Here is a 72,089-nt window from a genome sequence, read left to right on the forward strand (position 1 = left end):
TTGGGAACACACTTCTGGCAAACATAGTTTTTTGGGAACACACTTTTTTTGGGAACACTCTTTTGGGAACACAATTTTTGAGAACACAATTTTTGAAAACTCACTTATGGGTGCACACCTTTTTGGGAACACACTTTTTTTGGGAATGCTCTTTTGGAACACACTTTTTTGGGAACACACATATTTTGGGAGCACACATATTTTGGGAACACACTTTTTTGGGAACACACTTTTTTTGGGAACACACTATTGGGAACACACTTCTGGGAACACACATTTTTGGGAACACGCCTTGTTTTGGGCACACACTTTTTTGAGGAACAGATTTTTTTTGGGAACACACTTTTGGAACACACTTTTTTGGAACACACTTTTTTTGGGAACACACTATTGGGAACACACTTTTTGGAACATTTTTTGGGGAACACTCTTTTGGGAACACACCTTTTTTTGGAACACACTTTTTTTGGGAATATACTTTTTTTGGGAACACACTTTTTTTGGGAACAATCTTTTTTTGGGATCACACTTTTGGGAACATACTTTTGGGAACACAATTTTTGGGAACACACTTTTGGGAACACACTTTTGGGAACACACCTTTGGGAACACACTTTGTTTGGGAACACACTTTTGGGAACACACTTTTGGGAACACCCTTTTGGGAACACACTTTTTTAGGAACACGTCTGGGAACACACTTTTTTCGGGAACAAAGTTTTGGGAACACAGTTTTGGGAACACACATTTTTGGGTAACACACTTTTGGGAACACACTTTTGGGAACACAATTTTTGGGAACAAACTTTTGGGAACACAATTTTGGGAACACAATTTTTGGGAACACACTTTTGGGAACACACTTTTGGGAACACACTTTTTTGGGAACTCAAATTTGGGAACACACTTTTGGGAACACACTTTTGGGAAAAACCTTTTGGGAACACACTTTCTTTAGGAACACATTTTTTTTGGGGACACCTTTATTGGGAACACAGTTTTGGGAAGACACTTTTTTTAGGAACACACTTTTTAGGGAACACACTTTTTTTGTGAACACACTTTTGGGAACATACTTTTTTTGGGAACACTTTTGGGAACAAACATTTTTGGAACACTTTTGGAAACTTACTTTTTTTGGGAACACACTTTAGGGAACACTTTTTTTGGGAACACACTTTTGGGAACACACTTTTGGGAACACAATTTTTAGGGGAACACACTTTTGGGAACACACATTTTTTGGGAACACACTTTTGGGAACACACTTTTGGGAACACACTTTTTTTGGTACACACGTTTGGGTACACACTTTTTTTGGGTATGCAGTGTTAGAAACACATTTTTGGGAACACACTTTTTTGGGTAACATACTTTTGGGAACACACTTTTGGGAACACACTTTTTTTGGGAATATACCTTTTTTGGGAACACATATTTGGGAACACACTTTTGGGAACACAATTTTTGGGGAACACACTTTTGGGAACACACTTTTTTGGGAACACACGTTTGGGAACTCATTTTTGGGGAACACAGTTTTGGGAACACAGTTTTGGGAACACACATTTTTGGGTAACACAGTTTTGGGAACACACTTTTGGGAACACACTTTTGGGAACACTCTTTTTTGGGAACTCACATTTGAGAACAAACTTTTGGGAACACACTTTTGGGATCACACCTTTTTTGGGAACACACTTTTTTTGGGAGCGTCGCGATGGGAACACACTTTTTTGGGAACACACTTTTGGGAACACGCTTTTGGGAACACACTTTTGGGAGCACCCTTTTGGGAACACGCTTTTTTTGGGAACACCTTTTTTGTGAACACACTTTTGGGAACACACTTTTGGGAACACACTTTTTTTGGGAATATACTTTTTTTGGGAACACATATTTGGGAACACACTTTTGGGAACACAATTTTTGGGGAACACACTTTTGGGAACACACTTTTTTGGGAACACACGTTTGGGAACTCCTTTTTGGGGAACACAGTTTTGGGAACACAGTTTTGGGAACACACATTTTTGGGTAACACACTTTTGGGAACACACTTTTGGGAACACACATTTTTGGGAACACTTTTGGAAACACACTTTTGGGAACACACGTTTGGGTACACACTTTTTTGGGTATACAGTGTTAGGAACACATTTTTGGGAACACACTTTTTTGGGTAACACACTTTTGGGAACACACTTTTTTGGGAACTCACATTTGGGAACACACTTTTTTGGGTAACACACTTTTGGGAACACACCTTTTTTGGGAATATACTTTTTTTGGAAACACACTTTTTTTGGGAACAATCTTTTTTTGGGATCACACTTTTGGGAACATACTTTTGGGAACACAATTTTTGGGAACACACCTTTGGGAACACACTTTGTTTGGGAACACACTTTTGGGAACACACTTTTGGGAACACCCTTTTGGGAACACACTTTTTTAGGAACACGTCTGGGAACACACTTTTTTGGGGAACACAGTTTTGGGAACACAGTTTTGGGAACACACATTTTTGGGTAACACACTTTTGGGAACACACTTTTGGGAACACAATTTTTGGGAACAAACTTTTGGGAACACACTTTTGGGAACACAATTTTTGGGAACACACTTTTGGGAACACACTTTTGGGAACACACTTTTTTGGGAACTCAAATTTGGGAACACACTTTTGGGAACACACTTTTGGGAAAAACCTTTTGGGAACACACTTTCTTTAGGAACACATTTTTTTTGGGGACACCTTTATTGGGAACACAGTTTTGGGAAGACACTTTTTTTAGGAACACACTTTTTAGGGAACACACTTTTTTTGTGAACACACTTTTGGGAACATACTTTTTTTGGGAACACTTTTGGGAACAAACATTTTTGGAACACTTTTGGAAACTTACTTTTTTTGGGAACACACTTTAGGGAACACTTTTTTTGGGAACACACTTTTGGGAACACACTTTTGGGAACACAATTTTTAGGGGAACACACTTTTGGGAACACACATTTTTTGGGAACACACTTTTGGGAACACACTTTTGGGAACACACTTTTTTTGGTACACACGTTTGGGTACACACTTTTTTTGGGTATGCAGTGTTAGAAACACATTTTTGGGAACACACTTTTTTGGGTAACATACTTTTGGGAACACACTTTTGGGAACACACTTTTTTTGGGAATATACATTTTTTGGGAACACATATTTGGGAACACACTTTTGGGAACACAATTTTTGGGAACACACTTTTGGGAACACACTTTTGGGAACACACTTTTTTGGGAACTCAAATTTGGGAACACACTTTTGGGAACACACTTTTGGGAAAAACCTTTTGGGAACACACTTTCTTTAGGAACACATTTTTTTTGGGGACACCTTTATTGGGAACACAGTTTTGGGAAGACACTTTTTTTAGGAACACACTTTTTAGGGAACACACTTTTTTTGTGAACACACTTTTGGGAACATACTTTTTTTGGGAACACTTTTGGGAACAAACATTTTTGGAACACTTTTGGAAACTTACTTTTTTTGGGAACACACTTTAGGGAACACTTTTTTTGGGAACACACTTTTGGGAACACACTTTTGGGAACACAATTTTTAGGGGAACACACTTTTGGGAACACACATTTTTTGGGAACACACTTTTGGGAACACACTTTTGGGAACACACTTTTTTTGGTACACACGTTTGGGTACACACTTTTTTTGGGTATGCAGTGTTAGAAACACATTTTTGGGAACACACTTTTTTGGGTAACATACTTTTGGGAACACACTTTTGGGAACACACTTTTTTTGGGAATATACCTTTTTTGGGAACACATATTTGGGAACACACTTTTGGGAACACAATTTTTGGGGAACACACTTTTGGGAACACACTTTTTTGGGAACACACGTTTGGGAACTCATTTTTGGGGAACACAGTTTTGGGAACACAGTTTTGGGAACACACATTTTTGGGTAACACAGTTTTGGGAACACACTTTTGGGAACACACTTTTGGGAACACTCTTTTTTGGGAACTCACATTTGAGAACAAACTTTTGGGAACACACTTTTGGGATCACACCTTTTTTGGGAACACACTTTTTTTGGGAGCGTCGCGATGGGAACACACTTTTTTGGGAACACACTTTTGGGAACACGCTTTTGGGAACACACTTTTGGGAGCACCCTTTTGGGAACACGCTTTTTTTGGGAACACCTTTTTTGTGAACACACTTTTGGGAACACACTTTTGGGAACACACTTTTTTTGGGAATATACTTTTTTTGGGAACACATATTTGGGAACACACTTTTGGGAACACAATTTTTGGGGAACACACTTTTGGGAACACACTTTTTTGGGAACACACGTTTGGGAACTCCTTTTTGGGGAACACAGTTTTGGGAACACAGTTTTGGGAACACACATTTTTGGGTAACACACTTTTGGGAACACACTTTTGGGAACACACATTTTTGGGAACACTTTTGGAAACACACTTTTGGGAACACACGTTTGGGTACACACTTTTTTGGGTATACAGTGTTAGGAACACATTTTTGGGAACACACTTTTTTGGGTAACACACTTTTGGGAACACACTTTTTTGGGAACTCACATTTGGGAACACACTTTTTTGGGTAACACACTTTTGGGAACACACCTTTTTTGGGAATATACTTTTTTTGGAAACACACTTTTTTTGGGAACAATCTTTTTTTGGGATCACACTTTTGGGAACATACTTTTGGGAACACAATTTTTGGGAACACACCTTTGGGAACACACTTTGTTTGGGAACACACTTTTGGGAACACACTTTTGGGAACACCCTTTTGGGAACACACTTTTTTAGGAACACGTCTGGGAACACACTTTTTTTGGGAACAAAGTTTTGGGAACACAGTTTTGGGAACACACATTTTTGGGTAACACACTTTTGGGAACACACTTTTTTTGGGAACACTTTTGGGAACAAACATTTTTGGAACACTTTTGGAAACTTACTTTTTTTGGGAACACACTTTAGGGAACACTTTTTTTGGGAACACACTTTTGGGAACACACTTTTGGGAACACAATTTTTAGGAGAACACACTTTTGGGAACACACTTTTTTTGGGAACACACTTTTGGGAACACACTTTTGGGAACACACTTTTTTGGGTACACACGTTTGGGTACACACTTTTTTTGGGTATGCAGTGTTAGGAACACATTTTTGGGAACACACTTTTTTGGGTAACATACTTTTGGGAACACACTTTTGGGAACACACTTTTTTTGGGAATATACCTTTTTTGGGAACACATATTTGGGAACACACTTTTGGGAACACAATTTTTGGGGAACACACTTTTGGGAACACACTTTTTTGGGAACACACTTTTTAGGGAACACACTTTTTTTGTGAACACACTTTTGGGAACACATTTTTGGGGAACACAGTTTTGGGAACACAGTTTTGGGAACACACATTTTTGGGTAACACAGTTTTGGGAACACACTTTTGGGAACACACTTTTGGGATCACACCTTTTTTGGGAACACACTTTTTTTGGGAGCGTCCCGATGGGAACACACTTTTTTGGGAACACACTTTTGGGAACACACTTTTGGGAACACACTTTTGGGAGCACCCTTTTGGGAACACGCTTTTTTTGGGAACACCTTTTTTGTGAACACACTTTTGGGAACACACTTTTGGGAACACACTTTTTTTGGGAATATACTTTTTTTGGGAACACATATTTGGGAACACACTTTTGGGAACACAATTTTTGGGGAACACACTTTTGGGAACACACTTTTATGGGAACACACGTTTGGGAACTCCTTTTTGGGGAACACAGTTTTGGGAACACAGTTTTGGGAACACACATTTTTGGGTAACACACTTTTGGGAACACACTTTTGGGAACACACATTTTTGGGAACACTTTTGGAAACACACTTTTGGGAACACACGTTTGGGTACACACTTTTTTGGGTATACAGTGTTAGGAACACATTTTTGGGAACACACGTTTTTGGGTAACACACTTTTGGGAACACACTTTTTTGGGAACTCAGATTTGGGAACACACTTTTTTGGGTAACACACTTTTGGGAACACACTTTTTTTGGGAATATACTTTTTTTGGGAACACACTTTTTTTGGGAACAATCTTTTTTTGGGATCACACTTTTGGGAACATACTTTTGGGAACACAATTTTTGGGAACACACCTTTGGGAACACACTTTGTTTGGGAACACACTTTTGGGAACACACTTTTGGGAACACCCTTTTGGGAACACACTTTTTCAGGAACACGTCTGGGAACACACTTTTTTTGGGAACAAAGTTTTGGGAACACAGTTTTGGGAACACACATTTTTGGGTAACACACTTTTGGGAACACACTTTTGGGAACACAATATTTGGGAACAAACTTTTGGGAACACAATTTTGGGAATACAATTTTTGGGAACACACTTTTGGGAACACACTTTTGGGAACACACTGTTTTGGGAACTCAAATTTGGGAACACACTTTTGGGAAAAACCTTTTGGGAATACACTTTCTTTGGGAACACATTTTTTTTGGGACACGCTTTTATTGGGAACACAGTTTTGGGAAGACACTTTTTTTAGGAACACACTTTTTAGGGAACACACTTTTTTTGTGAACACACTTTTGGGAACACACTTTTTTTGGGAACACTTTTGGGAACAAACATTTTTGGAACACTTTTGGAAACTTACTTTTTTTGGGAACACACTTTAGGGAACACACTTTTTTTGGGAACACTTTTGGGAACAAACATTTTTGGAACACTTTTGGAAACTTACTTTTTTTGGGAACACACTTTAGGGAACACTTTTTTTGGGAACACACTTTTGGGAACACACTTTTGGGAACACAATTTTTAGGGGAACACACTTTTGGGAACACACTTTTTTTGGGAACACACTTTTGGGAACACACTTTTGGGAACACACTTTTTTGGGTACACACGTTTGGGTACACACTTTTTTTGGGTATGCAGTGTTAGGAACACATTTTTGGGAACACACTTTTTTGGGTAACATACTTTTGGGAACACACTTTTGGGAACACACTTTTTTTGGGAATATACCTTTTTTGGGAACACATATTTGGGAACACACTTTTGGGAACACAATTTTTGGGGAACACACTTTTGGGAACACACTTTTTTGGGAACACACGTTTGGGAACTCATTTTTGGGGAACACAGTTTTGGGAAGACAGTTTTGGGAACCCACATTTTTGGGTAACACAGTTTTGGGAACACACTTTTGGGAACACACTTTTGGGAACACTCTTTTTTGGGAACAAACTTTTGGGAACATACTTTTGGGAACACACTTTTTTGGGAACTCACATTTGAGAACAAACTTTTGGGAACACACTTTTGGGATCACACTTTTTTTGGGAACACACTTTTTTAGGGAGCGCACTGATGGGAACACACTTTTTTGGGAACACACTTTTGGGAACACACTTTTGGGAACACACTTTTGGGAGCACCCTTTTGGGAACACGCTTTTTTTGGGAACACCTTTTTTGTGAACCCACTTTTGGGAACACACTTTTGGGAACACACTTTTTTGGGGAATATACTTTTTTTGGGAACACATATTTGGGAACACACTTTTGGGAACACAATTTTTGGGGAACACACTTTTGGGAACACACTTTTTTGGGAACACACGTTTGGGAACTCCTTTTTGGGGAACACAGTTTTGGGAACACAGTTTTGGGAACACACATTTTTGGTTAACACACATTTTTGAACACACGTTTGGGAACACACATTTTTGGGAACACTTTTGGAAACACACTTTTGGGAACACACGTTTGGGTACACACTTTTTTGGGTATACAGTGTTAGGAACACATTTTTGGGAACACACTTTTTTGGGTAACACACTTTTGGGAACACACTTTTTTGGGAACTCACATTTGGGAACACACTTTTTTGGGTAACACACTTTTGGGAACACACATTTTTTGGGAATATACTTTTTTTGGGAACACACTTTTTTTGGGAACAATCTTTTTTTGGGATCACACTTTTGGGAACATACTTTTGGGAACACAATTTTTGGGAACACACTTTTGGGAACACACTTTTGGGAACACACCTTTGGGAACACACTTTGTTTGGGAACACACTTTTGGGAACACACTTTTGGGAACACCCTTTTGGGAACACACTTTTTTAGGAACACGTCTGGGAACACACTTTTTTGGGGAACACAGTTTTGGGAACACAGTTTTGGGAACACACATTTTTGGGTAACACACTTTTGGGAACACACTTTTGGGAACACAATTTTTGGGAACAAACATTTGCGAACACAATTTTGGGAACACAATTTTTGGGAACACACTTTTGGGAACACACTTTTTTGGGAACTCAAATTTGGGAACACACTTTTGGGAACACACTTTTGGGAAAAACCTTTTGGGAACACACTTTCTTTGGGAACACATTTTTTTTGGGGACACACTTTTATTGGGAACACAGTTTTGGGAAGACACTTTTTTTAGGAACACACTTTTTAGGGAACACACTTTTTTTGTGAACACACTTTTGGGAACACACTTTTTTGGGAACTCAAATTTGGGAACACACTTTTGGGAACACACTTTTGGGAAAAACCTTTTGGGAACACACTTTCTTTGGGAACACATTTTTTTTGGGGACACACTTTTATTGGGAACACAGTTTTGGGAAGACACTTTTTTTAGGAACACACTTTTTAGGGAACACACTTTTTTTGTGAACACACTTTTGGGAACACACTTTTTTTGGGAACACTTTTGGGAACAAACATTTTTGGAACACTTTTGGAAACTTACTTTTTTTGGGAACACACTTTAGGGAACACTTTTTTTGGGAACACACTTTTGGGAACACACTTTTGGGAACACAATTTTTAGGGGAACACACTTTTGGGAACACACTTTTTTTGGGAACACACTTTTGGGAACATACTTTTGGGAACACACTTTTTTGGGTACACACGTTTGGGTACACCCTTTTTTTGGGTATGCAGTGTTAGAAACACATTTTTGGGAACACACTTTTTTGGGTAACATACTTTTGGGAACACACTTTTGGGAACATACTTTTGGGAACACACTTTTTTGGGAACACAGGTCTGGGAACACACTTTTTTTGGGAACACAGTTTTGGGAACACAGTTTTGGGAACACACATTTTTGGGTAACACACTTTTGGGAACACACTTTTGGGAACACACTTTTGGGAACACTCATTTTTGGGAACAAACTTTTGGGAACATACTTTTGGGAACACACTTTTTTGGGAACTCACATTTGAGAACATACTTTTGGGAACACACTTTTGGGAAAAACCTTTTGGGAACACAATTTTTTAGGGAACACACAGTTTTTGGGGACACACTTTTATTAGGAACACAGTTTTGCGAAGACACTTTTTTTGGAACACATATTTTAGGGAACACACTTTTTTTGGGAACACACTTTTGGGAACAAACATTTTTGGAACACTTTTGGAAACGTACTTTTTTTGGGAACACACTTTTAAGAACATATTTTTTTTGGGAACACACTTTAGGGAACAAACTTTTTTTGGGAACACACTTTTGGGAATACAATTTTTGGGGAACACACTTTTGTGAACACACTTTTTTTGGGAGCACACTTTTGGGAACACACTTTTGGGAACACACTTTTATGGGAACACACGTTTGGGTACACACTTTTTTTGGGTATACAGTTTTAGGAACACATTTTTGGGAACACACTTTTTTCGATAACACACTTTTGGGAACACACTTTTTTGGGAACTCACATTTGGGAACAAACTTTTGGGAACACACTTTTGGGAACACACCTTTTTTGGGAATACACTTTTTTTGGGAGCGCACTGATGGGAACACACTTTTTTGGAACACACTTTTGGGAGCACCCTTTTGGGAACACGCTTTTTTGTGAACACTTTTTTTGTGAACACACTTTTGGGAACACACTTTTTTGGGAACACAATTTGTTTGGGAACACACTTTTGGGAACACACTTTTTTGGGAATACACGTTTGGGAACTCATTTTTGGGGAACACAGTTTTGGGAACACAGTTTTGGGAACACACATTTTTGGGTAACACACTTTTGGGAACACTCTTTTTTGGGAACAAACTTTTGGGAACATACTTTTGGGAACATACTTTTGGGAACACACTTTTTTGGGAATTCACATTTGGGAACAAACTTTTGGGAACACACTTTTGGGAAAAACCTTTTGGGAACACACTTTTTTTGGGGGGACACTTTTATTAGGAACACAGTTTTGGGAACACACTTTTTTTGTGAACACACTTTTGGGAACACACTTTTTTTGGGAACACACTTTTGGGAACAAACATTTTTGGAACACTTTTGGAAACGTACTTTTTTTGGGAACACACTTTTGGGAACATATTTTTTTGGGAACACACTTTAGGGAACACACTTTTTTTGGGAACACACTTTTGGGAACACAATTTTTGGGGAACACACTTTTGTGAACACACTTTTTTTGGGAACACACGTTTGGGAACACACTTTTGTGAACACACTTTTATGGGAACACACGTTTGGGTACACACTTTTTTGGGGTATACAGTTTTAGGAACACATTTTTGGGAACACACTTTTTTCGATAACACACTTTTGGGAACACACTTTTTTGGGAACTCACATTTGGGAACAAACTTTTGGGAACACACTTTTGGGAACACACATTTTTGGGTAACACACTTTTGGGAACACACTTTTGGGAACAAACATTTTTGGAACACTTTTGGAAACGTACTTTTTTTGGGAACACACTTTTGGGAACATATTTTTTTGGGAACACACTTTAGGGAACACACTTTTTTTGGGAACACACTTTTGGGAACACAATTTTTGGGGAACACACTTTTGTGAACACACTTTTTTTGGGAACACACTTTTGGGAACACACTTTTGTGAACACACTTTTATGGGAACACACGTTTGGGTACACACTTTTTTGGGGTATACAGTTTTAGGAACACATTTTTGGGAACACACTTTTTTCGATAACACACTTTTGGGAACACACTTTTTTGGGAACTCACATTTGGGAACAAACTTTTGGGAACACACTTTTGGGAGCACACTTTTTTTGGGAATACACTTTTTTTGGGAGCGCACTGATGGGAACACACTTTTGGGAACACACTTTTTTGGGAACACAATTTGTTTGGGAACACACTTTTGGGAACACACGTTTTTGGGAATACACGTTTGGGAACTCATTTTTGGGGAACACAGTTTTGGGAACACAGTTTTGGGAACATACATTTTTGGGTAACACACTTTTGGGAACACACTTTTGGGAACACTCTTTTTTGGGAACAAACTTTTGGGAACACTCTTTTTTGGGAACAAACTTTTGGGAACATACTTTTGGGAACATACTTTTGGGAACACACTTTTTTGGGAATTCACATTTGGGAACAAACTTTTGGGAACACACTTTTGGGAAAAACCTTTTGGGAACACACTTTTTTTGGGAACACATTTTTTTTGGGGACACACTTTTATTGGGAACACAGTTTTGGGAAGACACTTTTTTTAGGAACACACTTTTTAGGGAACACACTTTTTTTGTGAACACACTTTTGGGAACACACTTTTTTTGGGAACACTTTTGGGAACAAACATTTTTGGAACACTTTTGGAAACTTACTTTTTTTGGGAACACACTTTAGGGAACACACTTTTTTTGGGAACACTTTTGGGAACAAACATTTTTGGAACACTTTTGGAAACTTACTTTTTTTGGGAACACACTTTAGGGAACACTTTTTTTGGGAACACACTTTTGGGAACACACTTTTGGGAACACAATTTTTAGGGGAACACACTTTTGGGAACACACTTTTTTTGGGAACACACTTTTGGGAACACACTTTTGGGAACACACTTTTTTGGGTACACACGTTTGGGTACACACTTTTTTTGGGTATGCAGTGTTAGGAACACATTTTTGGGAACACACTTTTTTGGGTAACATACTTTTGGGAACACACTTTTGGGAACACACTTTTTTTGGGAATATACCTTTTTTGGGAACACATATTTGGGAACACACTTTTGGGAACACAATTTTTGGGGAACACACTTTTGGGAACACACTTTTTTGGGAACACACGTTTGGGAACTCATTTTTGGGGAACACAGTTTTGGGAACACAGTTTTGGGAACCCACATTTTTGGGTAACACAGTTTTGGGAACACACTTTTGGGAACACACTTTTGGGAACACTCTTTTTTGGGAACAAACTTTTGGGAACATACTTTTGGGAACACACTTTTTTGGGAACTCACATTTGAGAACAAACTTTTGGGAACACACTTTTGGGATCACACTTTTTTTGGGAACACACTTTTTTAGGGAGCGCACTGATGGGAACACACTTTTTTGGGAACACACTTTTGGGAACACACTTTTGGGAACACACTTTTGGGAGCACCCTTTTGGGAACACGCTTTTTTTGGGAACACCTTTTTTGTGAACCCACTTTTGGGAACACACTTTTGGGAACACACTTTTTTGGGGAATATACTTTTTTTGGGAACACATATTTGGGAACACACTTTTGGGAACACAATTTTTGGGGAACACACTTTTGGGAACACACTTTTTTGGGAACACACGTTTGGGAACTCCTTTTTGGGAACACAGTTTTGGGAACACAGTTTTGGGAACACACATTTTTGGTTAACACACATTTTTGAACACACGTTTGGGAACACACATTTTTGGGAACACTTTTGGAAACACACTTTTGGGAACACACGTTTGGGTACACACTTTTTTGGGTATACAGTGTTAGGAACACATTTTTGGGAACACACTTTTTTGGGTAACACACTTTTGGGAACACACTTTTTTGGGAACTCACATTTGGGAACACACTTTTTTGGGTAACACACTTTTGGGAACACACATTTTTTGGGAATATACTTTTTTTGGGAACACACTTTTTTTGGGAACAATCTTTTTTTGGGATCACACTTTTGGGAACATACTTTTGGGAACACAATTTTTGGGAACACACTTTTGGGAACACACTTTTGGGAACACACCTTTGGGAACACACTTTGTTTGGGAACACACTTTTGGGAACACACTTTTGGGAACACCCTTTTGGGAACACACTTTTTTAGGAACACGTCTGGGAACACACTTTTTTGGGGAACACAGTTTTGGGAACACAGTTTTGGGAACACACATTTTTGGGTAACACACTTTTGGGAACACACTTTTGGGAACACAATTTTTGGGAACAAACATTTGCGAACACAATTTTGGGAACACAATTTTTGGGAACACACTTTTGGGAACACACTTTTTTGGGAACTCAAATTTGGGAACACACTTTTGGGAACACACTTTTGGGAAAAACCTTTTGGGAACACACTTTCTTTGGGAACACATTTTTTTTGGGGACACACTTTTATTGGGAACACAGTTTTGGGAAGACACTTTTTTTAGGAACACACTTTTTAGGGAACACACTTTTTTTGTGAACACACTTTTGGGAACACACTTTTTTGGGAACTCAAATTTGGGAACACACTTTTGGGAACACACTTTTGGGAAAAACCTTTTGGGAACACACTTTCTTTGGGAACACATTTTTTTTGGGGACACACTTTTATTGGGAACACAGTTTTGGGAAGACACTTTTTTTAGGAACACACTTTTTAGGGAACACACTTTTTTTGTGAACACACTTTTGGGAACACACTTTTTTTGGGAACACTTTTGGGAACAAACATTTTTGGAACACTTTTGGAAACTTACTTTTTTTGGGAACACACTTTAGGGAACACTTTTTTTGGGAACACACTTTTGGGAACACACTTTTGGGAACACAATTTTTAGGGGAACACACTTTTGGGAACACACTTTTTTTGGGAACACACTTTTGGGAACATACTTTTGGGAACACACTTTTTTGGGTACACACGTTTGGGTACACCCTTTTTTTGGGTATGCAGTGTTAGAAACACATTTTTGGGAACACACTTTTTTGGGTAACATACTTTTGGGAACACACTTTTGGGAACATACTTTTGGGAACACACTTTTTTGGGAACACAGGTCTGGGAACACACTTTTTTTGGGAACACAGTTTTGGGAACACAGTTTTGGGAACACACATTTTTGGGTAACACACTTTTGGGAACACACTTTTGGGAACACACTTTTGGGAACACTCATTTTTGGGAACAAACTTTTGGGAACATACTTTTGGGAACACACTTTTTTGGGAACTCACATTTGAGAACATACTTTTGGGAACACACTTTTGGGAAAAACCTTTTGGGAACACAATTTTTTAGGGAACACACAGTTTTTGGGGACACACTTTTATTAGGAACACAGTTTTGCGAAGACACTTTTTTTGGAACACATATTTTAGGGAACACACTTTTTTTGGGAACACACTTTTGGGAACAAACATTTTTGGAACACTTTTGGAAACTTACTTTTTTTGGGAACACACTTTAGGGAACACTTTTTTTGGGAACCCACATTTTTGGGTAACACAGTTTTGGGAACACACTTTTGGGAACACACTTTTGGGAACACTCTTTTTTGGGAACAAACTTTTGGGAACATACTTTTGGGAACACACTTTTTTGGGAACTCACATTTGAGAACAAACTTTTGGGAACACACTTTTGGGATCACACTTTTTTTGGGAACACACTTTTTTAGGGAGCGCACTGATGGGAACACACTTTTTTGGGAACACACTTTTGGGAACACACTTTTGGGAACACACTTTTGGGAGCACCCTTTTGGGAACACGCTTTTTTTGGGAACACCTTTTTTGTGAACCCACTTTTGGGAACACACTTTTGGGAACACACTTTTTTGGGGAATATACTTTTTTTGGGAACACATATTTGGGAACACACTTTTGGGAACACAATTTTTGGGGAACACACTTTTGGGAACACACTTTTTTGGGAACACACGTTTGGGAACTCCTTTTTGGGAACACAGTTTTGGGAACACAGTTTTGGGAACACACATTTTTGGTTAACACACATTTTTGAACACACGTTTGGGAACACACATTTTTGGGAACACTTTTGGAAACACACTTTTGGGAACACACGTTTGGGTACACACTTTTTTGGGTATACAGTGTTAGGAACACATTTTTGGGAACACACTTTTTTGGGTAACACACTTTTGGGAACACACTTTTTTGGGAACTCACATTTGGGAACACACTTTTTTGGGTAACACACTTTTGGGAACACACATTTTTTGGGAATATACTTTTTTTGGGAACACACTTTTTTTGGGAACAATCTTTTTTTGGGATCACACTTTTGGGAACATACTTTTGGGAACACAATTTTTGGGAACACACTTTTGGGAACACACTTTTGGGAACACACCTTTGGGAACACACTTTGTTTGGGAACACACTTTTGGGAACACACTTTTGGGAACACCCTTTTGGGAACACACTTTTTTAGGAACACGTCTGGGAACACACTTTTTTGGGGAACACAGTTTTGGGAACACAGTTTTGGGAACACACATTTTTGGGTAACACACTTTTGGGAACACACTTTTGGGAACACAATTTTTGGGAACAAACATTTGCGAACACAATTTTGGGAACACAATTTTTGGGAACACACTTTTGGGAACACACTTTTTTGGGAACTCAAATTTGGGAACACACTTTTGGGAACACACTTTTGGGAAAAACCTTTTGGGAACACACTTTCTTTGGGAACACATTTTTTTTGGGGACACACTTTTATTGGGAACACAGTTTTGGGAAGACACTTTTTTTAGGAACACACTTTTTAGGGAACACACTTTTTTTGTGAACACACTTTTGGGAACACACTTTTTTGGGAACTCAAATTTGGGAACACACTTTTGGGAACACACTTTTGGGAAAAACCTTTTGGGAACACACTTTCTTTGGGAACACATTTTTTTTGGGGACACACTTTTATTGGGAACACAGTTTTGGGAAGACACTTTTTTTAGGAACACACTTTTTAGGGAACACACTTTTTTTGTGAACACACTTTTGGGAACACACTTTTTTTGGGAACACTTTTGGGAACAAACATTTTTGGAACACTTTTGGAAACTTACTTTTTTTGGGAACACACTTTAGGGAACACTTTTTTTGGGAACACACTTTTGGGAACACACTTTTGGGAACACAATTTTTAGGGGAACACACTTTTGGGAACACACTTTTTTTGGGAACACACTTTTGGGAACATACTTTTGGGAACACACTTTTTTGGGTACACACGTTTGGGTACACCCTTTTTTTGGGTATGCAGTGTTAGAAACACATTTTTGGGAACACACTTTTTTGGGTAACATACTTTTGGGAACACACTTTTGGGAACATACTTTTGGGAACACACTTTTTTGGGAACACAGGTCTGGGAACACACTTTTTTTGGGAACACAGTTTTGGGAACACAGTTTTGGGAACACACATTTTTGGGTAACACACTTTTGGGAACACACTTTTGGGAACACACTTTTGGGAACACTCATTTTTGGGAACAAACTTTTGGGAACATACTTTTGGGAACACACTTTTTTGGGAACTCACATTTGAGAACATACTTTTGGGAACACACTTTTGGGAAAAACCTTTTGGGAACACAATTTTTTAGGGAACACACAGTTTTTGGGGACACACTTTTATTAGGAACACAGTTTTGCGAAGACACTTTTTTTGGAACACATATTTTAGGGAACACACTTTTTTTGGGAACACACTTTTGGGAACAAACATTTTTGGAACACTTTTGGAAACGTACTTTTTTTGGGAACACACTTTTAAGAACATATTTTTTTTGGGAACACACTTTAGGGAACAAACTTTTTTTGGGAACACACTTTTGGGAATACAATTTTTGGGGAACACACTTTTGTGAACACACTTTTTTTGGGAGCACACTTTTGGGAACACACTTTTGGGAACACACTTTTATGGGAACACACGTTTGGGTACACAGTTTTTTTGGGTATACAGTTTTAGGAACACATTTTTGGGAACACACTTTTTTCGATAACACACTTTTGGGAACACACTTTTTTGGGAACTCACATTTGGGAACAAACTTTTGGGAACACACTTTTGGGAACACACCTTTTTTGGGAATACACTTTTTTTGGGAGCGCACTGATGGGAACACACTTTTTTGGAACACACTTTTGGGAGCACCCTTTTGGGAACACGCTTTTTTGTGAACACTTTTTTTGTGAACACACTTTTGGGAACACACTTTTTTGGGAACACAATTTGTTTGGGAACACACTTTTGGGAACACACTTTTTTGGGAATACACGTTTGGGAACTCATTTTTGGGGAACACAGTTTTGGGAACACAGTTTTGGGAACACACATTTTTGGGTAACACACTTTTGGGAACACTCTTTTTTGGGAACAAACTTTTGGGAACATACTTTTGGGAACATACTTTTGGGAACACACTTTTTTGGGAATTCACATTTGGGAACAAACTTTTGGGAACACACTTTTGGGAAAAACCTTTTGGGAACACACTTTTTTTGGGGGGACACTTTTATTAGGAACACAGTTTTGGGAACACACTTTTTTTGTGAACACACTTTTGGGAACACACTTTTTTTGGGAACACACTTTTGGGACCAACATTTTTGGAACACTTTTGGAAACGTACTTTTTTTGGGAACACACTTTTGGGAACATATTTTTTTGGGAACACACTTTAGGGAACACACTTTTTTTGGGAACACACTTTTGGGAACACAATTTTTGGGGAACACACTTTTGTGAACACACTTTTTTTGGGAACACACGTTTGGGAACACACTTTTGTGAACACACTTTTATGGGAACACACGTTTCGGTACACACTTTTTTGGGGTATACAGTTTTAGGAACACATTTTTGGGAACACACTTTTTTCGATAACACACTTTTGGGAACACACTTTTTTGGGAACTCACATTTGGGAACAAACTTTTGGGAACACACTTTTGGGAACACACATTTTTGGGTAACACACTTTTGGGAACACACTTTTGGGAACAAACATTTTTGGAACACTTTTGGAAACGTACTTTTTTTGGGAACACACTTTTGGGAACATATTTTTTTGGGAACACACTTTAGGGAACACACTTTTTTTGGGAACACACTTTTGGGAACACAATTTTTGGGGAACACACTTTTGTGAACACACTTTTTTTGGGAACACACTTTTGGGAACACACTTTTGTGAACACACTTTTATGGGAACACACGTTTGGGTACACACTTTTTTGGGGTATACAGTTTTAGGAACACATTTTTGGGAACACACTTTTTTCGATAACACACTTTTGGGAACACACTTTTTTGGGAACTCACATTTGGGAACAAACTTTTGGGAACACACTTTTGGGAACACACTTTTTTTGGGAATACACTTTTTTTGGGAGCGCACTGATGGGAACACACTTTTGGGAACACACTTTTTTGGGAACACAATTTGTTTGGGAACACACTTTTGGGAACACACGTTTTTGGGAATACACGTTTGGGAACTCATTTTTGGGGAACACAGTTTTGGGAACACAGTTTTGGGAACATACATTTTTGGGTAACACACTTTTGGGAACACACTTTTGGGAACACTCTTTTTTGGGAACAAACTTTTGGGAACACTCTTTTTTGGGAACAAACTTTTGGGAACATACTTTTGGGAACATACTTTTGGGAACACACTTTTTTGGGAATTCACATTTGGGAACAAACTTTTGGGAACACACTTTTGGGAAAAACCTTTTGGGAACACACTTTTTTTGGGAACACATTTTTTTTGGGGACACACTTTTATTGGGAACACAGTTTTGGGAAGACACTTTTTTTGGAACACACTTTTTATCGAACACACTTTTTTTGTGAACAAACTTTTGGGAACACACTTTTTTTGGGAACACGCTTTTGGGAACAAACATTTTTGGAACACTTTTGGAAACGTACTTTATTTGGGAACACACTTTGGGGAACATACTTTTGGGAAGACCCTTTTGGGAACACACTTTTTTGGGTAACACACTTTTGGGAACACACTTTTGGGAACACTCTTTTTTGTGGAACAAACTTTTGGGAACACACTTTTTTGGGAACACACGTTTGTGAACACACTTTTTTGGGGTTTACTGTTTTAGGAAAACAGTTTTGGAAACACACTTTTTTGGGTAACACACTTTTGGGAACACACTTTTGGGAACACTCTTTTTTGTGGAACAAACTTTTGGGAACACACTTTTTTTGGGAATATACTTTTTTTGGGAACACACTTTTTTTGGGAACAATCTTTTTTTGGGAACACACTTTTTTTGGGAACACACTTTTTTTGGGAACACACTTTTGGGAACACACTTTTGGGAACACACCTTTGGGAACACACTTTGTTTGGGAACAAACTTTTGGGAACACACTTTTGGGAACACACTTTTGGGAACATACTTTTTTGGGAACACACCTCTGGGAACACACTTTTTTTGGGAACACAGTTTTGGGAACACAGTTTTGGGAACACACATTTTTGGGTAACACACTTTTGGGAACACACTTTTGGGAACACTCTTTTTTGGGAACAAACTTTTGGGAACATACTTTTGGGAACACACTTTTTTGGGAACTCACATTTGGGAACACACTTTTGGGAAAAACCTTTTGGGAACACACTTTTTTTGGGAACACACTTTTTTTGGGGACACATTTTTATTGCGAAAACAGTTTTGGGAAGACACTTTTTTTGGAACACACTTTTTAGGGAACACACTTTTTTGTGAACACACTTTTGGGAACACACTTTTTTGGGAACACACGTTTGGGAACACACTTTTTTGGGGTTTACAGTTTTAGGAACACACTTTTTTGGGGAACACACGTTTGGGAACAAACTTTTGGGAACATACTTTTGGGAACACACTTTTTTGGGAACTCACATTTGGGAACACACTTTTGGGAAAAACCTTTTCGGAACACACTTTTTTTGGAACACACTTTTTTTGGGGACACATTTTTATTGCGAAAACAGTTTTGGGAAGACACTTTTTTTGGAACACACTTTTTAGGGAACACACTTTTTTGTGAACACACTTTTGGGAACACACTTTTTTGGGTAACACACTTTTGGGAACACACTTTTGGGAACACTCTTTTTTGTGGAACAAACTTTTGGGAACACACTTTTTTTGGGAATATACTTTTTTTGGGAACACACTTTTTTTGGGAACAATCTTTTTTTGGGAACACACTTTTTTTGGGAACACACTTTTTTTGGGAACACACTTTTGGGAACACACTTTTGGGAACACTCTTTTTTGGGAACAAACTTTTGGGAACATACTTTTGGGAACACACTTTTTTGGGAACTCACATTTGGGAACACACTTTTGGGAAAAACCTTTTGGGAACACACTTTTTTTGGGAACACACTTTTTTTGGGGACACATTTTTATTGCGAAAACAGTTTTGGGAAGACACTTTTTTTGGAACACACTTTTTAGGGAACACACTTTTTTGTGAACACACTTTTGGGAACACACTTTTTTGGGAACACACGTTTGGGAACACACTTTTTTGGGGTTTACAGTTTTAGGAACACACTTTTTGGGGGAACACACGTTTGGGAACAAACTTTTGGGAACATACTTTTGGGAACACACTTTTTTGGGAACTCACATTTGGGAACACACTTTTGGGAAAAACCTTTTCGGGAACACACTTTTTTTGGGAACACACTTTTTTTGGGGACACATTTTTATTGCGAAAACAGTTTTGGGAAGACACTTTTTTTGGAACACACTTTTTAGGGAACACACTTTTTTGTGAACACACTTTTGGGAACACACTTTTTTGGGAACACACGTTTGGGAACACACTTTTTTGGGGTTTACAGTTTTAGGAACACACTTTTTTGGGTAACACACTTTTGGGAACACATTTTTTTTGGGGACAGACTTTTATTGGGAACACACTTTTGGGAACACACTTTTTTGGGGTTTACAGTATTAGGAACACACATTTTTGGGGAACACACGTTTGGGAACTCATTTTTGGGGAACACAGTTTTGGGAACACACATTTTTTGGGAACAAACTTTTGGGAACACACTTTTTAAAAAATATAATTTTTGGGAACACACATTTGGGAAGACACTTTTTTTGGGAACAAACTTTATTTGGGAACACACATTTTTTGGGAACACACTTTTGGGAACATACTTTTGGGAAGACCCTTTTGGGAACACACTTTTTTTGGGAACACACGTTTGGGAACACAATTTTTTCGGGTTTACAGTTTTAGGAACACATTTTTGGGAACACACTTTTTTGGGTAACACACTTTTGGGAACACACTTTTGGGAACACCCTTTTGGGAACACACTTTTTTAGGAACACGTCTGGGAACACACTTTTTTGGGGAACACAGTTTTGGGAACACAGTTTTGGGAACACACATTTTTGGGTAACACACTTTTGGGAACACACTTTTGGGAACACAATTTTTGGGAACAAACTTTTGGGAACACACTTTTGGGAACACAATTTTTGGGAACACACTTTTGGGAACACACTTTTGGGAACACACTTTTTTGGGAACTCAAATTTGGGAACACACTTTTGGGAACACACTTTTGGGAAAAACCTTTTGGGAACACACTTTCTTTGGGAACACATTTTTTTTGGGGACACACTTTTATTGGGAACACAGTTTTGGGAAGACACTTTTTTTAGGAACACACTTTTTAGGGAACACACTTTTTTTGTGAACACACTTTTGGGAACACACTTTTTTTGGGAACACACTTTTGGGAACAAACATTTTTGGAACACTTTTGGAAACTTACTTTTTTGGGAACACACTTTAGGGAACACTTTTTTTGGGAACACACTTTTGGGAACACACTTTTGGGAACACAATTTTTAGGGGAACACACTTTTGGGAACACTTTTTTTGGGAACACACTTTTTTTGGGGACACATTTTTATTGCGAAAACAGTTTTGGGAAGACACTTTTTTTGGAACACACTTTTTAGGGAACACACTTTTTTGTGAACACACTTTTGGGAACACACTTTTTTGGGAACACACGTTTGGGAACACACTTTTTTGGGGTTTACAGTTTTAGGAACACACTTTTTTGGGTAACACACTTTTGGGAACACATTTTTTTTGGGGGCAGACTTTTATTGGGAACACACTTTTGGGAACACACTTTTTTGGGGTTTACAGTATTAGGAACACACATTTTTGGGGAACACACGTTTGGGAACTCATTTTTGGGGAACACAGTTTTGGGAACACACATTTTTTGGGAACAAACTTTTGGGAACACACTTTTTAAAAAATATAATTTTTGGGAACACACATTTGGGAAGACACTTTTTTTGGGAACAAACTTTATTTGGGAACACACATTTTTTGGGAACACACTTTTGGGAACATACTTTTGGGAAGACCCTTTTGGGAACACACTTTTTTTGGGAACACACGTTTGGGAACACAATTTTTTCGGGTTTACAGTTTTAGGAACACATTTTTGGGAACACACTTTTTTGGGTAACACACTTTCGGGAACACACTTTTGGGAACACCCTTTTGGGAACACACTTTTTTAGGAACACGTCTGGGAACACACTTTTTTGGGGAACACAGTTTTGGGAACACAGTTTTGGGAACACACATTTTTGGGTAACACACTTTTGGGAACACACTTTTGGGAACACAATTTTTGGGAACAAACTTTTGGGAACACACTTTTGGGAACACAATTTTTGGGAACACACTTTTGGGAACACACTTTTGGGAACACACTTTTTTGGGAACTCAAATTTGGGAACACACTTTTGGGAACACACTTTTGGGAAAAACCTTTTGGGAACACACTTTCTTTGGGAACACATTTTTTTTGGGGACACACTTTTATTGGGAACACAGTTTTGGGAAGACACTTTTTTTAGGAACACACTCTTTAGGGAACACAATTTTTTTGTGAACACACTTTTGGGAACACACTTTTTTTGGGAACAAACTTTTGGGAACAAACATTTTTGGAACACTTTTGGAAACTTACTTTTTTGGGAACACACTTTAGGGAACACTTTTTTTGGGAACACACTTTTGGGAACACACTTTTGGGAACACAATTTTTAGGGGAACACACTTTTGGGAACACACTTTTTTTGGGAACACACTTTTGGGAACACACTTTTGGGAACACACTTTTTTGGGTACACACGTTTGGGTACACACTTTTTTTGGGTATGCAGTGTTAGGAACACATTTTTGGGAACACACTTTTTTGGGTAACATACTTTTGGGAACACACTTTTGGGAACACACTTTTTTTGGGAATATACCTTTTTTGGGAACACATATTTGGGAACACACTTTTGGGAACACAATTTTTGGGGAACACACTTTTGAGAACACACTTTTTTGGGAACACACGTTTGGGAACTCATTTTTGGGGAACACAGTTTTGGGAACACAGTTTTGGGAACACACATTTTTGGGTAACACAGTTTTGGGAACACACTTTTGGGAACACACTTTTGGGAACACTCTTTTTTGGGAACAAACTTTTGGGAACATACCTTTGGGAACACACTTTTTTGGGAACTCACATTTGAGAACAAACTTTTGGGAACACACTTTTGGGATCACACTTTTTTTGGGAACACACTTTTTTTGGGAGCGCACTGATGGGAACACACTTTTTTGGGAACACACTTTTGGGAACACACTTTTGGGAACACACTTTTGGGAGAACCCTTTTGGGAACACGCTTTTTTTGGGAACACCTTTTTTGTGAACACACTTTTGGGAACACACTTTTGGGAACACACTTTTTTTGGGAATATACTTTTTTTGGGAACACATATTTGGGAACACACTTTTGGGAACACAATTTTTGGGGAACACACTTTTGGGAACACACTTTTTTGGGAACACACGTTTGGGAACTCCTTTTTGGGGAACACAGTTTTGAGAACACAGTTTTGGGAACACACTTTTTTGGGTACACACGTTTGGGTACACACTTTTTTTGGGTATGCAGTGTTAGGAACACATTTTTGGGAACACACTTTTTTGGGTAACATACTTTTGGGAACACACTTTTGGGAACACACTTTTTTTGGGAATATACCTTTTTTGGGAACACATATTTGGGAACACACTTTTGGGAACACAATTTTTGGGGAACACACTTTTGAGAACACACTTTTTTGGGAACACACGTTTGGGAACTCATTTTTGGGGAACACAGTTTTGGGAACACAGTTTTGGGAACACACATTTTTGGGTAACACAGTTTTGGGAACACACTTTTGGGAACACACTTTTGGGAACACTCTTTTTTGGGAACAAACTTTTGGGAACATACTTTTGGGAACACACTTTTTTGGGAACTCACATTTGAGAACAAACTTTTGGGAACACACTTTTGGGATCACACTTTTTTTGGGAACACACTTTTTTTGGGAGCGCACTGATGGGAACACACTTTTTTGGGAACACACTTTTGGGAACACACTTTTGGGAACACACTTTTGGGAGAACCCTTTTGGGAACACGCTTTTTTTGGGAACAGCTTTTTTGTGAACACACTTTTGGGAACACACTTTTGGGAACACACTTTTTTTGGGAATATACTTTTTTTGGGAACACATATTTGGGAACACACTTTTGGGAACACAATTTTTGGGGAACACACTTTTGGGAACACACTTTTTTGGGAACACACGTTTGGGAACTCCTTTTTGGGGAACACAGTTTTGAGAACACAGTTTTGGGAACACACATTTTTGGGTAACACACTTTTGGGAACACACTTTTGGGAACACACATTTTTGGGAACACTTTTGGAAACACACTTTTGGGAACACACGTTTGGGTACACACTTTTTTGGGTATACAGTGTTAGGAACACATTTTTGGGAACACACTTTTTTGGGTAACACACTTTTGGGAACACACTTTTTTGGGAACTCACATTTGGGAACAAACTTTTGGGAACACACTTTTGGGAACACACTTTTTTTGGGACACACTTTTTTTGGGAGCGCACTGATGGGAACACACTTTTTTGGGAACACACTTTTGGGAACACAATTTTTGGGGAACACACTTTTGGGAACACACTTTTTTGGGAACACACGTTTGGGAACTCCTTTTTGGGGAACACAGTTTTGGGAACACAGTTTTGGGAACACACATTTTTGGGTAACACACTTTTGGGAACACACTTTTGGGAACACACATTTTTGGGAACACTTTTGGAAACACACTTTTGGGAACACACGTTTGGGTACACACTTTTTTGGGTATACAGTGTTAGGAACACATTTTTGGGAACACACTTTTTTTGCGAGCGCACTGATGGGAACACACTTTTTTGGGAACACACTTTTGGGAACACACTATTTTGGGAACACAATTTTTTTGGGAACACACTTTTGGGAACACACTTTTTTGGGAACACACGTTTGGGAACTCATTTTTGGGGAACACAGTTGTGGGAACACAGTTTTGGTAACACATTTTTGGGTACACACTTTTGGGAACAAACTTTTGGGAACACACTTTTGGGAACACACTTTTTTGGGAACAAACTTTTGGGAACATACTTTTGGGAACACACTTTTTTTGGGAACACACTTTTGGGAACAAACTTTTTTGGGAACACACTTTTGGAAACGTACTTTTTTTGGGAACACACTTTTGGGAAAATACTTTTTTTGGGAACACACTTTTGGGAACATACTTTTTTGGCAACACACTTTAGGGAACACACTTTTTTGGGAACACTCTTTTGGAAACACACTTTTTTGGAACACACTTTTGCGAACACACTTTTGCGAACACAATGTTTGGGAACATATTTTCGCGAACACAATGTTTGGGAACAAACATTTTTTTGGGAACACACTTTTTTTGGGAACACATTTTTTTGGGAACACATTTTTGGGAACAATCTTTTGTGAACACACTTTTTTTTGTCAACACACTTTTGGGAACACACTTTTGGTAACACATTTTTTGGAAACAATTTTTTTGTGAACACACTTTTTTTGGGAGCGCACTGATGGGAACACACTTTTTTGGGAACACACTTTTGGGAACACACTTTTTTGGGAACACAATTTTTTTGGGAACACACTTTTGGGAACACACTTTTTTGGGAACACACGTTTGGGAACTCATTTTTGGGGAACACAGTTGTGGGAAGAAATAAGGTCGAAAGGTGGATAAGTCACCTGGCCCAGATGGACTTCACCCCAAAGTTTTGAAAGAGGTAGGTATTGAGATTGTGGAGGCATTATTAGTGAACTTTCAAGAATTACTGGAGTCAGGAATGGTTTCAAAGGACTGGAAAATCACAAATGTTACCACCATTTAAGAAGGGAGCGAGGCAAAATAAAATAAATTATAGGCTAACTTCTGTGGTTAGTAAAATGTTACAGTCCATTATTAAGGATAAGGTTTGGGTACTTGGGGTACTAATAAAATAGGCCGAAGTTAAAGTCAGCATGGTTTTGTTGAATGGAGATCTTGCCTGACAAATCTGTTGGCGTTTTTTTGATGAGGTAACAAGCCGGATAGACTTTTTCACCCAGAGAGTTGTAAATGGAATTCTCTGCCACAGAGGGCAGTGGAGTCCAAATCACTGGATGAATTTAAGAAAGTTAGATCGAGCTCTGGGGGCTGGTGGAATCAAGGGATATGGGGAGAAGTTGGGCACAAGTTACTGATTGTGGATGATCAGCCAGGATCACAATGAATGGCGGTGCTGGCTTGAAGGGCCAAATGGCCTCCTCCTGCACCTATTTTCTATGGTTCTATAACAGGTAGAGCAAAGTGAAAATTACCAGCAAAAATAATATTCTGTCATTGCATTACAGTTAAAGAAAGTTGTGATAAACCAGTGCAAGGGCTGCAATCAGGTGGGGAAGGAAATGGGGACAAAACCCTAGTTTGTGGGAGGACTATTCAATGGTCTAATAACAGCGGGGAATAAACTGTTCCTGAATGTGGTGGTACATGGTTTTAAACTTTTTGTTTTCTTCTACCTGATGGGAGAGAGGAGAAGAGGAAATGATCAGGATGAAAATTGTCCTTGAAACAGACACAAATGGCTGGAGTAACTTGGCAGCATCTGTGGAGAAACAGAATAGGTGACGTTTTGGGTTGAGACTCTTCTTCAGTCCTAAGACCAAATTACACTTCAGTCCTAAGACCAAAAGATCTTTGATATATTGGCTGCTTTCCTGAGGCAGAGTGAAGTATAGATGGAGATGATTGAGGGGGGAAGGGTGAGGGGTGAGGCTGGTCTATGAGATGGACTGGGCTACATCCATAACACTCTGCAATGTTTAACAGTCTTGAGCAGGGCAGTTGCAAATGTTACAGATTCTGGAAGATTGAATAATGAACCTTTTGAGGTTCACCACGCTTTAAAAAGACCACCATCATCCCAGTACTCAAGAAATTGAAGGTAGCGTCGACCATCATGAATTATGGCATCTGCAATTTCTTGATTTTATATAGTTCTGTACGTCACACCAACCTCCTACGATCAATGAAAACAGCACCAGCTTCCAACCTCTCCTTATAATTTGATGATTTTTTACTGCACCCTTTCCAACTTAATGACAGCGACCCTCTATGGCTCCGGTTTCAACATACTAGGAGCATGGAGAACCAGCTGGGAACAAACATCGTGACCTCCTCAATTCACTGTCGCACCGCACACCACAGCCCCACCCGGCTCGGACATGCCCCGCAAAGAGTGGGTCGCCCTGAACCGGCTCAGCACAGGGGTCAGCCGGTTCAACGCCAACATGCATCGTTGGGGGTTGCGTCCATCAGCAGCCTGCGTGTGTGGAGCAGACCAGCAAACAGCGCAGCACGTCATTTTCATTGCACTGCCCTCCGTCCCCCCGATGGAGGGGTAGACCTCACGGCCCTTGACAACAGCGCATTGCACTGGCTACAGCGCCTGGAGGGCGTTACATAATTTCTGCTGCCTCAAACGCAAGGAGAAGAAGACATAGCTGAGTGACTTTGGTTTAGTTTAGTTTGGAGAAACAGCACGGAACAGGCCCTTTCGGCCCACCGGGTCCAGGCCGACCAGTGATCCCCACACATTAATCCTATACCCACTAGGGACAATTTTTACATTTACCAAGCCAATTAACCTACAAACCTGTACGTCTCTGGAGTGTGGGACAAAACCGAAGATCTCGGAGAAAACCTACGCAGGTCACGGGGAGAATGTACAAACTCTGTACAGACAGCACCCGCAGTCGGGATCGAACCGGGGTCTCCGGAGCTGCATTCGCTGTAAGGCAGCAACTCTACGCTGCCCCCTAATGAACTAGAACTGATGAAACATGATGTTCATCTCATACTAAATATTCTGATCAATGAAGGTAACTTTGAACAATGCCTTTTTTACCATGCCCATCTATGACACCAGTTTCCGGCCATCCAGTCACCATTTGTGTACTAACCAGTCAGCGGAAAGACAATACATGATAAGGAAATAACGTTTAGTGCAAGGTAAAGTCAGCAAAGTCCGATCAAGGATAGTCCGAGGGTCATCAAAGAGGTAGATAGTAGTTCAGCACTGCTCTCTGGTTGTGGTAGGATAATTCAGTTGCCTGAAAACAGCTGGGAAGAAACTAGCCCTGAATCTGGTGATGTGCGTTTTCACACTTCTGTAACTTCTGCCTGAGGGGAGAGGGGAGAAGAGGGAGTGGCCAGGGTGCGTCTCATCCATGATTATGCTGCTGGCCTTGCCGAGGCAGTGAGAGATATAAATTGAGTAAATGGAAGGGAGGTTGGTTTGTGTGATGGTCTGGGCTGCGTCCACAATTCACTGCAATTGTTTGCGGTCTTGGATGCAAACTAGGGTATATATACTACTTCGCTTCCTGAACTCGATCACTCTCTCCTTTATCTTGCTGACATTGAAAGGTTGGAATGGAATATCTTATTGTCACATGCGACTGGGCACAGTGAAATTCTTTGCTTGCATACCCAATGTATACAAATAGCAGCTACCTATGGCGCTGACAAAGTTACAAAGCACAACGGCTCCTCCTTTCGTCCCCCCCTCCCCCAGGCAGTTCCCCCACGCTGGGTCAGCATTGTCCTTTGTTTCCCCCCCAGGAAAGTATGTTCTCAATCTCCTTCCTGTACTCCGTCTCATCATTATTTGATATCTGGCCCACAATGGTGGTGTGTGCCTATGCACCTCGCTCTTTCCTGCAGCACTCTCTAGGGTCCTACGATTTACTTTGCAAGTCCTACCCTAGTTTAATTTACACTTATCCAAGTTAAATTCCATCTGCTCTTCTTTGGTCCACTTCTGCAGTTGATTATGATCCTGCTGTAATCTTAGCTAATCCCCTTCACTGTCGTCTACACCACCTGTTTTGATGTTATTGGCTAAATTTATAAACCATTGATGTGATATGCAAACTTATAAACTATAAGAGATATGAAAAGAATTGGAGAAAGTGGAGAAATTGGAGATGGCGTTGAGGTAGAATGATCGAGTTAAATAGAGGAGGGGCTGAATGGCCTTCGACTACCTATTTCTTAAGAAGGGGAGTTTATATCATGGGGGTGGACTGGTGGTGTTTTCGACGGGGGGGGGGTGCGTTATCGTCTGTGTTTTCATTCATAAATTCATACGTTCTGGGAACAGTATTAGGCCTTTCAGTCCATCAAGTCTGTCTTAAGTATAAGAAAATAACTGCAGATGCTGGTACAAATCGATTTATTCACAAAATGCTGGAGTAACTCAGCAGGTCAGGCAGCATCTCTGGAGAGAAGGAATGGGTGACGTTTCGGGTCGAGACCCTTCTTCAGACTGATGTCTGTCTTCCTGTCTCCACCTATATCCTTCCTTTGTCCCGCCCCCCTGACATCATTCTGAAGAAGGGTCTCGACCCGAAACGTCACCCATTCCTTCTCTCCCGAGATGTTGCCTGACCTGCTGAGTTACTCCAGCATTTTGTGAATAAATCAATAAGTCTGTCTTAAGTCTACTCGTCCATTCCCTCTCAACCCCATTCTCCTGCCTTCTCCCTGACACCGCACTAATGAGGAATCAATGCAATGTGGGTGCAGATGGGACCGTGCACCAACAATGCGGTCCTGTGTCCGCGGGAGGGTTGCGGGTTGAGGGAATGGGCGGCTTTGTGGGGAATGCTATTCACAAGCAAACATCGGGCCCACCCCCGTGCTCACTCCAACCATTCACTGCCCGGCCCCCGTCTGATGGACGTGGGCTTGGGCCAATTACAGCGCCGCAAAGTTAGTCTGGGCGCCGGGGAAAGTTTGCTGGAGTGGGCGGGCGGGCGGATCCAGGGCGCCCGCAGACCACCGCACTCTCTCTCCCTCACACGGTGGCTTGGAGCCCATGGGTGCAGCCGCGGCCTGTGTGTAGCGCCGGTACTGTCTTTGAAGCGGCGACCCGGTGATGGAGTCGGGCTGAGCCGCGTGTTGCCGCCGTCTTTGTGCCCGCCCGCCCGCCCGCCGGCGGTCGCGGCCCCAGCCCCAGCCCCCCCAGGTCCAGCCTCCCAGCCCCAGGCCGGCAAGGCCTCGCAATGTTCCCGCTCCGCGCCGCCGCCTTGGCCCTCGCTCTGCTCTGCCAGCCCGCTCGACCCGACCTCCATCCTCGCAGCTGCTCAGAGTTGGCCAAACTTCTCAGCCCCCGGGGACATGGTGGCCCCGGGCCCTCCAGGGACCTGGCGGCGGGTAAGTGGTGGGGACCGACCGGGGCAGCGGCTTCCTCCGAGGGGAGCGGCCGGCGGGCGGGCGGGCGGGACAGGGCCCAAATTTCGGTGTCGAGGAACTTCAGCAGCACGATGAGGGAGTCCGTTATCGGCCCGAAGCTTCAGAAGGGAGGAGCAGCGGTAACTCGGGAGAGGCTCGGCGGAATTTAAAGAGGATAGGCCGGAGGGGTGAGGGGCGACATTGCTTCCTCCTGGAGGGGTGAGGGGCGACATTGCTTCCTCCTGGAGGGGTGAGGGGCGATATTGCTGCAGCCTCCTGGAAGATGCCGTGTATTCAAGTTGTGAAGCAGTTTAGCTTCAGCATGTCCAGGTGGTTCTTTCTCCCAGTGTGACAGGCAGCTTCCCCTTTCACCCCGCCCCAGCTGAGTGCTGCAATTACAGGCCGATCATCAGTTGGCGAAAAATAAATATTGTAAAAAATGTTTTAATCCTGAATTCCAATGGGTGTTTCCAGTTGTAGAACTTTTGGTTATTGCGCTGACGCACAGGATGATTAAGCACAGATTTTAGAATTCTAGCTATATTCACCACACGGAACATAGAGGGATTGTTTGCAGTGAATTCATGCAACTCGGCTCTGAGGCTTCTGAAGGGTCCCGACTCGAAACATCGTCTATCCATTCTCTCTAGAGATGTAGCCAGATTCGTAGAGTTCCTCCAGCACTTTGTGTTTCCTGCCATTTCTTGTGTGTTTCAGTATATTTACTCAGCTTAATTTGTGAGTATATCTGCATGTGCCTTACTCTGCTTGTATATGTCTTTTTTGTGTTTAGAACATAAAACTTAGGGAATAGGGCACAGAGTGCTGGAGTAACTAAGTAGGTGAGGCAACATCTCTCTGAAAATGGATAGGAGATGTTGGGCCCCTTCTTCAGATTGATTGTGTGTGTGAGGGGGGGGTTGGAGTACTGGAAGCAAGGACAAATCAGGCCAACAAAACCTAGGACAAATCAGGACCGGCAACAGATGACCTCAGGCAGGGAGGTTCCCGAGACGCTGATTGTTGGGAAGAGCGAGGGGAGGGGGCTGTTTATAGAAGTTGCCTAAAATTAGAGAATTCAATGTTCATACATCTGGGTTGTAAGCCACCCAAGCGAAATATGAGGTGCTGTTGCTCCAATTTGTTTGTGGCCTCTGTGGCAATGGAGTAGGCCCAGGACAGAAAGGTCCGAATGGGAAGGGGAGGTGAACTGGTTAGCAACCGGGAGATCCAGTAAGCCCTGGCAGACCGAGCAAAGTGTTCAGCGAAACAAGTTTCCAAATTTATGCTTGGTCTCGCCGATGTATAGGAGCCTACATCAGGAACACTGGATGCAGTAGATGAGTTTAGAGAAGGTGCAAGTGAACCTCTGTCTCACCTGGTTGGACTGTCGGGGTCTCTGGATGGCGTTGAAGGACACCTCCTGCACTTGCAGGGTAAACTATGTGGGAATGGGGTGGTTTGGGTGGGAAAGGATGAGTGAACCAAGGAACTGCGGAGGGTGTGATCTTTGCAGAAGATGTGGGATTATATTGGAGGTGACAGAAATGTCAGAAGATGATGTGTTGTATACAGAGGCTGGTGGGGTGTAAGGTGCGGACCAGGGGAACTCTATCCTTGTTGCAGCTGGTGGGAGGGGGAGCTAGAGCAGAACTGGGGGACACAGAGGAGGACATCTCGGCTGTCCCTGCATGGGAAAACTCACCTTGGCAGCAGATGCGACTGAGGTGGAAGAATTAACAGTAGGGGACCGCTTCTTTGCAAGAAGCAGGGTGTGAAGACGTTTAGTCCAGATAACTGTGGGAGTTGGTAGGTTTGTAGCAGACGTCAGTTGATGGTCTGTCTCCTGTGATCGAGACGGTGAGATCAAGAAATGGGCGAGAGGTATCAGATATAGTCCATGTGAATTTGAAGGCAGGTGGTAAGTTAATGGTGAAGTTAATGAAGTCCATGAGTTCTGCATGGGTGCAGGAGTTAGCTCCGATGCAGTGATTGATGTAGTGGAGAAAGAGTTCGGTGATAGGGCCGGTGTATGCCTGGGACAAGGACTGTTTAACGTAACCATCAAAAGGCAGGCATAGACACAAAATTGTGTTTTCGTGGCACAGCTGTAGAGTTGTTGCCTTACAGCGATTGCAGCGCCGGAGACCCGAGTTCGATCCGGACTACGGGTGCTGTCTATTCGGAGTTTGTATGTTCTGCCCATGACTGCGTGAGTTTTCTCTGAGACCTTCGGTTTCCTCCCAAACTCTAAAGACGTACAGGTTTGTAGGTTAATTGGCTTGGTGTAAGTGTAAATTGTCCTTAGTGTGTGTAGGATAGTGTTAATGTGCGGGGATTGCTGGTCGGCGCGGACTCATCTGTAAACTAAAGTAAACTAAACTAAAAAAGCTGGAGTAACTCAGGCAGGGTCAGGCAGCATCTCTGGAGAAAGGTTTGAAGAAGAATCTCAGCCCGAACGTCAACTATTCCTTTTCTCCCGTTATACCGACTTTTTGTGTCTATTTTCGGTTTAAACCAGCATCTGCAGTTCCTCCCTACACAAAAGGCAGGCATAGCTGGGGCCCATGCAAGTGCCCATGGCTACACTGTTAACTTGAATAAAGTGAAAGGAGTCAAAAGAGAAGTTATTGAGGATGAAGACAAGTGCCTTTTTGTTCTTCCCCACCTCTTCCAGCTTGCTTACAGCCTCCCACTGCTCCACAATCAGGCTGGAGAAGTAAACCAGTATCTGCAGTTCCTTGTTTTTACATTTTAAAGCAGTTAGATGTGTCTTGAGCCATGTCTTTCTGGACATTTTACCTGTCCTTTCATGTCCTCTGTGACTGCTAGTGAATTAGACAAATAGTACAACCTGTGGACATGTAGTGCTTCACACATCGAATGGTGTATGTGAATCTAGCCAGTGGAGTATTTGTTAGGGCATAGATTTTTCAAATTCTGAGAATGTTAAGCAAAGAAAAAGAACCTTTTAATGATTACAAATATTGTGGGGTTTTGTTTTGAAAACAAATTTTTGGCATTTGTTGAGGTAATATTTATGGACAGATCTGCTTGCAGTTTTGTATTTGCCCAGATGAGTTCAAACATGCTTAATCAGAACTTTCCATCTTAACACTCACCAACTTAAATTGTTTATCCTTTGCTGGCTAAATGAAATGCTGGCAAATGTAATTAAACCACAGCTATTTTCTCTTATCTATTTCATCTTTTCTCTGTTGTGCCTCTTTTTAGACCTGTTGCTTTTATTTCTTGTTTTGAATGGCCAAAAAGGTTACATTCTCCCCATGAACAAAGGACCTGGCTATTTTGCTCGAGTTGTTGAGGGATCACCAAAGCCTTCTTCATTTGCAGTGTAATTCCGCAGCGCTTTCAACAATATCACAAATGCATGACTGAATAGCAGAAAAATGCAGAATGTTGAGAGCATTGAACTGTGTCTCAGCACCTCAGGGCTGTATGCTTATTCTGCTTTACTCTCCATGACAGCGTGGCTAAGCACAGTTCCAATGCCATCTACAAATTTGCTGACAACACCACTGCTGTTGGCTGAATCAGCGAGGTGATGAGTTAGTGCACAGGAGAGAGATAGAACACCTGTAAATGTAAATTATAAATGTAAATTGTTTATTAGTGTGTGTAGGATAGTGTGAATGTGTGGGGATCGCCGGTCAGTGCGGATTCGGTGGGCCGAATGGCCTGTTTCTGAGCTGTATCTCTCAACTAAACTAAACCTGGTTGAGTGGCGCTGTGACAACAACCTCTTGTTCAGCGCCCACAAAATCAAGGAATTGATCGTTGACTTCCAAAAGGGACGTTGGGAGAGCACATGCCAATGACAATAGACAATAGGTGCAGGAGTAGGCCATTCAGCCCTTCGAGCCAGCACCGCCATTCAATGCGATCATGGCTGATCACTCTCAATCAGTACCCCGTTCCTGCCTTCTCCCCATACCCCCTCACTCCGCTATCCTTAAGAGCTCTATCCAGCTCTCTCTTGAAAGCATCCAACGAACTGGCCTCCACTGCCTTCTGAGGCAGAGAATTCCACACCTTCACCACTCTCTGACTGAAAAAGTTCTTCCTCATCTCCGTTCTAAATGGCCTACCCCTTATTCTTAAACTGTGGCCCCTTGTTCTGGACTCCCCCAACATTGGGAACATGTTTCCTGCCTCTAATGTGTCCAATCCCCTAATTATCTTATATGTTTCAATAAGATCCCCCCTCATCCTTCTAAATTCCAGTGTATACAAGCCCAATCGCTCCAGCCTTTCAACATACGACAGTCCCGCCATTCCGGGAATTAACCTAGTGAACCTACGCTGCACGCCCTCCATAGCAAGAATATCCTTCCTCAAATTTGGAGACCAAAACTGCACACAGTACTCCAGGTGCGGTCTCACCAGGGCCCGGTACAACTGTAGAAGGACCTCTTTGCTCCTATACTCAACTCCTCTTGTTACGAAGGCCAACATTCCATTGGCTTTCTTCACTGCCTGCTGTACCTGCATGCTTCCTTTCATTGACTGATGCACTAGGACACCCAGATCTCGTTGAACTCCCCCTCCTCCTAACTTGACACCATTCAGATAATAATCTGCCTTTCTATTCTTACTTCCAAAGTGAATAACCTCACACTTATCTACATTAAACTGCATCTGCCATGTATCCGCCCACTCACACAACCTGTCCAAGTCACCCTGCAGCCTTATTGCATCTTCCTCACAATTCACACTACCCCCCAGCTTAGTATCATCTGCAAATTTGCTAATGGTACTTTTAATCCCTTCGTCTAAGTCATTAATGTATATCGTAAATAGCTGGGGTCCCAGCACCGAACCTTGCGTTACCCCACTGGTCACTGCCTGCCATTCCGAAAGGGACCCATTTATCCCCACTCTTTGCTTTCTGTCTGTCAACCAATTTTCTATCCATGTCAGTACCCTACCCCCAATACCATGTGCCCTAATTTTGCCCACTAATCTCCTATGTGGGACCTTGTCGAAGGCTTTCTGAAAGTCGAGGTACACCACATCCACTGACTCTCCCCTATCAATTTTCCTAGTTACATCCTCAAAAAATTCCAGTAGATTTGTCAAGCATGATTTCCCCTTCGTAAATCCATGCTGACTCGATATGATCCTGTTACTGCTATCCAAATGCTCAGCAATTTCGTCTTTTATAATTGACTCCAGCATCTTCCCCACCACTGATGTCAGACTAACTGGTCTATAATTACCCGTTTTCTCTCTCCCTCCTTTCTTAAAAAGTGGGATAACATTTGCTATCCTCCAATCCACAGGAACTGATCCCGAATCTATAGAACATTGAAAAATGATCTCCAATGCTTCCACTATTTCTAGAGCCACCTCCTTAAGTACCCTGGGATGCAGACCATCAGGCCCTGGGGATTTATCAGCCTTCAGTCCCATCAGTCTACCCAAAACCATTTCCTGCCTAATGTGGATTTCCTTCAGTTCCTCCATCACCCTAGGTTCTCCGGCCCCTAGAACATTTGGGAGATTGTGTGTATCTTCCTCAGTGAAGACAGATCCAAAGTAACGGTTTAACTCGTCTGCCATTTCTTTGTTCCCCATAATAAATTCCCCTGCTTCTGTCTTCAAGGGACCCACATTTGCCTTGACTATTTTTTTCCTCTTCACGTACCTAAAAAAACTTTTGCTATCCTCCTTTATATTATTGGCTAGTTTACCCTCGTACCTCATCTTTTCTCCCCGTATTGCCTTTTTAGTTAACTTGGTCATTGATGGGTCAGTGAGCAGTTTATTTGTAGACCTAGCTTTGGTAACATTTTTCGCATTTGGATGTTATGCATTTCCTCTGCTATTGGTTGGTTAATAGGTGATCACAACTTTAACATTGTGTAGGAAAATAACTGCAGATGCTAGTACAAATCGAAGGTATCACAAAATGCTGACTCAGCGGGTCAGGCAGCATCCCTGGAGAGAATGAATGGGTGACGTTTCGGGTCGAGACCCTTCTTCAGACCGATGTCATGGGGGGCGGGACAAAGAAAGGATATAGGTGGAGACAGGAAGACAATCGGAGAACTGGGAAAGGGGAGGGGAAGAGAGGGACAGAGGAGCTATCTAAAGTTAGAGAAGTTAATGTTCATACCGCTGGGCCCAGCGAAATATGAGGTGCTGTTCCTCCAATTTGCGGTGGGCTTAATATGACACTGGAGGAGGCCCATGACAGGAAGGTCGGACTGGGAGTGGGAGGGGGAGTTGAAGTGCTCAGCCACCGGGAGATCAGGTTGGTTAAGGCGGACTGAGCGGAGGTGTTGAGCGAAACGATCACCGAGCCTGCGTTTGGTCTCACCGATGTAGAGAAGTTGACATCTGGAACAGCGGATACAATAGCTGAGGTTGGAGGAGGCGCAGGTGAATCTCTGCCTCACCTGGAAAGATTGTTTGGGTCCTTGGATGGAGTTGCGGGGGGAGGTAAAAGGACAGGTGTTGCATCTCCTGCGTTTGCAGGGGAAAGTGCCTGGGGAAGGGGTGGTTTGGGTAGGAAGGGGCGAGTGGATCAGGGAGTTACGGAGGGAACAGTCTCCGCGGAAAGCAGAAAGGGGAGGAGTTGGGAAGATGTAGCTAGTAGTGGGATTCCGTTGGAGGTGACGGAAATGTTGGAGGCACGAATCTCAAACATAATGAGGTGGAGTAAACATAGAAACATAGAAAATAGGTGCAGGAGGAGGCCATTCGGCCCTTCGCGCAAGCACCGCCATTGTGATCATGGCAGATCATCCACAATCGGTAACCTGTGCCCAACTGCTCCCCATATCCCTTAATTCCACTAACCCCCAGAGCTCTATCTCTCTTAAATTCATCCAGTGATTTGGCCTCCACTGCCCTCTGTGGCAGAGAATTCCATAAATTCACAACTCTCTGTGTGAAAAAGTTCCTTCTCACCTCAGTTTTAAATGGCCTCCCCTTTATTCTAAGAGTGTGGACCATGGTTCTGGACTCGCCCAACATTGGGGACATTTTTCCTGCATCTAGCTTGTCCAGTCCCTTTATAATTTTATATGTCTCTATAAGATGACCAAGGTAAGATACCAAGGAGATGGAGATACCAAGGAGATGGAGAGCTTTAGAGCACCGGTTTCCAGACCCCCACTCCCTCATCTTCACCATGGATGTCCAGTCACTCTACACTTCCATCCTCCACAAGGATGGTCTTGAAGCCCTCCGCTTCTTCCTCGACCGTAGAACCAGCCAATCCCCATCTACCAACACTCTCCTCCGCCTAGCAGAGCTGGTTCTTTCCCTTAATAACGTCTCCTTTGACTCCTCCCACTTCCTCCAAACCAGAGGCGTAGCTATGGCCACTCGCATGGGCCCTAGCTATGCCTGCCTCTTTGTCGGGTACGTTGAACAATCCCTGTTCCAGACATACACTGGCCCCATCCCCGAACTCTACCTCCGCTACATCGACGACTGCATTGGTGCTACCTCTTGTACCCATGCAGAACTCACTGACTTCATACACTTCACTTCCAATTTCCATCCTGATCTTAAATATACTTGGACTATCTCCGACATCTCCCTACCGTTTCTGGACCTCACCATGTCCATCACAGGAGACAGACATCTACTATAAACCCACTGACTCGTACAGCTAACTCAGGCTGTTTGGGCACAAACAGTTTTATTTTTAAATTAATATACTAAACTTATTGAGCTTTGTTAATACTTCTTACCCCAAGAATCTGGGCTTGTCGTGTCTAAATGTGCTATAATCACCCTTTACATTGCACCACCTCTTTACATCTTTTACATTTGTGGCAAAAGACTTTCATTCCTGATCTTTGGGTGCAAGTTATGCTCCATTTTGCTGGCTGTCATGAGCAGAATTTTACTCAGTTATGATTCTGTGGTATTGGCCCAGCTTTTGTTTTCCTATTCTCTCTCTGGTTGTGGGAGGACATGCTCAGCTTGCCTGCCAGCCGTCCTCTTGTCTGTGAAAATTATTTTCTGATGTTTACACTCGAACTGATCCCATTGACCAGATAAACTTGTTTACAGCTCATCCCAAGGTTGCCTTGGTTTTACCTTCTGAGACATTCCCCTGCCCTTGCAGTTTAACACTTCTGACAAAGGAACAATCTGAAATGTCATTCTGTTTCTCTTCCCACAGGTGCAGCCTAACATGCTGAGCGTTTCCAGCACTTTTTGCTTTATTAAATATTTCACTGCATTTTTTTCCACAGTGATTCCACCAATTCCGGTTTCACTGGAGTGTGTTTTTCTCCACATGGGTAATGAGAGGTGTGGTTCAGTTTTCATTGGCTCTTGCTGCTGTGATGTGGGTGTACTGACATTGATTCGTACATTCTTACCCCCCTTTCACCTGTGTTCTCAGGAGAGGGCTTGTGGCGGTGAGGAATCCGAATGTTATGTTGATACTTCCCAGAGGTCGTCGACTTGGCTGCACTTTGGTTCTCAATCAATATTCAATGTGGAAATGCAAAAGTCCCAAAAATTGTATGAAGTCATGGTTGGTAACTAAACCCGCAGATGTGTTTCAATTGGCTGTTGATTAGTTTAGTTAGAGGGTGTGACCACATGGAAATGCTGAAATCACACTGCAATGGTGATGAAGGTATTATTTTCAATAGGAAGATGCTGAAAAAAATAGTGTTTTCCTTTAACTTGGTATAATGTAATAACTAAAATTACAAAATTAATGAGAGCTTCTACTGCATACATATGTTAACACAAGGAATGTGGGCACTAATGTGCACAACGGTGTCAACACGAATAATAAAGTGAAGGCGACAGTCTTGGGTTGACATGGGGAGTCTACGTTGAGATTTTGTTTTGGATCAGGCATTTTGGCAAAGAGTGAATCTCCATGTTCATTCAGTTTTGGGTTAAGGTTAGGATAGACTCTAGTGGTATTGAACATATCCAGTCCCAGACTCAAGCAGTCCTGAAGTTGACCCTTAGCATTATCGGACAACTGCTGTTTTACTCTCTTTGTTGCTGCCTCCTGCTTCCATCGCCAAGGCAGCAGGAGCAGTGCTGTCAGATGGACCCGACTGGCCAATATGTGGGCAAGGCATGGAGCGACAGGCATACTTGGTAGTCCAGCAGTGACCCAGAGTTTTGTCAAACTGCATAGCTCAGGAGTAACCAGCGAGTTACTCCCGCATTTTGTGTCAAGCTCAGGAGAAATGCTGGCAGTGTTTGTAGCAGGTTCCTGGACATCACCGGCGATGATGAACAGGGCATCAGCATTGCTGTCTCAGAGCTGATGGAGTATAATCCGTCCAGTCAACTTTTCATGGTTTGGGGAGGGGGGGGGGGGGGGGGGGGGTGGTGGTGTCGTAGGTAGACCACCAAATAGATGGGTTGAGGTGAATTGCCTCCGGAAATAAAAGAGATGGCTTTTTATGAAAGCCTTCTAGGTCAGAGCAGTAAGATTGAGCTCAGACTGTCACACCGGTCGATCCGTGTAATAAATGGAGGAGACCTCAGGCTGTCCAGAAGGGCCAGGTGAGTCAGGATGAGCCATTTTTCAGTGAAAAGCAGAACTCTACAGTCGCCCATCGCCTTGCTCTGCCCCGCAAGGTTGTTCCGGAGTGATTGAAATTAAGTCTATGTGCGCTGGGGACAGGTGGGGGACAGAATCCCTGTGGTTTCAGTTACACCTGGAGCCCCCCCCCCTCACCTTGTTTCGTTCCTACTGTGCCGGTAATACTAGGTGCAATAAAGATCAGTACTTCTGGCAGTTCCTGTGAGAGCAATGATGAACATGAGATTTTCAGCGCTGAAGCTAATAAATTTCTTAGTGCTGGAGCTGATGGAAAAGAAAAATCATCAAAGGCTGCTCTATCTGTTTTTAGCAGAATGTCTCATAAAATGTCCTCACTATCTTCAGTCAACATACTCTTAATTCTAAAGACAGTTGCATTCTGAGGGCAATCCATGCTGCGGTTTCTCAGCTTCTGTTTTAGTCATAGAGTGATACAGCGTGGCAACAGGCCTTTCGGCTCATCTGGTCCACAACACATCCCAGCTGCACTAGTTCCACCTGCCTATGTTTGGCCCATACCCTTCTAAACCTACCCTATCCAAGTACTTGTCTAATTGTTTCTTAAAAGTTGTGATAGTCCCAGCCTCGACTACCTCCTCCAGCAGCTCGTTCCATACACCCACCTCCCTTTGAATGAAAAGGCTACCCAAAGAATCCTATTAAATCTTTTGACCTTCACATTGATTCCATGTCCTCTGGTCATCGATTCCCCAACTCTGGGCAAGAGACTCTGTGTGTCTACCCAATCTATCCTCTCATGATTTTATGCACCTCTGTGAGATCACCCCTCATCCTCCTGCACTCCAAGGAATAGAACTCGAGCCTACTCAACCTCTCCCTGTAGCTCAGACCCTCGAGTCCTGGCGACATCCTCGTAAATCTTCTCTGTACCCTTTCCGGCTTGACAATATCTTTCCTATAACATGGTGCCCAGAACTGAACACAATACTCTAAATGTGGCCTCACCAACGTCTTAAATAACTGCAATCTGGTCTCCCAACTATACTCAGATTTAAACAGATTTTGAAGTGACAGCTTTATGGTTTGTGGTTTGAGAGTGTGGTTTGTGCACACAGGTCATCAAAGGAAGTTGTTTCTTTTTATGTGCCTGCGCAGCTTTGAAATATTTTATGCACACAGTTGTAAATCAGAATAATCTTTTCACCACGTTGACCTCGAAAACAACAGCAACTTAGATTTAGCAGAAAGTTTCCCAGGAGTGTAATCAGACAAAAACTGACACTGAACGAAAGACCTGTGTGTTAGGACAGCAACTAAAAGCTTGTTGAGAGGCAGATGCTTAAGAAAAGTCTTGAAGTAGACAGGTTTTGGAAGTGAGTTTCAGAGCTGTACTGGTATGATGTTGAGTTTGACTGAAATCAGCAAAGGGTAAAAATATTGAAGTTCGTACTGTAATTGAAGTTTACAACATACTTTTCTGACTTTGACTCTCCATTTTGTCATATTCTTGAGTTCTTTTGTGGTCTAATGTTTGTAGTGATGAATTCATAATACTGTGCCGTGGTTCGTTTAGAATATGCAGCTTACAGTATGTTCCTATATTTTAAAGCACCTAAAGTTTTTCGAGGATGTAACAAGTAGAATGGATAAGGGAGAACCCGTGGATGTGATGTTTCTGGCAAGGTCCCACACAAGAGATTAGTGTGCAAAATTAGAGCACATGGTATTGGGGGTAGGGTATTGACATGGATAGGGAATTGGTTGGCAGACAGGAAGCAAAGAGTAGGAACTAATGGGTCCTTGTCAGAATGGCAGGCGGTGACTAGTGTGGTGCCTCAAGGCTCGGTGCTGGGACCCCAGTTATTTACAATATTTAATAACGATTTAGACGAGGGAATTAAATGTGACATCTCCAAGTTTTTGAATGACACAAAGCTGGGTGGCAATGTGAGCTGCGAGGAGGATGCCATGAGGCTGCAGGGTGACTTGGATAGGTTGAGTGAGTGGGCAGATGCATGGCAGATGAAGTATAATGTGGATAAATGTGAGGTTATCCACTTTGGTGGCAAGAACAGGAAGGCAGATTATTATCTGAATGGTAGATTAGGGAAAGGGGAGGTGCAATGGGACCTGGGTGTCCTTGTACATTAGTCACTGAAAGTAAGCATGCAGGTGCAGCAGGCAGTGAAGGAAACTAATGGCATGTTAGCCTTCATTGCGAGAGGATTTAAGTTTAGGAGCAAGGAGGTCCTAATGCAGTTGTATAGGGTTCTGGTGAGACCTGGAGTATTATGTGCAATTTTGGTCTCCTAATTTGAGGAAGGACATTATTGCTATTGAGGGTGTGCAGCGTAGGTTCACCAGGTTAATTCCCGGGATGGCGGATCTGACATATGATGAAAGAATGAGTTGACTGGGCTGGCATTCACTGGAATTTACAATGATGTGAGGGGATCTTATAGAAACATAAAATTCTTAAAGGATTTGACAGGCAAGATGCAGGAAAAATGTTCCCGATGTTGGGGGAGTCCAGAACCAGGGGTAACAGTCGAAGAATAAGGGGTCAGCCATTTAGGACTGAGATGAGGAAAAACAATTTCACCCAGAAAGTTGTGAATCTGTGGAATTCTCTGCCACAGAAGGCAGTGGAGGCCAATTCATTGGATGTTTTCAAGAGAGAGTTAGATTTAACTGTTGGGGCTAAAGGAATCAAAGGATATGGGGAAAAAGCTGGAATGAAGTATTGATTTTAGATGATCAGCCATGATCACATTGAATGACAGTGCTGGCTCGAAGGACTGAATGGCCTACTCCTGCACATATTTTTCTATGTTTCTATGTTTTCTAATTTTTTTTCTAAAAGCACTGTCTTGGGTTCAAGAATGGTATATTGGAGTTTTACAAGGCCTTTTAATTCCTCTTAAAGTGCCTCTCACTACATACAAGGGTGGCACGGTGGCACAGCGGTATATTTGCTGCCTTACAGTGCCAGACTCCTCGGTTTGATCCTGCCTACGGGTGCTATCTGCACGGATTTTGTAGGTTCTCCTTGTGACGTGCATAGGTTTTCCCGGCAGCTCCGGTTTCCTCCCACATTCCAAAGACGTAAAGGTTTGTAAGTTAATTGGCATGGTAAAATTATAAATTGTCCCTAGTGCGTGTAGGATATTGTTAGTGTGTGGGGAACTCTAGTCGGCGCGGACTCAGGGGGCCGAAGGGCCTGTTTCCACGCTGTATCTTGAAACTATCTCAACTGCCGCAGTGTCCGTGCTCAACACGATGCCAAGTTACACTAATCTCTGCTTGCCCATGATCCATATCCCTCCATTTACTGCATATTCATGTTCTGATCCAAAAGTCTCCAAAATACCACTATTGTATCTGCCTCTATCACTACTCCTGCAACGCGTTCCAGGAACCCACCACTTTCTGTGTAAAGAATTTGTACATTGTTAATTTTGCCCCTCTCACCGTAACTTGTTATCAACTAGTCTGACATTTCCCTCCTGAGGAAAACGTTTCTCAATGTCTACCCAATCTATGGCTCTCGTAAAAAGGCACACAGTGCTGGAGTAACGCAGCGGGTCAGCCAGCATCTCTGGGGGGGTGATAAAATGAAACACAGTGCTGGAGTAATGCAACGGGTCAGCCAGCATCTCTGGGGGATGATAAAAGCTGGAAGAGAGGAGGTTGATACAGGCGAGGGGGGGAATTTTGCTTGGCAGATGGTTTGACAAAGGCCAGAGATGAAGAGATAGAAGGCGTGAGGGACATGCTAGTTGTCCAGCTAGAGGAAGGAGTGCAGGTGGAAGGGGAGAAATAACAGTCCAGATGGGGCCCGGGGAGGAGGGGGGGGGGGGGGGGGGGGGGGGCGGGAAGTGAGAGGGGGCTTTTTGTAAATAACTAAAATTGGAGAATTCAATGTTCATACTGTTAGGTTGTAAGCTAACCAAATAGAATATAAGGTGTCCTTCCTCTAGTTTGCATGTGGCCTGTTAGTCTCTTGAAAAGTGTTATTGGGGCTTGCTTGTTTATGGGGGTATCCAGAAGTGGCGCATTTGGAACACGGGAATGGCATGTAAATGGAATTCAACAGGTGATTTGAATGAAATCAAAAGTAATAATTTTGTGTTGGGACTAGTCAGAAAAGTTAAATTTATATTTACATGGAACCTGAACAAATAGCAAACAGGATGATGATGTTTCTGAACTGATTATGGTTCTGAAGAAGAGTCTCGACTTGAAACATTTCCTTTTCTCTAGAGATGCTGTCTGACCGCCAGCTTTTTGTGTCTATCTTTGGTTTAAACCAGCATTTGCAGTTCCTTCCTATACAGATGATGTTTCTGTTGACAGGTGGAAGAAGGAAAGAGGCGGGGGGTGGTGGTTGAATGAGTGTTTGAGGAACATTGATACTGGTCAAAGTATTTTTAAACATCGAGCTATTCTACCATTTAGTAGATCATAACTGATCTGTTTTAAACTCCAAACCTCATGGCTCCTCCCTGAGTTTAATGTCGCTTGTATTCACTGGAATTTAGAAGGATGAGAGGGGATCTTATAGAAACATATTAAATCATAAAAGGACTGGATAAGCTTGATGCAGGAAAACTGTTCCTAATGTCGGGGGAGTCCAGAACCAGGGGCCACAGTTGAAGAATAGAGGGGAGGCCATTTAAAACTGAGGTGAGAAAAAACTTTTTCACCTAGAGAGTTGTGAATTTGTGGAATTCTCTGCCACAGAAGGCACCAGAGGCCAATTCACTGGATGAATTTAAAAGGGAGTTAGATAGAGCAATAGGGGCTAGCGGAATCAAGGGATATGGGGAAAAGGCAGGCAAAGGTTACTGATAGTGGATGATCAACCATGATCACAATGAATGGTGGTGCTGGCTCAAAGGGACAAATGGCCTCCTCCTGCACCTATTTTCTATGTTTCTATGAGGTTGTGTTGCAGCTGTGGTTCTGATAGAACTCATTTTCAGTGTCTTGAGGTGAAGCCAATCTTCAATTGGTCTTTTTATTTTTTTGCAATGTTCACTAGCTTTTAATGATTTCTATACATTGACCTTTATTTTATTATTCAACCGTGTTTCCAGCTTTACATACTTTTGAAAATATTCTTCAATAATCTTCGATGCAAACTGAATGATCTCATGCTTCCGTGATCACAGATCAGTGATCACAGCTTCCTACTGGCATCTCTGTTGCCAACTAGATTATGGGCAGTAAACTTAGATCTACAGCCCTCACCCCTTTCATCCAAGTTTGAATTTTATTTAAAAAGTAGACGTTGTGGCCAAATAAACCTGCCCAAATATTCAATTAGATAATGGCTAATGCTGTTTCCCACCCATTTCTTTCAGCCAAGCTTCGTATTGCCCTTTCAAAGCCCATTATCTTGATCTCCTCCATCATTTACCTCCTGACAGCTTCCGTATCCAGGCTATTTCATTGTCTGTAATTCCATTTGTTTCAATTTGTTTTTAGACCTTTTAGGATTGGTGCTGGGGTGTTAGCTCAGATTATGATGTATGCCAGATAGATCCTTCACAGATCCACAAACATGCTATGGGCTCTGGAAATAGACATCAAAGTAAGAATCTCTTTCACTTGCTGCCAGGAGATCACTTGAAGGTGTGTCCTCAACTCCACACATGCTGTACCTCTGAAATGGAAGAAAAGCTCAGCCAACAAAGCCAGCAAGAGTTCCGCAAAGAAGTGTTGGAGACGAGCAATGCGCTGCACTCAACCTTTGCTTCCAGATATAGGAAATTTGATGGTAAGTCTAAGGGAGAAATATAATTTAATGGGAATTTAATAAGTGCTCCTGTCGGTGGGGTAAATAGTGGAGGGATTGATATATAATTGTAGTTTGCCACATTAATATTTATATTGTTTTTGCCAGTGATGTCTGGATTGTTGCAAGCTCTAAATGATAAAACAACATTTGTTTACACGTGCACCATGTATGGGAATTGTTTATGCTTCAGAGCTGATAGACGTTGCGGATATACGATTGCATGCAGTGAATGGTCGTGGGCTATTTGACAGTTAAAGTGGTTTGGTGGAAGGCCAAACGAGCTGGGAGAGCTGTTAATAAAGGATGATCAATGCAGTGGTGATGAGTGATATTGGCTCAGTCGCTTACAAAAGGGAATCGGTTTGAGAGGAGATGGGAAATAGACAATAGGTGCAGGAGTAGGCCATTCGGCCCTTCGAGCCAGCACCGCCATTCAATGTGATTATGGCTGATCATTCACAATCAGTACCCCGTTCCTACCCTCTTCCCATACGCCTGACTCCGTAATCATTAGGAGCTCTTTCTAGATCTCTCTTGAAAGCATCCAGACAATTGGCCTCCACTGCCTTCTGAGGCAGAGAGTTCCACAGATTTACAACTCTCTGACTGAAAACATTTTTCCTCATCTCCGTTCTAAATAGCCTACCCCTTATTCTTAAAATGTGACCTCTGGTTCTGGACTCCCCCAACATTGGGAACATGTTTCCTGCCTTTAGCGTGTCCAATCCCTTAATAATATTATATGTTTCAATAAGATCCCCTCTCATCCTTCTAAATTCCAGTGTATACAAGCCTCGTCGCTCCAGTCTTTCAGCATATGACAGTCCCGCCATTCCGAGAATTAACCTAGTGAACCTACGCTGCACTCCCTCAATAGCAAGAACGTCCTTCCTCAAATTTGGAGATCAAAACTGCATACAGTACTCCAGGTGCAGTCTCACTAGGGCCCTGTCCAACTGCAGAAGGACCTCTTTGCTCCTATACTCAACTCCTCTTGTCACAAAGCTTCATTAGCTTTTTTCACTGCCTGTTGTACCTGCATGCTAACTTTAAGTGACTGATGAACAAGGACGCCCAGATCTCTTTGTACTTCCCCATTTCCTAACTTAACATATGCCTGCCTCTTTGACGGGTACGTCGAACAATCCCTGTTCCGGACGTACTGGCCCCATCCCCGTACTCTGCCTCCGCTACATCGACGACTGCATTGGTGCTACCTCTTGTAACCATGCAGAACACACTGACTTCATACACATCACTTCCAATTTCCATCCAGAAGGCAGTGGAGGCCAATTCTCTGAATGCATTCAAGAGAGAGCTGGATAGAGCTCTTAAGGATAGTCAGGGGGTATGGGGAGAAGGCAGGAACGGGGTACTGATTGAGAATGATCAGCCATGATCACATTGAATGGCGGTGCTGGCTCGAAGGACCGAATGGCCTCTTCCTGCACCTATTGTCTATTGTCCTGCCCTTAAATATACTTGGACTATCTCCGACATCTCCCTCCCGTTTCTGGACCTCACCATCTCTATCACAGGAGACAGACTAGTGACTGACATCTACTATAAACCCACTGACTCGCACAGCTATCTGGACTACACTCTTCCCACTCTGTCTCCTGCAAAATGTCTATCCCCTACTCCCAATTCCTCCGTCTACGCCGCATATGCGCCCGGGATGAGGTGTTTCACACTAGGGCATCACAGATATCCTCATTCTTCAGGAAACGGGGCTTCCCCTCTTCCATTATAGATGAGGCTCTCACTAGGGTCTCTTCTACATCCCGCAGCTCCGCGCTTGCTCCCCCTCCCCCCATTCGTAACAAGGACAGAATCCCCCTCGTTCTTACCTTCCACCCCACCAGCCAGCGGATCCAACAAATCACCAACATTTCCGTCACCTACAACGGGACCCCACCACTGGCCACATCTTCCCATCCCCTCCCCTTTCTGCGTTCCACAGAGATCGCTCCCTCCTTAACTCCCTGGTCCTCTCGTCCCTTCCTACCCAAACCACCCCATCCCTGGGCACTTTCCACAGCAACCGCAGGAGATGCAACACCTGTCCCTGTACCTGTCCCCTCAACTCCATCCAAGGACCCAAACAGTCTTTCCAGGTGAGACAGAGGTTCACCTGCACCTCCTCCAACCTCATCTATTGCATCCGCTGCTCTAGATGTCAACTTCTTTACATCGGCGAAACCAAATGCAGGCTCGGCGACCGTTTCGCTCAACACCTTCGCTCAGTCCGCCTTAACCAACCTGATCTCCCGGTAGCTGAGCACTTCAGCTCCCCCTCCCACTCCCAGTCTGACCTTTCTGTCATGGGCCTCCTCCAGTGCCATAATGAGGCCCACCGGAAATTGGAGGAACAGCACCTCATTTTTCGCTTGGGCAACTTGCAGCCCAGCGTTATGAACATTAACCTTTCCATTTTTAGATAGTTCCTCTGCCCCTCTCTTCCCCATCCCCTTCCCAGTTCTCCCTCTATCTTCCTGTCTCCACCTATATCCTTCCTTTGTCCCGCCTCCCTGACATCAGTCTGAAGAACGGTCTCGACCCGAAACATCACCCAAACTTCTCTCCTGAGATGCTGCCTGACCTGCTGAGTTACTCCAGCATTTTGTGAATAAATACCTTCGATTTGTACCAGCATCTGCAGTTATTTTCTTACACCTTCCTGTTCTTACCACCAAAGTGGATAACCTCACATTTATCCACATTAAACTGCATCTGCCATGCATCTGCTCACTCACACAACCTGTTCAAGTCACCCTGTATCCTCATAGCATCCTCCTCACAGTTCACACTGCCACCCAGCTTGATGCCATCCAGAAATTTGCTAATATTACTTTTAATCCCTTTATCTAAGTCATTAATGTATATTGTAAATAGCTGCGGTCGCTGCATCGAGCCTTGTGGTACCCCACTAGTCACTACCTGCCATTCTGAAAGGGACCCATTAATCCCCCCTGTTTGTTTCCTGTCTGCCAACCAATTTTCTATCCATGTCAGCACCCTACCCTCAATACCATGTGCTCTAATCTTGCCCACTAATCTCCTATGCGGGACCTTATCAAAGGCTTTCTGAAAGTCCAGGTACACTACATCCACTGGCTCTCCCTTGTCCATTTTCCTAGTTACATCCTCAAAAAATTCCAGAAGATTAGTCATGCATGATTTCCCCTTCGATAATCTATGCTGACTCAGAACGATCCTGTTACTGCTATCCAAATGTTCTGTAATTTCTTCTTTTATAATTGACTCCAGCATCTTCCCCACCACTGATGTCAGACTAACTGGTCTATAATATCCCGTTTTCTCTCTCCCTCCTTTCTTAAAAATGGAATAACATTAGCTACCCTCCAATCCACGGGAACTGATCCTGAATCTATAGAACATTGGAAAATGATCACCAATGCATCCACGATTTCTAGAGCCACTTCCTTAAGTACCCTGGGATGCAGACCATCGTGCCTTGGGGATTTATCAGCCTTCAGTCCCATCAGTCTACCCAACACCATTTCCTGCGTAATGTGAATTTCCTTCCATTCCTCCGTTATCCTAGAACCTCTGTCCACTACTATATCTGGGAGATTGTTGGTGTCTTCCTTAGTGAAGACAGATCCAAAGTACCTGTTCAACTCGTCTGCCATTTCCTTGTTCCCCATAATAAATTCACCTGCTTCTGTCTTCAAGGGACCCACATTTGTCTTAACTATTTTTCCTCTTCACATACCTAAAGAAATATTATGTTAAAGTTGTGTATAGGGCCCATTATAGAAATGATACTGGAAGACTGTATAAATCGAGAGATAATGTGGACTCAGAAACGCACTGCACTTTAATTTAGATTGGGTCTGTTAAGTTGGTAAAGGCACCCGTGAGGACGACTTCATGAATTATATTTGAGAGATTTCTTTGAGCTGTGCATTGAGGAAGCTACCAGGGACCAGGCTGCTTTAGATTGTGTACTATGTAATGAAAGCAAATTAATATTCACACATTAAATTAATATTGCCTTGGGAAAGAATGACCAAATATGGTAGAATTTCAAATTCTGTTTGAAGGTGAGAAACTTAGATATGAAGTTAGTGTCCTCAAACTAAATAAAGGCAGTTATAATGGTATGAAGGTTGAATTGGCTAAATTATTCTCAATATAGTCTGAATAGTGGCAGACATTTAAGAAGTCAAGTCAAGTCAAGTCAATTTTATTTGTATAGCACATTTAAAAACAACCCACATTGACCAAAGTGCTGTACATCTGATTAGGTTCCAATGAAAAAAAAAAAGAAACATACAGTAGCACGCAAACAGTTCACAGCGCCTCCTCAATGAGCCTCAAAGAAGAACTCAGTGGTCAAGCATCATTTATGTTGGCAAAGGGATAGTTGGCATTTCGCGTCGACACCGTTACTGAGATTGTAACGGCAAGATCGCCTGTATGTAGAAGTGAGAGGAGTGGGTGAGTCGGAGGCAGGTTGGTGATAGGTGGAAACTATTAATGAAGTGTTGATGGGAGTGCAGAGACAAAGGCTATCCTATCCTATACAAGCCTCTGTCTCAACTCTCATCCTCCCCACCTGGGATATGCAGAGGTGGAGGGATAGCAAAGCCGGGCAGTAAGTATCAAAGGGAATCTGCAAATTCGTCAGGCATGTGACCAGGAAAAGTACAAGAAGAGATGGACTAATTAGAGAGCAAAAGGAAAATCTAATCAGAGGCAGATGCCTTGCCTGAGGTGGTAATTGAGTACCTCGGATGAAGGAACTTCAGCCTGAAACATTAAAACTTGTTTCTCTTTCTGAGTGCTGAGAGTCATATAGCACGGGGACGGGTCTTTCAGCTTCCTACGCCGACCATAATGCCCCATCTACACTAGTCCCACCTTCCTGCACTTGGCCCATATCCCTCTAAACCTTTCCTTTCCATGTACCTGTCCAGATGTCTTTTAAATGTTGTTAACTACCTCTAACTACCATCTCTGGAAGCTTGTTCCATATACCCACCACCCTCTGTGAAAAAGTTGACCTTCGGGTTCCTATTAACTCTTTCTTCTCTCACCTTCCAAAACTTAGTGTTTTTTATGTAAGATTCCAAAATAAGTAGTTTTTGATTTTCATTGCCTTTACTTTAGTCTTCATCGAGCAAGAGGTTTGTGTAAGAGTCTGAACAAAGGGAGATAAAATTGAAGTTCTGCATGGGCTAAAAACTGTTGAGGAATTGCGAGTAGGGGTCCAAGTGACCAGAGGACGTGGTTTGTGATGAGATGCATTTTGTGTCATATCTGGTCTTGGGGAAAGTTTTAACGTGACTTTGTTGGAATATTGAATGTTTGGGAGGCAGATGAGGTGAAGGCAAATTTCTTGGTGATTTTCAATTGCTAATTGTTTGCCACCATAGATTTAACCAGGATTGGTTAAATATTCTCCAACACTGGAGAAAAGGTGTGAAGAACAGTGCTAATCTGGTGAAGAGCTGACGGAGTGGTGAAGGCTGAGTGCATTCCAGTGTTGCAACCGTTCACTATAATAACTTAAAAAAGGGAGCATGTGTCATTGTTTACAAATTCTGATAAATCTATCTACTTCACTGTTTAATCTGCCAGTTACTTCGTTACAGCGGCTATGATGTTAATAGTTGAAATCTGTTTGCGTTAATCAATAATCATCAAATGATAGATGCTAACAAAACTAATTCATTCATTTCCACAGAATTTTTCAAGGAATTAGTAAATAATGCTGAGAAATCCCTAAATGATATGTTTGTACATACTTACGGCATGGTTTATAAGAAAAACGCAGACGTGTTCCAGGACCTATTTAAAGAGTTGAAGAAATACTACATGGCTGGAAATCTAAACTTGGAAGACATGTTGAATGACTTCTGGGCTCGTCTTCTGGAGCGGATGTTTCGGTTGATAAACCCTCAGTACCATTTCACGGAAGAGTATCTGGATTGCATTAGCAAATATACGGAGCAGCTGAAGCCATTTGGAGATGTGCCACGCAAACTGAAACTCCAAGTGACAAGGGCATTTATTGCAGCGCGGACATTTACACAAGGCCTGAGAGTTGCAAGAGAGGTGGTGAGCAAAGTATCCACAGTAAGTCAATTGTTTCTTTGTTTGTGAAATAAGAATCACATCCAGACTTTGATATTTATCACTTCACGCTCAACCGTATTGCAGGTTCACTTTCCATGGACATGCAAATTTTCCCACAAAACTGCATTTTCAACTTTCATGATTTCAAACTATAGTTTAACGGTAATTGACAGTCTATTTTGCATTGCTTCGCTTCATTTACAATTACTGCATCGAGTGGTTGTTTTACTGTTAAAAATTGTTTCAATGCCAGGTATGGTGATTGTGGTATTAATATGGGCCAGAGACAGTGGTGTGACTGGATGAAAGAGGGACGTTATTGCAGGATGCAACTTGGCTGCTTTGAGAACCTTTTGGCAAAATAAATTAGACCACAAATACAGTGCATTCATAAAGCATTTAGAAAATGTTTGCACAGAGATGTGGCTGCAGGAGGATCGGGCCTGGGAACTTAATATTCAGGGTTATACATTCTATAGAAAGGACAGGCAGGTGGGCAGAGGCGATGGGGTAGCTCTGTTGGTAAGGGACGAAATTCAGTCCCTTGCGAGGGGTGACATTGGGACTGACGAGGTAAAGTCACTGTGGATAGAGTTGAAGAATTGTAAAGGTAAGAAGACACTAATTGGAGTTATCTACAGATCCCCAAATAGTAGCCCGGATGTAGGGTGTAAGTTGCAGCAGGAGTTAAAACTGGCATGTGACAAAGGTAATGCCATTGTGGTGATGGGGGATTTCAATATGCAGGTAGACTGAGAAAATCAGGTTGGTTCTGGACCCCAAGAAAGAGAGTTTGTCGAGTGCCTCCGAGATGAATTCTCAGAGCAGCTTGTAATGAAGCCTACAAGAGAAAAGGCAATTCTGGATTTAGTGTTGTCCAATGAACCAAATTTGATAAGAGCACTCGAGGTAAAGGAACCGCTTGGAGGTAGTGATCATAATATGAGATTGTTTTAATCTGCAATTTGAGAGAGAGAAGGTTAAATCGGAAGTGTCAGTGTTGCAGTTGAACAAAGGGGACTATGAAGGCATGAGAGAGGAGCTGGCCAAGGTCGACTGGAAAGGGATCCTAGCAGGAATGACGGTGGAACAGCAATGGCAGGAATTTCTGGGCATAATCCAGAAGACGCAGGATCATTTCATTCCAAAGAGGAAGAAAGATTCTAAGGGGAGTAGGAGGCAAACATGGCTGACAAGGGAAGTTAGGGATGGAATAAAACTAAAAGAAAAGATGTATAACACAGCAAAGAATAGCGGGAAACCAGAGGATTGGGAAACTTTCATAGGACACCAGAAGGTAACAAAACGTGCAATACGGGCTGAAAAGATGAAGTACGAGGGGAAGCTGGCCAAGAATATAAAGAAGGACAGTAAAAGCCTCTTTAGATATATTAAGAGAAAAAGAGTAGCAAAGTCAAATGTGGGTCCCTTGAAGGCAGACACGGGTGAAATTATTATGGGTAACAAGGAAATGGCAGAAGAGTTGAAAAGGTACTTCGAATCTGTCTTCACTAAGGAAGACACAAACAATCTACCAGATGTACTTGATGACAGAGGATCTAGGAGGGTAGAGGAACTGAAAGAAATTTGCATTAGGTGAGAAATAGTATTGGGTATACTGATGGGACTGAAGGTTGATAAATCCCCTGGGCCTGATAATCTGCATCCCAGGGTACTCAGGGAGGTGGCTCTAGAAATAGTGGATGCATTGGTGATCATTTTCCAATGTTCAATAGATTCAGGATCAGTTCCTGTGGATTGGAGGATAGGGATCCTAGCAGGATGTTATCTCACATTTCAAGAAAGGAGCGAGAGAGAAAACGGGGAATTACAGAGCAGTTAGCCTGACATCAGTGGTGGGGAAGATGCTGGAGTCAATTATTAAAGAGGTAATAATGGTGCATTTGGATAGCAGTAAAAGGATTGGTCCAAGTTAGCATGGATTTATGAAAGGGAAATCATGCTTGACTAATCTTCTGGAATTTTTTGAGGATGTGACAAGTAAAATAGATGAAGGGGAGCCAGTGGATGTAGTGTATCTAGACTTTCAGAAAGCCTCACACGGGAGATTGGTGAGCAAAATTAGAGCACATGGTATTGGGGGTAGGGTGTTGACATGGATAGAGAATTGATTGGTAGACAGGAAGCAAAGAGGAGTAAACGGGTCCTTTTCAGAATGGCAGGCAGTGGCGAGTGGAGTGCCGCAAGGCTCGGTGTTGGGGCCGCAACTGTTTACCATATATATTAATGATTTGGATGAAGGAATTAGAAGTAACACTAACAAGTTTGCGGGTGACTCAAAGCTGGGTGGCAGTGTGAACTGCAAAGAGGATGTTAGGAGGTTGCAGGGTGACCTGGACAGGTTGAGTGAGTGGGCAGATGCGTGGCAGATATAGTATCATATAGATAAATGTGAGGTTATCCACTTTGGCGGCAAAAACAAGGAGGCAGATTATTATCTCAACAGTCTGAAGAAGGGTCTCGACCCGAAACGTCACCCATTCCTTCTCTCCCGAGATGCTGCCTGACCTGCTGAGTTACTCCAGCATTTTGTGAATAAATCGATTTGTACCAGCATCTGCAGTTATTTTCTTATATTATCTCAATGGTGTCAGGTTAGGTAACGGGGAAGTGCAGCGAGACCTGGGTGGCCACAGTTTAAGAATAAGGGGTATGCCATTTAGAACGGAGATGAGGAAAAGCTTTTTCAGTCAGAGTTGTAAATCTGGAATTCTCTGCCTCAGAAGGCAGTGGAGGCCAATTCTCTGAGTGCATTCAAGAGAGAGCTAGATAGAGCTCTTAAGGATAGCAGAGTCAGGGTGTATGGGGAGAAGGCAGGAACGGGGTACTGATTGAGAATGATCAGCCATGATCACATTGAATGGTGGTGCTGGCTCGAAGAGCCGAATGGCCTACTCCTACACCTATTGTCTATTGTGCACCAGTCACTGAAAGTTGGTGTGCAGGTACTGCAGGCAGTGAAAAAAGCTAATGGCATGTTGGTCTTCATAACAAGAGGATTTCAGTATAGGAGTAAAGAGGTTCTTCTGCAGTTTGGGGGCGTGGCTGCGTTCTGCAGCTGCGGCTCACCGGCAGTCTCTCTGTCTTTTTTTGTTTGTTGTCTATTGTCATCGTTTAAATGTATCTTTTGATTTATTTTTAACTCTGTATATGTGAGGGGGTTGGGGAAACCTTTTTTTCCAATCTCCTCCTCAACGGAGATGTGACCTTTACCGTGTCGTATCTCCGTTCGCGTTACGGCCTAACACCGTGGAGTCGGCGGCCTCCAGCTGGGATTGACCTTGAAGACTCCGGTCGCAGGGCCTGGACTTACCATCTCGGAGGCTTCGGCCGTGGGCCCTGCAGACCGCAACATCGGGAGTTCGCAGGTCCCTGGCTGGCGTCCGGCTTTCGGGAGCTCCAGCCATAGCAGCTTCGACCGCCCCGAAGCGCGAGGTTTGATCGACCCGCTCGCAGGCCCCTCATCGCCCTGCATCGCCCGGTGGGGGCTCAGGACCTTCATCGGCCTGCTCGGCTCGGCCCTCGGACTTTCCATCGCCCGGTGGGGGCTTCAAAAGTTGGGAGCCTCGATCGCCTCGTGGCACCACGGGAGAAGAATGAGGAGGGGATAAGACTTTTCTTTGCCTTCCATCACAGTGAGGGTGTGCCTGGAGCAATCACTGTGATGGGTGTTTGTGTTAAAAATTGTAATTGTATGTCTTGTGTTCTTTATTGTCTACTGCCGGACCCTGACGTGAGAGGACGCTAGTGCTATTTGTTCGCCGCTTCTCCGTCAGGATAGTTCGTTTGTCTGTTTTTAATGTCTTGACTGTTTTTGTAAAGCGTCTTTGAGCATTTGGAAAAGTGCTATAAAAAATAAATGTTTATTATTATTATTATTATAGGTGTATAGGGCCCTGGTAAGACCACATCTGGAGTATTGTGTACAGTTTTGGATCTCCTAATTTGAGGAAGGACATCCTTGTAATTGAGGCAGTGCAGCATAGGTTCACGAGATTGATCCCTGAGATGGCGAGACTGTCATATGAGGAGAGATTGAAAAGACTAGGCTTGTATTCACTGGAGTTTAAAAGAATGAGAGGGGATCTTATAGTGACATATAAAATTATAAAAGGACTGGACAAGCTGGATGCAGGAAAAATGTTCCCGGTGTTGGGGGGAGTCCAGAACCAGGGGACAGAGTCTTAGAATAAAAGGGAGGTCATTTAAAACTGAGGTGAGAAGTCACTTTTTTAACCCAGAGAGTTGTGAATTTGAGGAATTCGCTACCACAGAGGGCAGTGGAGGCCAAATCACTAGACGAATTTAAGAGAGAGTTAGATAGAGCTCCAGGGGCTAGCGGAATCAATGGCTATGGGGAGAAGGGCACAGGTTACTGATTGTGGATGATCAGCCATGATCACAATGAATGGCGGTGCATGCTCGAAGGGCCGAATGGCCTCCTCCTGCACCTATTTTCTATGTTTCTACCTCTTCACTTTTTCCACATTTTGTTACGTTACAGCCTTATTTTAAAATGAATTAAATTCATTTTTTAATCATCAATCTACACATAGTACCCCATAATAAAAAAAGGAAAAACAGATGTTTAGAAATGTTTGCAAAGTAATTAAAAAGAAATAACTGAAATATCACATTTATATAAGTATTCAGACCCTTTGCTATGACACTGAAAATTGAGCTTATATTAATCCTTTTTCCATTGATTATCCTTGAGATGTTTCTACAACTTGGTTGGAGTCCACCAGTGGTAAATTAAATTGATTGGACATGATTTGGAAAGGCACATACCTGTCTTTTCAATCTCTCCTCATATGACAGTGCATGTCAGAGCAAAAACCAAGCCATGAAGATGAAGGAATTGTCCATACACCTCCAAGATAGGATTGTGTCGAGACACAGATCTGGGGAAAGGTATAAAACAATTTCTGCAGCATTGCAGGTCCCGAAGAGCACAGTGGCCTCCGTCATTCTTAAATGCAAGAACTTTGGAATCACCAGGACTCTTCATAGAGCTGGCCGCCTGGCCAAACTGAGCAATTGGGGGAGAAGGGCCTTGGTCCGTAGAAGGTCACTCTGACAGAGCTCTAGAGTTCCTCTGTGAAGATGGGAGACCCTTCCAGAAGGACAACTATATCTGCAGCACTCCACCAATCAGGACTTTATGGTAGAGTTGCCAGACGGAAGCCAGTCCTCAGAAAAGGCACATGACAGCCTGCTTGGAGTTTGCCCAAAGGCACCTAAAGGACTCTCAGACCATGAGAAACAAGATTCTCTGGTCTGATGAAACCAAGATTGAACTCTTTGGCTTGAATGCCAAGCGGCACCGCTCATCACCTGGCCAATACCATACCTATGATGATGCATGGTGGTGGCAGCATCATGCTGTGGGGTTGTTATTCAGCGGCAGGAACTGGGAGACTAGTCAGGATCGAGGGAAAGATGAACGGAGCAAAGGACAGAGAGATCCTCGATGAAAACCTGCACCAGAGCGTTCTGGACCTCAGACTGGGGCGGAGGTTCACCTTCCAACAGGACAATGACCCTAAGCACACAGCCAAGACAATGCAGGAGACGCTTCAAGACAAGTCTGTGGATGTCCTTGAGTGGCCCAGCTGGAGCCCGGACTTGAACCCGATCGAACATCTCTGGAGGGACCTGAAAATAGCTGTGCAGCGACGCTCCCCATCCAACCTGACAGAGCTTGAGAGGATCTGCAGAGAAGAATGGGAGAAATGATCCAAATACAGGTGTGCCAAGCTTGTAGCGTCATACCCAAGAAGACAAGGCTGTAATCGCTGCCAAAGGTGCCTCAACTGAGCAAAGGGTCTGAATACTTATGTAAATGTGATATTTCAGTTATTTATTTTTATTTACTTTGCAAAAATTTCTAAACACCTGTTTTCGCTTTTTTATAATGGGGTATTGTGTGCAGATTGATGATTTAAAAAAAAAAAGAATTTAATCCATTTTAAAATAAGGCTGTAAAGTAGCAAAATGTGGAAAAAGTCAAGAGGTCTGAATACTTTCTGAATGAACTGTAACCCATTCTTCCATGTCTGCCCCCTTGTTTTCTCAACAAAAAAAAACCTAATCATCCTTAGAACTGAATATTTTTGCATACTCACTTAAGGTGCGTGATGAAACATTCAACATACTCTTACATTTTTATTTGTAAAGATGAATATTTAGATTTGTAAGTAGGTGTGCATTTGAATGAATGCAAGATCTGTGGTAGAGTAAAGAGTCTGTCCCACTTAGGCGATTTTAAGGCGACTGCCGGTGACTAGGCTGTCTCCGAACGTTCGCCGGGGTGTAGCGGGCATGATCGACGGTGTCGTGGGCATGATCGACGGTGTCACGGGCATGATCGACGGTGTCGCGGGCATGATCGACGGTGTCGCGGGCATGATCGACGGTGTCGCGGGCATGATCGTGAGGAGTCTTCAAAGAATTATAGCGGATCTCGGCGCGTCACTGAAAATTTTTCCAGATAGAAATTTCTCGGCGACAGATGGCTTGTCGCCAGGTATCGTAGCTTATTGCGGGCGCTGTCACATGCTGTCCCCAGGTTTGCTAGGTTGTCGCAGATGCATTTAGAAGCACGTAATATTAAATTAAGAAAAGGCATTTGAAGATTCCAGAAGATAGTTTTGTTTAACCAATTTATTTACCATCAGGACATTTGACAGGTAGATTGGAGGCGACAGTTTGACGGTCAGGTAAGCGTGGGAATTTCGCGATGTTTCCGAAGACGGTGTAATCTCTTAGCCAGGTGCTAGTTTCACAAAAAAGTAACTTGTATCGACCTGACTCGGCATTGTCGTGGTCATTGTCATAGGGTAAAAGAAAATTTTGGTGATCTGCTATGACTTTGATAGTCGCCGGCAGTCACCTTAAAAATTGCGTAACTGGGACAGGCCCTTAAAGCTGGAGCATCTCCGGAGAAAAGGAATAGGTGATGTTTCAGGTCGAGACCCTTCTTCAGACTGAGAGGTGGGAGAGAGGGAAACGAGACATGTAGACAGCAATAAAGAGATAAACAAATGAAAGAAAGATATGCAAAAAGTAACGATGATCAAGAGAAAAGGTGGAGCGAACAATGGTCCATTATTGGCTGTGGGATTCGTGATAACGCGTTATACAGACTGAAACTCAACAGGACTAGAAACTCAATGAAACTAGTATGATGACTAGGGTGGGGAAGGACAGGGAGTGAAGGGTTGCTTGAAGTTAGAGAAATCAATATTCATACTGCTGGATTGTAAACTGCCCGAGGAAAATATGAGGTGCTGTTCCTCCAACATGCATTTGGCTCCCTTCCCACCCACCTCCACTCTCTCTTCCCCCCACCACCACCCCTCCCCAGTCCCACTCTTCCTCCCACCCCCACTCTCTGCTCCTCCCAACCACCCCCTCCCCCCCACTCTTCCCTGACCCCCACTGTCCCCCTTCACCCCCAACACCACTCTCTCATGTCCCAACCACCTCCCCCCTCCCCTGCTGTCCCCTTCCCCCCACCCCTCCACCTCCCCACCCGCACTCTGCCCTCCTCCCAGTCCCACTCTCCCTCCCACTCGCACTCTCCCCACCCCTCTTTCCCCACCACCCCTTTTTCCCCACCACCCCCATTTCCCCCACCCCCTCATTCTCTCCTCCCCAGCCCCACTCTCACTCTCCCTCACCCCCGCTCCTCTCCTCCCCCCACCCTCCCCTCCACCCACTCGCCCCACCCCCATTCTCACTGTCCCCACCCCCATTCTCACTGTCCCCCTCTTCCCCACTCTCCCCTCTTCCCCACCCCCAGTGTCCCCCTTCCTCCCCACCCCCACTCTCTTCCCCCCACCACCACCCCCTTCCCCGCACGTCCCCTCTCTCTTCCCCCCACCACCACCTCCTCCCCCGCTGTCCCCCTCCCCAGTCCCACTCTCCCTCCAACCCCCACTCTCTGCTCCTCCCACCCTCCCCCCATTCTCTCCTACCCCCACACTCCCCCTCCCCCCATTCTCCCCCTCCCCCCATTCTCCCCCTCCCCCCACACTCCCCCTCCCCCCATTCTCCCCTCCCCCCATTCTCCCCATTCTCCCCCTCCCCCCATTCTCTCCTCCCCCCCATTCTCTCCTCCCTCCCATTCTCTCCTCCCCAGCCCCACTTTCACTCTCCCCATCCCCCCTCTCTCCTCCACCCCTCCTCCCCCACCCCCTGCTCCTCTCCTTCCCCCACCCTCACACCCTCCTACACCCACCCTCCCCTCCACACACTCGCCCCACCCCCATTCTCACTGTCCCCCTCTCTAGCCTCCCTCTCCTCCATCACTCCCTCCCTCCTCCCCCACCCCCTCCTCCCCTTTCACTCTCACTGTCCCCTTCCCCCCACCCACCTTCTTCCCTTTCCCTCCCCCCACTCTTCCCTGACCCCCACTGTCCCCCTTCCCCCCCACCCCCACTCTCTTCCCCCCACCACCACCCCCTCCTGTCGCACTCCCTCCCACCCCCACTCTCTGCTCCTCCCACCCTCCCCCTCTCCCCCACTCTTCCATGACCCCCACTGTTCCCCTTCCCCCACCCCCACTCCCTCTTCCCCAACCACCCCCCTCCCCCCCACTGTCCCCCTCCCCAGTCCCACTCTCCCCCTCGCCCCACTCTCTCCTCACCTACTCTCACTCTCCCCCCTTCCCCACCACCCCCTTTCCCCCACTCTCTCCTCCCCATTCTCTCCTCCCCCATTCTCTCCTCCCCCACCCTCTCCTCCCCCCACCCTCAGCCCCCTCCTACCCCCACCCTCCCCCCCCCTCTCCTCCCCCACCCTTCCCTCCACCCACTCGGCCCCCACGTCCACTCCCCTCCGTGGAGCCGTTGGCCGCGAAAGGCACTTACCGAGCATGCAGGGTGGAGGAGCGCCGGACTACTCGAGGTGGGCGGCGGTGGTGGGACTACTCGAAGCGGGCGGCGGCGGGTCTGGGAGCTTGGGGAGGGGATAGAAGCGAGGGGAGAGAGGAGAGAGGCGCAGCGGGAGGCGCAAACAAGATGGCGGAGCGTGAGGCGGCCGCCATCTTTCTGAAGTCGCAATGGGGCCGTCGTTGGAAGCGGCCGCTGAAGGAGGAGGAGAAGAAGCTGCCCGCTGTGGCTTGTGTGCGGTAACGGTGCGGGGCGTGGGCCCGGGCGGGAGTGGGGACTCCAAGACGCCGTGGCGTGGGTTGAACGGACGGAAGGGAAATATGAGTGGACCATCAGTCCGACCATCTCCCTCCTGCTCGGGAGTGTCCCCCGGGTGTAGGAGAGTGAGGGGACAGGAGAGGGGGGCCCCTGATTGCGGGTGGGCGGCTCCGCTAACGGCGTTCATCTTGTTGGTGCGAGTGAGGAGAGGCCGTGCGTGCCTCGCTGGTGACGTCAGACGCACAGCACTTGGAAAAAATGTGTTTAGAAATGAAAGTGTTAAAGTTTAAAATGTCTGTAACTTAAAAGATAAACATAGCACAAAAAGTAAGGAAATTTGTGTTTGGTAGATTATTTCTTTGTTGTAACAATGCTTCTTGGCAATAAATCTTATACCGTTGGAAAGCCTGTTTATTTCCCTTTTAAATGGTGCCACATTTGTAAGGAACATGCATTTGTGGGATGAGCAGCAGAGCTGAGTATGTGGGTTGCGCCCATGAAAAATTTGCCAAATCTTCTCTGCCAATGCCAAACAGCTTTTCCTGCCATTGACTCTTGTTCGGTGTTGTTTGGTGGATTGGATGATTGAAGTCTGAAGAAACAAGACATATTGGCAATTTAACAATTTATTCATTTAATAAACAGGAGCCTCAGTAGCGTGTGGAAGAACCATACACAGCCACAACAGCCTGGCACCTCCTCCTCATGCTGGTCACACACTGTTGTGGGATGGCATCCCATTCTTCAACCAGCATTTGTCGCAAGTCAGCCAACGTGGTTGTGTTGGTCACTCTGGCACGAACAGCACGCCCAAGCTGATCCCACAAGTGTTCAATGGGGTTGAGGTCAGGACTGCTGGCAGGCCATTCCATCCTCTCCACTCCCAAATTCTGGAGGTAGTCTCTGAGAAACCCTGCTCTGTGGGGGCGAGCATTGTCATCTTGGAGGATAGAGTTCGGTCCCAGACTGTGGAGATATGGGATTGCCACTGGTTGCAGAATCTCATCTCGATATCTCTCTGCATTGAGATTGCCTCCAATGATGACAAGCCTCGTTTTTCCAGTGAGGGAGATGCTGCCCCACACCATCACACTGCCTCCACCAAAAGATGTTACTCTATCGGTGCAGCAATCAGCGTAGCGTTCTCCGCGTCTTCTCCACACTTTAACCCTATGATCCAACTGCCATAGGCAGAATCTGGACTCATCGCTGAACATAACGTTCCTCCACATGTTCAGGTTCCAGTGCACGTGTTGCCGACACCAGCGCAAACGGGCCTGACGGTGAAGGGCTGTCATGGCAGGCCTCCTGGCAGCCCTATGAGACCGGAGATCGGCTACGTGCAGTCTGTTCCGAATTGTCTGGGCAGAGAGCCGTCGGCCATATCGTCCTGCAAACCTTGACTGCAAATCTGTAGAAGATAGCCTACGGTTCCTAAGTGCTGACAGGGTGAGGAAACGGTCTTCTTCGGGTGTCGTCTTCTTGGGACGCCCACTTCGCGGCCTATCTCTGACATCCCCCGTTATATGGAACTTGGCCTTCACTCCAAATAATGCCGCAACTTGGTTTTGCGGAACACCAGCTTGAAGTTGCCCTATCGCTGGGGCCCTATCCAGATCAGTCAAACGTGGCATGCCGATTCTTGGAGCAAACACCTACTGACCACTGTAGCAGGGCCCATGCTCACAGATGCTGCCAATCAGGCACCTGATTGTCAGCACCAGGGGGTACCAGAAGCTCAAAACAAGAGTCAATAGCAACAGCAGAATAAGCTGTTTGGCATTGGCAGAGAAGATTTGGCAAATTTTTCATGGGCGCAACCCATATACTCAGCTCTGCTGCTCATCCCACAAATGCATGTTCCTTACAAATGTGGCACCATTTAAAAGGGAAATAAACAGGCTTTCCAACGGTATAAGATTTATTGCCAAGAAGCATTGTTACAACAAAGAAATAATCTACCAACACACAAATTTCCTTACTTTTTGTGCTATGTTTATATGACTAATTTAAATAAAACTTGTTATAAACAGTCGCCAGGACAGTGATGATTCAAGATTCAAGATAGCTTTATTTGTCATCCAATATTGGACGAAATTCAGTCACCCACAGTCCAACAATAAAAGCATTAAATAGGTATTAAAATTACACAACCCCAAAAACACACAAAAAAAGAAACATCCATCAAAGAAACATCCATCACAGTGAGTCTCCTCTAGTCCTCTCCTCAAGGTGATGGAAGGCCACAATGTCTTTCCCTTCTCCTGCCGTCTTCTCCCGCGGCCAGGTTGTTGTGGTTGGAGGCCGCGCCGGACGGTCCGCAGCGGCCCGAGCCTAAGGCGAGTCGCAGCCGCTCCCGCAGCCTCCGAAGACGGCCGGCTTCACCGATGATAAGTCCGATCCGGGGCGGGCGAACACGCTGCCGCTGTTGCTGCACGTCGGGGCGGTCGTGGCTCCCGACATTGAAGCCCCCGCCCAGCAGAGAAAAATCCCGCGGCATATTTTAGGCCGCGCCGGACGGTGAAATGTCCGCGGCCCAAGCCCCGCGATCCGGAGCGGGCGAACACGCTGCCGCTGTGGGAGCTCCCAATGTCGGCATCCTCGCAGCCCGAGCCTAAGGCGAGTCGCAGCCGCTCCCGCAGCCTCCGAAGACGGCCGGCTCCGCTGATGGTAAGTCCGGTCCGCGGGCTCAGCGAACCAGAGCCCTGGAGGCCGCCAGCTCCAGGAGTTGGGCCGATGGTAGGCCGCAGCAGGAACGGAGACAACACCCAGAAAACAAAGGTCGGGTCTCCGTTCGGAAGGGACACCTATTTACAATTTTACAGTTCCCCCCCTCCCCCCTCACATACACACACAGTACACAAACACAAAAACACGACATCACAACTACAATTAAGACAAAAAAACAACAAAAACACAAAGACAAATGGACCGCAGGTAAGCCGCAGCTGCTATGGCAGACCGCCACCATAAGGTGGCGCGAACATTGTGTCGCTGTGGTTTACCGTTGTGGCTGCAGGTCCGCATGTTATATATATATCTGCATGAATTGTGAGCTCATCTCACAGGGGCACGGGTCCCATTGTGACGTCACACGCTGAAGACCTTCAAGAAATCGGTTAGAAATTAAATGTTTTAACTTTAAAACCTCTAACAAAATATACGACTGATTTAAATGAACTTGTTATAGGCACCAGCGGCGAGAGTGGTGATTACGGCAATACAAAAATTGTGGCACTACGGTTTACCGTTTTGCCAAAATCACAGATACAGACGTATATATTTATTTATATATATATATATAAATAAATATATACGTCTGTATCTGTAGATATACAAGATCTAAGTTTTAGTAGTATAACTAGACCAAGTGGGCCTGTCCTCGTAGGGTTTCCATTGTAACCTGGGGAAATCGCGTCTTTCCTTTAAAATAAATTGTCTGTTAAAAAAAAAAAATCTCAATTGGGGGGGGCGGTGAGAATGGGGGGGGGTGGAGAGGGGAGGAGGTAATGGGGTGGTGGAGGGGAGAGGGGAGAGGGGAGAGGGAGCCACTGACACCATCCTGCCAGCGGCCATCTTCTTTCTCCTTCACTGTGGTGCCGTGCTCCTCCAGGGGAGGGGGAGTGGAATTAAAGGCGGTACAGGGAAGAGGAGAGGGTGTGACCGAGGAGCCTTGCACCCAAAGCCTCTCCTGTATTGGTGTAGCACCCACAATCCCCTACTCAATCCCCATTATCCCCCCCTCCCTACCTCCAACTGTCACATCTTCCATCCCACTCTCTGCTCCTCCCACCCTTCCCCCCAGTCTCCCCGCTTCCCTGACCCCCACTGTTCCCCATCCCCCCACCCCCTCTTCCCCCAACCACCCCCACACCCTCGCTGTCCCCCTCCCCTGTCCCACTCTCCCCCTCGGCCCATTCTCACTCTCCCCCCCTCCTTTCCCCACCACACCCTTTCCCCCACTCTCTCCTCCCCCCACCCTCACCCCCCTCCTATCCCCACCCTTCCCTCTCCCCCAGTCTCCCCACTTCCCTGACCCCCACTTTCCCCTTCCCCCACCCCCGCTCCCTTTTCCCCCAACCACCCTACACCCCCGCTGTCCCCCCCTCCCCAATCCCACTCTGCCCTTCGCCCCACTCTCTCCTCACCTACTCTCACTCTCACCCCCCTTTCCCCACCTCCCCCTTTCCCCCAATCTCTCCTCCCCCCCACCCTCACCCCTCTCCTACCCCCTTCGAGGTGAAAGGGGAGGAGGGAGGGGGTGAGAGAGGAGGGGGAGGCTGGGGGAGGAGAGAGGGGGTGTGGGGGAAAGGGGGATGGTGGTGGGGGGGAAGAGAGTGGGGGTGGGGGGAAGGGGACCCTTTCCTCCACCCACCCCTCCACCCACTCGGCCCCCACGACCACTTCCCTCCGTGGAGCCGTTGGCGGCGAAAGGCACTTACTGAGCGTGCACGGAGGAGGAGAGAGCTCCGGACTACTCGAGTCGGGCAGCGGAGCATCGGGAGGGGAGAGAAGCGAGAGGAGAGAGGCGCGGCGGGAGGCCTCCCTCCACACCTCCCTCCTCCCTCCCTCCCCCCCTCCTGGTTACAATGGAAACCCTACGAGGACGGGCCCAACGGGGAAAGAGGGGTACTGGGAAAAGGGGAGGTCCCCCTTCCCCCCTCAACCCCTTCATCCCCCCTCCTTCCCACCTCCATCCCCACTCCCTCCCCCCCTCCTCCCCCTCCCTCCCCAACTCCCTCCCCCTCCCTCCCCCTAACTCCCCCCTCCCTCCTTCCCTCCATCCCTCCCTCCCCCAATCCCTCCCCCCTCCCTCCACCCTTCCATCCCTCTCCCCCTCCCCCCTCCTTCCACCCTCCCTCCCCCCTCCCCGTTACAATTGAAACCCTACGAGGACGGGCCCAACGGGGAAAGAGGGGTACTGGGAAAAGGGGAGGTCCCCCTCACTACCCCCTCCCTCCCTCCCCCTCCCCCCTACCCCCCTCCCTCCCCTCCCCCCTCCCTCCCCTCCCCTCCTCCCTCCACACCTCCCTCCTCCCTCCCTCCCCCTTCCCTCCCTCCCCTCCTCCCGGTTACAATGGAAACCCTACGAGGACGGGCCCAACGGGGAAAGAGGGGTACTGGGAAAAGGGGAGATCCCCCTCCCTCCCCCTTCCCCCCTCCCCTCCCCCCTCCCTCCCCCTTACATCCCCCCCTACCCCCCTCCCTCCCCTCTCCCTCCCCCCTTCTCCCCTCTTCCCTCCACACCTCCCTCCTCCCTCCCTCCCCCTTCCCTCCCTCCCCTCCCGGTTACAATGGAAACCCTACGAGGACGGGCCCAATGGGGAAAGAGGGGTACTGGGAAAAGGGGAGGTCCCCCTCCCTCCCCTTCCCCCCTCCCCTCCCCCCTCCCCTTCCCCCCTCCCCTCCCCCCTCCCTCCCCCTACCCCCTTCCCTCCCCTCTCCCTCCCCCCCTTCCCCCTCCCCTCCCCCCTCCACACCTCCCTACTCCCTCCCTCCCCCTTCCCTACCCCCCACTCCCCTCCCGGTTACAATGGAAACCCTACGAGGACGGGCCCAACGGGCACACTCGTGCTCGTAGGTTCACTAGGTTAATTCCCGGAATGGCGGGACTGTCGTATGTTGAAAGGCTGGAGCGATTGGGCTTGTATACACTGGAATATAGAAGGATGAGGGGGGATCTTATTGAAACATATAAGATAATTAGGGGATTGGACACATTAGAGGCAGATAACATGTTCCCAATGTTGGGGGAGTCCAGAACAAGGGGCCACAGTTTGAGAATAAGGGGTAGGCCATTTAGAACGGAGATGAGGAAGAACTTTTTCAGTCAGAGGGTGGTGAAGGTGTGGAATTCTCTGCCTCAGAAGGCAGTGGAGGCCAGTTCGTTGGATGCTTTCAAGAGAGAGCTGGATAGAGCTCTTAAGGATAGCGGAGTGAGGGGGTATGGGGAGAAGGCAGGAACGGGGTACTGATTGAGAGTGATCAGCCATGATCGCATTGAATGGCGGTGCTGGCTCGAAGGGCTGAATGGCCTACTCCTGCACCTATTGTCTATTGTCTATTGTCTATCTATCTATCTATCTATCTATATACTATTAAAACTCACTTCTTGTTTATAAATATGTTTGTATCCTGGGTTTGTGTATGTATCACTGATTGCGGCAAAACTGTAAACCGTCGCGTCATGGTTTTTGCACCGCCTTGATCACCAACCTCCCGTCTGACCGGCCGCGATATTTTCATTTAATTTGGTCATATATTTTTTAAGTTACAGAGGTTTTAAAGCGCTGCCCCCCCTGATTTATCGAAGTTTTGACAGAAGGGGGGCGCTGCGGTGCGGATTAATCTTCATTGTGATGTCACAATGCCCCTGTGCCAAGCAGCTGCTATTGGGTGTCTGCTCTTTACAAATTTACATTTTTAAATTTTTAACCTTTTTTTTCAAAGGTCTTCAGCTTGTGACGTCACAATGCTTGTGCTGCATTGTTGCGAAAAGAAAATGGTTGTTTTTTAAAGTTGTGTTTTTAATTGCAAGTCACTTAACATACACAGATCAGCATGGGGCCCCTATGCTCGTGGGCCACCGGGGCAAGTGTTACGAAAAAAGAAAGAGGAGGTCCCCCTTCCCCCCTCAACCCCTTCCTCCCCACTCCTTCTCACCTCCATCCCCACTCCCTCCCCCCCTCCTCCCCAACTCCCTCCCCATCCCTCCCCACCTCCCTCACCCCTCGGGGACGGGCCCAACGGGGAAAGAGGGGTACTGGGAAAAGGAGAGGTCCCCCTCCCTCCCCCCTTCCCACCTCCCCCTCCGTCCCCCCTCCCTCCCCCTCCCTCCACCTCCCCCCCTTCCCCCTTCCCCCCCTTCCCCCTCCCCTCCCCCCCTCCATCCCCCTCCCCTCCTCCATCCCTCCCCCCTCCCTCCCCACCTCCCGGTTACAATGGAAACCCTACGAGGACGGGCCCAACGGGGAAAGAGGGGTACTGGGAAAAGGGGAGGTCCCCCTCCCTCCTCCCTTCCCCCTCCCTCCCCTCTCCCTCCACCTCCCCCTCTTCCCCCTCCCCTTCCCCCCTCCCCTCCCCCCTTCCCTCCCCTCATCCCTCCACACCTCCCTCCTCCCTCCCTCACCGCCTCCCGGTTACAATGGAAACCCTACGAGGACGGGCCCAACGGGGAAAGAGGGGTACTGGGAAAACGGGTGGTCCCCCTCCCATCCCCCTCCCTCCCCCTCCCTCCACTCTCCCTCCCCCCTCCCCTCCCCCACTCCCTCCCCCTCCCCTCCCTCCTCCCTTCCCTCCCCCCCACTCCCCTCCCGGTTACAATGGAAACCCTACGAGGACGGGCCCAATGCGGAAAGAGGGGTACTGGGAAAAGGGGAGGTCCCCCTCCCTCCCCGTTCTCCCCTCCCCCTCCCTCCCCCCTACCCCCCTCCCTCCCCTCTCCCTCCCCCCCTTCCCCTCTCCAACCCTCCCCTCCCCCTCCACACCTCCCTCCTCCCTCCCTCCCCCTTCCCCCCCCCCTCCTCCCGGTAACAATGGAAACCCTACGAGGACGGGCCCAACGGGGAAAGCGGGGTACTGGGAAAAGGGGAGGTCCCCCTCCCTCCCCCTTTCCCCCTCCCTACCCCCTCCATCTTCTCTCCCTCCCCCTCCCCTCCCTTCCTCCCTCCCCCTCCTCCTCCCCTCCCCCCTCCCCCCTCCCCTCCTCCCTCCCCCTCCCCCCCTCTCTCCCCCTCCCTTCCTCCCTCCCTCCCCCTTCCCTCCACACCACTCCCCTCCCGGTTACAATGGAAACCCTACGAGGACGGGCCCAACGGGCACACTTGTGCTAGTATACTATTAAAACTCAGATCTTGTAGGTTTGTATCGGGATTTGTGTATGTATCAGTGATTCCGGCAAAACAGTAAACCGTGGCGCCACGGTTTTTGCACCGACTTGATCACCAACCTCCCGGCTGACCGGCCGCGATATTTTCATTTAATTTGTTCGTATGTTTTTAAAGTTACAGAGGTTTTAAAGCGCTGCCCCCCCCCCCCCCCATATTGAAGTTTCTATAGAGGGCGCTGCGGTGCGGATTTAGTCTTCAGCGTGTGATGTCACAATGGACAAGCAGCTGCTATTGGGTGTCTGCTCTTTACAAATTTACATCTTTTTATTTTTAACCTTTTTTTCCCAAGGTCTTCAGCTTGTGACGTCACAATGCTTGTGTGAGATGGTTGCAACATTGTTGCGAAAGGCAACTGGTTGTTTTTTAAAGTTGCGTTTTTTATTGCAAGTCATTTAACATACACAGATCAGCATGGGGCCCCTATGTTCGTGGGCCACCGCGGCAAGTGTTTCGAAAAAATAAAGGGGAGGTCCCCCTACCCCCCTCAACCCCCCTCAACCCCTCCCTCCCCCCTTCCCACCTCCCCTCCCCCCCTCCCTCCAACTCCCCCCTTCCCCCTCCCCTCCCACCCCTTCCCCCCTCCCCTTCCACCCCTTCCCCCCTCCCCTCCCCTCCACCCCTCCATCCCCCTCCCCTCCTCCCTCCCTCCCCCTTCCCTCCCTCCCCGCCTCCCAGTTACAATGGAAACCCTACGGGGACGGGCCCAACGGGGAAAGAGGGGTACTGGGAAAAGGGGAGGTCCCCCTCCCTCCCCTCCCCCCTCCCCTCACCCCTCCCCTCCCCCTCTCTCCCCTCCCCCTCCCTCCCCTCCCCCTCCCCCCCTTCCCCTCCCTCCCTTCCCCCCTCCCCTCCCCCCCTCCCCTCCCCCTCCACACCTCCCTCCTCCCTTCCCTCCCCCCCACTCCCCTCCCGGTTACAATGGAAACCCTACGAGGACGGGCCCAACGGGGAAAGAGGGGTACTGGGAAAAGGGGAGGTCCCCCTCCCTCCCCCTTCCCCCCTCCCCTCCCCCCTACCCCCCTCCCTCCCTTCTCCCTCCCCTCCTCCCTACACACCTCCCTCCTCCCTCATTCCCCTTCCCTCTCTCCCCTCCTCCCGGTTACAATGGAAACCCTACGAGGACGGGCCCAACGGGGAAAGAGGGGTACTGGGAAAAGTGGAGGTCCCCCTCCCTCCCCCCTCCCCTCCCTCCCCCTTCCCCTCTACCCCTCTCCCTCCCCCCCTTCCACCTTCCCCCCTCCCCAACTCCGCTCCCCTCCCCCTCCCTCCCCCCTACCCCCCTCCCTCCCCTCTCCCTCCCCTTCCCCACCCCTCCCTCCCCCTCCCCTCCTCCGTCCACACCTCCCTCCTACCTCCCTCCCCCTTCCCTCCCTCCCCTCCTCCCGGTTACAATGGAAACCCTACGAGGACGGGCCCAACGGGGAAAGAGGGGTACTGGGAAAAGGGGAGGTCCCCCTCCCTCCCCCCTTCCCCCCTCCCCTCCCTCCCCCTCCCCCCTACCCCTCTCCCTCCCCCCACCCCTCCCTTCCCCCCTCCCCTCCCTCCCCCTCCCCTCCTCCATCCACACCTCCCTCCTCCCTCCCTCCCCCTTCCCTCCCTCCCCTCCTCCCGGTTACAATGGAAACCGTACGAGGACGGGCCCAACGGGGAAAGAGAGGTACTGGGAAAAGGGGAGGTCCCCCTTCCTTCCCCTCCCCCCCTACCCCCCTCCCTCCCCCCTCCCCTCCCCTCCCTCCCTCCCCCTCCCTCCTCCCTAACCCCCTCCCTCCCCGATCCCCCCCTTCCCCCCTCCCCTCCCCCCTCCCTCCCCCTCCCCTCCTCCCTCCCTCCCCCTTCCCTCCCCCCACCCTCCCCCCACCCTCCCCTCCTCGCTCCCCGCCTCCCGGTTACAATGGAAAACCTACGAGGACGGGCCCAACGGGGAAAGCGGGGTACTGGGAAAAGGGGAGGTCCCCCTCCCTCCCCCCCATCCCTCCCCCCTACCCCCCTCCCTCCCCTCTCCCTCCCCCCTCCCCTCCCCCCTCCCTCCCCCCTTCCCCCTCCCTCCCCCCTACCCCCCTCCCTCCCCTCTCCCTCCCCTCCCCCACTCCCTCCCCCCTACCCCCTCTCTCCCCTCTCCCTCCCACCTCCCCCCCCTCCCCCCCTCCCTCCCCCTTCCCTCCCCCCCCACTCCCCTCCCGGTTACAATGGAAACCCTACGAGGACGGGCCCAACGGGCACACTCGTGCTAGTCTATCTATCTATCTATCTATCTATCTATATACTATTAAAACTCACTTCTTGTTTATAAATATGTTTGTATCCTGGGTTTGTGTATGTATCACTGATTGCGGCAAAACTGTAAACCGTCGCGTCACGGTTTTTGCACCGCCTTGATCACCAACCTCCCATCTGACCGGCCGCGATATTTTCATTTAATTTGGTCATATATTTTTTAAGTTACAGAGGTTTTAAAGCGCTGCCCCCCCTGATTTATCGAAGTTTTGACAGAAGGGGGGCGCTGCGGTGCGGATTAATCTTCATTGTGATGTCACAATGCCCCTGTGCCAAGCAGCTGCTATTGGGTGTCTGCTCTTTACAAATTTACATTTTTTAATTTTTAACCTTTTTTTTCCAAGGTCTTCAGCTTGTGACGTCACAATGCTTGTGCTACATTG

General features: G+C 45.4%; 1 protein-coding gene across 1 annotated transcript; it reads left to right on the plus strand.

Annotated features, from left to right (window-relative positions):
- Positions 1–30,491: 30,491 nt before the first annotated feature.
- On the plus strand, positions 30,492–52,394 carry LOC144590709 (glypican-6-like). The gene is made up of 3 exons (XM_078395132.1): positions 30,492–30,912; positions 46,080–46,238; positions 51,976–52,394. The coding sequence occupies exons 1-3, from the start codon at positions 30,762–30,764 to the stop codon at positions 52,392–52,394; spliced, it is 729 nt and encodes a 242-aa protein (XP_078251258.1). The 5' UTR covers positions 30,492–30,761.
- The last annotated feature ends 19,695 nt before the right edge of the window (positions 52,395–72,089 follow it).

The sequence above is a fragment of the Rhinoraja longicauda genome, unplaced genomic scaffold, assembly GCF_053455715.1.
Source record: "Rhinoraja longicauda isolate Sanriku21f unplaced genomic scaffold, sRhiLon1.1 Scf000257, whole genome shotgun sequence".
NCBI lineage: Eukaryota > Metazoa > Chordata > Chondrichthyes > Rajiformes > Arhynchobatidae > Rhinoraja > Rhinoraja longicauda.

Coding starts and splice junctions, on each gene's coding strand:
- LOC144590709 (XM_078395132.1), top strand. CDS start 30,762: ATGTTCCCGCTCCGCGCCGCCGCCTTGGCCCTCGCTCTGCTCTGCCAG. Junction 30,913..46,079: donor CTCCAGGGACCTGGCGGCGG/GTAAGTGGTGGG, acceptor ACTTGCTGCCAG/GAGATCACTTGAAGGTGTGT. Junction 46,239..51,975: donor CAGATATAGGAAATTTGATG/GTAAGTCTAAGG, acceptor TCATTTCCACAG/AATTTTTCAAGGAATTAGTA.